We start from the raw sequence: 72,089 nt of genomic DNA, 5'->3' as shown, positions 1-72,089 counted from the left end.
TAGCGACACTTCTTGTGGTGTTTTTCCTATCGCCGCAAGTGCTTTTAGCGAAGCTTAAAAACGCTGCTATAGGACTAAAAAACGTCTCTAAAACTCTGTTTTGCTATAGTGAAATCTTTTGAATAATCAGCAAATTCCAAAATAATTTGAATTCAGAATAACTTTTCAAAATTCTATTCAATCACAACTCGTACATATACTATAATTTCTACCGTTCTACCTTTATCTTCTTTCAGAAAATTTAAACCATTAATCGAGATTCTACTTCGTATTACTCCTTTATCTTAATTAAATCAAAATATCATTAGAAAAATACTATTATCGTTGACTTTCGCGTATGATTGGGAATTTGATTCCCTAACACATAAATATTAACGAAAACTAGTTCAACTTCAAAAATATTTCATCAAACTAGCATTAATCGCTTCGAATTCTAATATTCAATCGAAAATTAAAAAGAAATGCTTATATACTTTTAAAACAAAGCTCGTCAATCCTTATTGAGCGATCTTTATTAATACAGATCGTTTTTTGTATTCTATTCATGGAAGTTAATCGTTCGTAATTGTTTCCTATAAAATCTTCTCTTTTCTCAACTCTTTTTTTTCAATCATCATCATATTGTAGTCTTTTCGTACCTCTCTGAATCGTTAACTTTGAACAACCATCTATTAGGGCTAACAACAAAAATATCAAATATGTAACCGAAATTATTATAAATCTTTGATAGCGACTTATACGCTATTTATCCTTGCCTTTGTTTCCCTAAAACATTTTACCATCACTTTATATTCGAAATCAATTCTAATCTGACATTCCTCTATATTGATATCCTTGTTTTCCAATTGAGTGAAATGTAGTCTTGTCTCAGTTTACTCTTTACCCATTAGCAGAACATTCATTTTTCAATATGAAGAAAATTTCATACGACATTAACCTTTTTAACTGATCAAAAGATTATCAATCCTCGAAAGATGATACTTGTTCTTCTTTGTTACCTTATTTAACAGACAATAATCCATACATAATTTCATAGACTCGTATTTTTCTTTTACAAAAACACTAGTGTTCCAGATGACACGCTTAGTCCTGTAAATCCCTGGTCTTAATAATTCTTCTAATTATGCCTTTAATTCTATGAGCTCAGTCAGAGTCATTCGATACGGCTATAAAAATAAACATAATACCGAGAGCATCTCTATTTTACTTTATATTGTAAAAAACACTCACACACTAAGTCTTTGACTTAGTGAGGCATAAACGAGCATAAGAAAACATTTAAAACATTCATGTAAATACTTCAAGAGAAACATTGAATACAAAAACAATATGCATTTCATAAAAATAACATATATTGTTCAATTCATATTAGTTTGTTTAAATAGCCCAACATATATCACTGAGAACTCAATGTATGTGAGTACTTTTAGATTGTGCAATGTATTGCAGTCGAAACTGTCACATAGAATTTGCACTGAAGTGCCACGTAGAATATGCACCAAGTACTACATAGATTTATCCCGAATGACTGCATAGAATTGTCCCGAATGACCACATAGAATTGTCCCGAAGGACCACGTAGAACCCTTAACTCTTGGCATGCCAATTATACCTATAATTCTCATAACACATACTTTGGCTTTAACCATATAATATTTCACATAACATCATTCAATTGATCATTTATTCACATAGAACTGATTCACATAGTAATGAAATCAAAATAGTTCTTTTGAAATAATATTTAAGTAAAATCATAACAATTCGTACAAATAACTATTCAAAATTCTACTTGAGTTAAAAATCATTGGAAGTCGATTCATCACAAATCTTCTTCCCTTATATTAATACATTAAAGTAGTATACACTCACCATTGCCTCACTTAAGCCCTAAGCAAAACCCTTTTCATTTTCGCTCAATCTCTTTATTGTTGCGATTCATTCGGTACTTGTTTTTGATCGAATGTACACATTAACATGACCAAGATTAATACCGAATCTAAATTAATTACTATCCAATCAGCATTTACATAAACTAAATTAAACATCTAATTTAAAATTTCAAGTTAAACAGTATCAGTACTCTACACCCAGTACCGATATTTCCCTTCTATGGTACCGATACTTACCTCACTATCGATACTCAAATTGCATTCTGGAATTTCATTTTCACTTACAGTATCAGTACCTTACAATTGGTATCGATACCTCCATATCAGTATCGATACTACTTCAATCAGTATCGATATTGTTCATCTGATTCATATAATTTCCTTCAATTTAACCTTATAGTATTAGTACTGTTCTTCCAGTACCGATACCCTTACACAAAATTCACTTATTTTTATTCGAATTTTACCTAAAATTCAATTAAATCTCTTACTATTAACTCCATTCATGCCCTTAAACTCATTAACACTTATCCCAACCAACTTGTATCCATTAATCCCCTTTTACATCCAAAATTCTCCATATAATACATAAAGCTAAAAATCATACTCATTCTTCAAACATGTTTCCAATATTTTCTAATACTTCAAACACCTTATTTAGACCTTTTTCAAGTCCAGTATATCTTTAAAATCTGATTACCAATCAATTTTCATCGATTCTCTCAAAAACCCATTTTACCAAATCACCATTAACTCATCAATCTCGTAGTTTCTAATCATCTTTAAGCTTTCTTAAGCTTCTATACCACCTAAGAAATCAAAACCAATTCAAAATGCAAAAAAAAAACCAACTTAAATTTTACTCACCTTAGCAATGGAGTTCACGAGGAAAAATGAAGAAGAGAAGATGAAGAGCATCTAGGCTTTTGTTTTTCCTTTTTATCCTTTTCCATCACATGTTATATAACAATTTAAAATGAATTTTAAATTCATTTCATGCCAAAAGACTATTTTCCCCTTCCATCATTCAATCTTTGATAATATGTCCTAAAAAAAATTCCAAATCAATCCTTGAACATTTCAATTTATCAAAATCAAACTGCTAAATTTTGAATTCTTACACTTTAATCATTGACCCTATGTTTTGGGGTATTATAGTCATTGTTATTTCGGATAAGCTTTCAAAAGTGGAAGAAATCCGAAGAAATGCTTATAAAAAATAACTGAATCTATGAAAAGGAAAAAATTAATGATTGTAAAATTTTACATAAAGAAGTTTTAGGTTGGACAAAAGCGTATGAAATATCTCTCGCCATTAAACATTCAAATTAATTAATTATGACTTGTGATCTTCATCTACAAACATATCAAAGGAAGAAATTGCCTTAAAGTATGTAGGCAATTTTATATTGAACGTATATACACAATTGGACACATGGGCCGTAGAAGTATCACCCAAAACCATTGATAAAACCTTTCAAAGAAGTACACCTACACAATGAACGTCAGATAATTGAAAAAGCACATTCATGTTTCGGTAACCATTTATGTACTCTTGTTTCAAGCGGTCAAATAATGTAAATAAGTCAGTCTAATGTGCCACATCAATCTTTTGTTATTAAGATAACATATGCGAACAATCGAGTACCGATTTATTATAAAATTATAATATTATTAATGACTTATTATATTTAAAACTTAAGTGATAAAGATAAATTTATTCATAGTTACATGATCATTTGTATAATTTATCTCTATAATTTAAATACTTATTTGTTAATTAAACCTTGTTAATACTTATAGATTAGTTTATTTAATTAGGGGTGAGCAAAACTTAACTTGACTCAAAAAATCGATTTTTTCGACTCGATTCGACTCGAAAAGATTTTACTCGAAAATTTCAAGTTCAAATCGAGTTGTAAAATGCAACCCAAATAACTCGAAATTTTAGTAATTAGTAGATTTGTTTTCAAGTTTAGTCTAGTCATTGGACTTTGTATGATATATATATCACATATGAAAAAAATACGAAGAAACATATTTGTATTGTACATATAATTATAGAAAGTCACTTAAAATTTAACCAAATAATATTATAATATTATAAATATTCACGATTAAATTTAAACATAAACTCAAAAATTCGACTTACTCGACTCAAATTTTAGAAACTCGACTCGAAATATTTCAAATCAACTCTGAGTTGTAAAATAGGACTCGTCAACTCAAATAACTAGAAATTTTTTTACTCGACTAGCTCAAAAAAATTTCAAGTCAACTTTGAGTTGTAAAATATAATTCATCAACTTAAATAACTCAAAATTTTTTAACTCGATCGAACGATCACTTCGAAATGTAGAGTTACAATACAAGTACACGTAGCCAAGGAATTTAGGGGCATGTGTTTGGTCAGAGACGGAGATAGTATGGAATTTCGGGAAAACGAGAGGGTACTTCAGTAAAGTGAGGCGAACGATTACGAAACGGTGAAATAGAAGGGTTTTCTCACCTAAAATTAAGCGCAATTATGTTTTCCGGCATTTAAATTTAGGATATATATATATATTAAAAAAAACCCTGCCCCTAACCTACATCATATTTCCTTATTTCCACAGTTTCTTCGCTTTACAGCTTCCCAAACCTCTCAGGTCTTTTTCTCTTGCCCAATCACTATTTTTTAAAGGAATATTCTTTATTATATTTTTCGCTTTTGAATTCATTAACTTGGATAATTTCTTTGACTAGATCTGTTAACCTTATAGCAGATCTGGGTTTTTACTGATGTTTATTTTGTTTTGTTCTTTTTTTGTACCGACTGAAAATTAAATGCGGCGGTGCTTATCTTTCAGGTGAAGAAATATGGCAGGAAAAGGTGGGAAGGGGCTTTTGGCGGCGAAAACAACCGCAGCTAACAAGGACAAAGACAAGGACAAGAAACGTCCTGTTTCTCGTTCATCTCGTGCCGGAATTCAGGTATTTCTCAAATTACTACCATTTTACTTTATTTTAAGACCAAAACAGTAGTTTTTCTTTTTTGATTTAAATTATGCATCCCAGTCTCTTTGGATGTCTTGTCATGAACTCCAAACAAAACGGTCAAGGAAAAAGGAGTAAATCTGAGGTTTTTGTGGTTTCTAAAAGTAGAACAAAGCAGCATATATGATTTCGAAGGAGTAATTTTATTGTGGTTTTTCATTGATTAAAAAAATCATGGATCTCTGGGTTTTTTTTTCTCTTTAGAATATGGTGCATTATTTTATTTTCGCTACCTTTGAAGATCGATACATTTGCAATCTGTTCATCTTTAGGATGCCAATGCACTGTGCTCCTTTAACACATGGATGAACGTTTATGTTAGATGAACTGAACGGCCAACTTATAAAATTCTAGACACAATCATATCTTTAATAGAAAATATCTAAAATATATAATAATTTGAAATTTCCAGGGATTACTGTCTCTGGTTGCCTTCTCGATCCATCCCGGCTTTAACATAGTGGTTAAAAGTCAAAATGTAGTTGTGATTAATTTGTTACTAAAGTTGTTGGGATGTTCTTTTCTACAGTTCTTCCATGGTAAAACATCCTTTTCCTGGGTTCTTTTTCACACTTTTGATTCTGTACTATATTAAAGATTCTTGTTAAGACTTGTCTTTTTGTTGGAGCTATTTTGAATGCTATAAGCAAGGAAGATTACATTTTTTTAATTCCTTTTTGTGACATGGGTCTTCATTGATCTGTTTCTTGAACATGGATGGGTAATTTAATCCCATGTTCATTTTCCCTTTTGATGTTAGTTCCCAGTGGGTCGAATCCATCGTCACCTAAAGACTAGGACATCTGCACACGGTAGAGTCGGTGCCACAGCTGCTGTTTACTTGGCCTCCATCCTCGAGTACCTAACAGCCGAGGTTCTCGAGTTGGCCGGAAACGCTAGCAAAGATCTGAAAGTGAAGAGAATTACTCCAAGGCATCTGCAGCTTGCCATTAGGGGTGATGAAGAGCTGGACACCCTTATCAAGGGTACCATTGCTGGAGGTGGTGTCATCCCTCACATCCACAAGTCCCTAATCAACAAAACTACCAAGGAGTAGATATATCTGATTCTAACTAGATCGTACGAGTTTGGACTACTTTTTTTTAATCTATTATGTGTTTAATGACTGCTCGTAGGCTTTAATTTAGTGGAGCTAATACATTTGGTCTGTAACTCAGTATATATGTTGTAATTCTCTAGGCTTGTTCCTGTTGAGCTGGGGATCTTTGTTTGTTGGATAGTTTTAACTTTTGCAGTGGTTTATTGTTTGTTTGCTCTTGAAGTTATTTCTGTTATATTTTTCTGCAACGATGTTGTCTTGGCTCTTGGCTTTGCTTAGTAACATGCATGGTACTCGTTATTAGGAGTGCATTTCGTTCTGGTCGATTTTTCGATTTCCTTACTCAGCCCTATTGGTTAGTCGCCCGAGTATGTCTATAATGATTTATAATAAACCATTAGTAAGGACTCATAAGGAAGATAAGATGCATTGTCTCTAATATTTTATACAGATTTTCGACACATAGGTAACTTTATCATAAAATCCAGTGAAAATACTGCATGGTTAGTGATTATTCTTTCTTCCGGTAAATGAAACAATTATGAAGCATTATATATGGAACATATACGTTAAGTTTCGGAACTCCAATTTGTATTTTTTTTATTAATCTGGGTAAATACAGGGTAATATATGTTTAAATATAATATTAATCTTTCGACATTGTACGCTCATACTCCTAATATTTATAGTGCTCAAAACTTGTATTTTAAATTATTTGAATTGAATTATTCGATTTGTCAGAGTTATTTGATTTGTTTAATATAATTTGTATTTTTTATTTGGATTTTGAGTTTGAGTTTTGATTTTATGAAGTTTGAATATCTAATATTGGTTTCTGTCTTGATCTTTAACTAAGTAATTTGATTATTCTGTGATTTGATTTTTTTTCTTTGTATTTTTAATCTCTTCTTAGTTTTAATTTTTTTTATCAATTTGAATTATATGTTCTTCAACTATTTATATAACTTTGATTTGTTTAATAATATTTTTTACAATTTAATCTCTTAATTTTATTCTTTCTTCAATTTGATTTTCTTTAATTATTTATAATTTATTTTTTCTTCAATTCATTGATATTTTCATTAATATTTTATCTTTAAAATATTTATTGTACAAATAATATTATAAATATATCATATAGTTTTAGATGATAATTTATTAAATAATACTATAAATTGAAACACGTCATAACTATTAAATAAATATTTCTATTTTTCAAAATAAATAATAGGAAAGAAGTATAGAGAAGTAGGATTAATTCACAGAGATTAAAGAGTTTTTAATGACGAATTATTTTGATCTTGTTTCAATGATTAAAGTAAAGAAGAAAGGGGTCTGAAATATAAAAATGAAAGTTTAAAAATGATGAAAATAAAATAAAAGTAAATTTTTGAGAAGTAATTAATAAGATGAAAATAGCGTCAAACTTCAGTTTGCCTCGATTTTAATTGATCATCGAAAGAAATTTAACTTTGGGGTACATGTTGGTTACAATCTACAAGGTTCAACCATTGTAATTTACTTTTCTCTCCAATAAATTGATATTCCCAATTCTATCTCCGGAATTTAGTCCTTGCTGAGTTAACCACGACTATCGTCGTTAACACTGATACAACTTTAAGCCCTGAAAAAGCCCGACTTGATTTATGGTGTCTCGATAAGAATCGAACTCAATTTTAATTCACCTTAGCTGATCGTCGCTAAGTTTATCTATAAGAAGTCGAATTACGACCAACTGATTCTTTCTCTTAACAGTAAATCAGATCAAAATTCAAACCAACGTTGATTTTTTTTAAATGAAAGTGTCAAGATTTTTAAAGGAAAGATCGATTGTGAATCTAAGTTTTCAAAAAATAAAGAATGTCATCGTAAGATATTAAGTGCATTTTAATTTTCACAACAGGAATTGAGTGATCACTAAGTCTTTGTCTAAATAAAAATTTAGCTTAGCATGATTGTAATCATACTTAGTATTTTTTAAAAATAAAATAAAAATTAAAAAATGAAAAGTTTAAACCCCGAGAGAATTTTATAAATCAAAAGAAAAAGAAAGAATAAAATATCCTAAAGATAGAATATCTTTAAAAATAGTCCAAAAAATAAATCCTAAAGTATTTTTCAAATTCAAACTTAAATTCCTAAGATATTTCCGTTCGTCCAACTTCCAGAAGATGCTGAGTGAACTTCCTTCTAGAAACCGTTGTTGATAGGATAATCCAAATCTGTCACATTAGAGAATGTTGTGTCCCAGGATTCCAATCACAATTCTAGAAATAAATAAATGTAGAATCCGTTCTTTTACTATTGGTTCTAAAAAATAAGTTCCTACACAAAAATAAGTCAAAACAGAACCAAATCGATAATATCAAACCAACAACGAAGAATAATTATTAAAAGATATATGCAAATTCGAACCCTCGTCATAAATTCTAGTTACACATAAAATAAGTAAAAAATATGTATATTGTATAATTTTAAAGATAGTTGTTTAACTTAAAATTAATTAGTATTTTAATATTACAAATAATTTATATGAATTTGAATAGAAATTTATATAATATATATTCAAGTCTTTTTAATTTGAAAAAAAACTAAAGAAGATTTAAAAGATAAAATAATAATTATAAACTTCATTAACTTAAATTCTTTTATTCAATTTGGCTTGATTGAATATTCTTTCAAAACTTATCAAATGCTTTACCTCAATTTTTTGCTCTTAATTTGAGTCGACATAGATTATGCTTTATTGCCTATTTCAGTCATTTAGCTATATACGATTAATAAAATTTAATCTAATTATTCATTTGAAATCAATCAATTAAAAATGGTGATTTGCTCTGTTCGAATAACGAGGTAATGAATTAATAGTTATAAATTACTAAAAAAATGAAAATTGGAGTCTATATATGGATCATTTATCATGTCGAAACATTTTTTTTAATTTTTTTATATTATTTTTCTATTTAATAATTATTAAAATATTTTAATTGATTAAATTAAAAATTGAGTCCGATTGATTTTATCTTCAATCCAAAGTCTAACGACATTAGAGAACGGAGAAAGCTTTGACTCGCCAAGATCAACCAAGCATGACCGTCATAAATTGAGTTCGATCAACCAAGCATGAGTGTAATATTATTGAGGTCGGCGGTGTCCTATACATAAAACGAATAGAAGTTCGAATAAATTGTTAATGAATTATTCGTATATTTATGATCTTTTATTAAATTAATAAAATAAGTATAAACAAATATTTTATGTTTATTTAATAAAAGAACGAACATAAAAAGATGTTCGATTTGTTTATATTCATGAACATGATTGTTTGAAAGTTTATTTGTTAACTCATTTATTTATTTATTTTGATGATTTTATGATAACTATAAGGTAATATACGTTTAAAGACTTTCAACAATTTTTAATTTTCATCAATTTTAAATATGTTCGTGCATGCGTGTACGTTAAAAGAACATGTTAGCAAACTTATAAATAAATATATTCACAAATACTAAACATTTCGAATACAAACACATTAAAATATAAACAAACTAAGATGAATATAAACATATTCAAAAAATAAATAATCAAATTGACAAACTTGAAATTGTCAAATAAATATAACGATGCATTATAAACATGAAATGATGCTATAAATAAAAAAAAATATAATTATTAAAAAGATAATGGTGATGTGAACGCTAATTATTTTCACATAAGATAATTTTGTTGATGTGTCAATCAAGTGACATGACATTAACAAAAAAAAATTAAGTAAACAGTTACATAAAACTAACCCTAAAACTAATATGCTTACATCGTGATAATCCCATTTCCTTCATCGTCATCTCCAGTCAGGTAAGGGATTTTGAATGGAGAGATTTGCCCCTGTGATGAAAGAAATGGAGAGATTAACCAAAAAAAAATTTAAAACCCCAACTTGAAACAAGGAATCAAGGATCAAAGAGAAAATTTATCAAACAGGTAGTAGGTGTAAAGAAAGAAAGAAAGGGGAAACAATAGAATACACGATTTATTAACAGAAAAAAGTAAAAACCCGGACCAGATTTATTAACAAAAAAACACATTAATCATAAACCAATCAGAAGAATTTTGAATTAAATGAGATGAATCCAATAATTAGTAGTAACACAACAATAACGGTAATACAAGAAGCAACGAAAAAGGAGGATAAATTACTAAATATAATCCACCAACCCCAGAAATATTCAATAAACAAACAAATTCTCTTCCAAAACACAATATGAAAATTTTGAAAAACAAGTTAAAAATTGATAGAAATCTGGGTTCATAATACAAACCTAACCCCACCAGTAAAGGGTTTTAAAAGGAAAATGAACACAAAGTTTAAGAAGAGGTGATCCTTGATTCCTAGCTTCAAGTTGAGGTTTTCACTTTTTTTTTGTTAATCTCTTCATTTCTTTCAAGTTGAGATTTGTCTTGAAGAGGAAATTACTGGAACTAATGAAGCTATAAATATTGTGGACACTGGTTTTGAAGAGTGGTAAAGGAACGATGAAGGGCATTAGTTTTAGGGTTAGCTTTATAGCCCGTGTAATTGTTTACTTTTTTTTATTGTTATTGTAATATCACCCAGGTGACACATCAGCAAAGTTATCTTAGATGAAAATAATTGATCTCTATGTCCAAAAACTAACAGTTCTGTTAGTCGAAACGGTCAAATGTAGAAATTGATGCAATTAAATAACATCAAAGATAAAATTGATATTAAAATACGAGGTTATAAATGAAAATAAAGTATAATTATTAAAAAGATAATGGGAAAAAGAAAAATATAAAGAAAGATAGGTATGCTAGGCATACTAAGAATAATTATGATGATTGTATGAAAGAAATATGGTTTAACTGAGAATGACTGATCTGATCCTTATAGAGTATGCGATTTAATTTGTTATTAAATAACCATGAGATACTTATGTATAAATTACAGTTTCTTTACAATATTATGTCTCACTAAGTAAATACTTAACATGTGTTGATTTCACAATTAGATAAAAACAAAGACTAGTCGGGTACGGGGTGCAGTAGGAGCTATCATCAATCTAAGGTTGACTCTCATCAGTAACAGTAGGACAATCATGTTTATTTTGATAATTTGCTGGCATGTAATCGAAATTAAGAAAAATGCTTTGTAGTGTATTTAAAGTGATAACTATGGTAATATGTTTCAACGAATGTTTTATTATTGTACTAAAAATGTTTTGGTTTTAAATTTTGAAACAAAAATTTAATGGGTTTTACAAATGGGTAAATATTTTTTTAAAAGTCATGTGACATCTATGACTTGTGTACGAAATGTATACCGGAAATGAGTGTTACATTTATTGGTACCAGAGCCAGATTTAGTCGATTCTCGATCGAAACCGAGTTTAAATTGAATTGAGAAAAATGATTGCATGCCATTAAGATTGTCAAAATTACTGATATAGTGTCAATTAGAGTGTGATTAATGTCACTCCTTATTAACTTGAGTGTTATTATTATGTATGTTCTAATAGATGTTGGAAACTAAGGACAAAGGTAAGAAAGTAGATAATATTGAAAAGAATGTCGAGATCAAAATCGTCCCAAGAGAAGTTGAATCGGATGAGGATTTAGAGGAGATTTATGAAATTAGTGATGATTCTGAGGTTTCTTCATGTAAGCTTAAATAATTGAGAAATATTTAAGAGAAACATTAAAAATTGTTTAAAGTATTGTTAATTTGAGTTAGAGGAAATGAGTAAGAGGTAAATACATTGACCGCTAAAAGCTTATAGAAAGATGAGTTATTAGTGGATCAACTGATTATGAGTTTGTATGAATTATTATTTAAAATTAAGATTAATTCTCGGGAACTTGGAAAAGTGTCAAGTTTGTAATGGTAAGAAAAAGACTAAATTTTGGTTACTAGTGTAATGTTAGCATTAACTGCTATGAGGTTATTACTACAAAGTTGTCAAGTCTTCTTATTAAATGATGTGGATAATTAGACTTTCATAGTTGAGATAGAAAATATTTCAATTGCTCGAGAATATTTTAAATAGATCCGAAAAAGTTACACGGATTACCTCAAGAAGGAAATGAAAGATTTTAAAATAAAAGTATTCTATTCAACTTAATCTCGAGTGAGATGATAGCAGTAAACCCTGGTGGGTCATGGTACAAATGTGAATTGGTCAGGTAGTAAACATTTGATAAAGATTCCAGGGGTTATGTTCTCGGTGAATTGATGGAATTATCATTTGATGAGTTAAGATCATATTGGGGATAGGTTGTTTGTCTCCAGAGACGATTAGTTCAGAAAGATGTAGAGGGTATGGAAATTATAGTTTGTGGAGAGAAAGTAAAATCATTGCTCAAGGTGATATCATTAATGATTGTTAAGAAAATGATGTCATAAAGATATATATAGCTTTTCTGGCTATTGTGATAGATACTCAAGTAATTAAAGTAAAATTTTCTGATAATTTCACAAAATTGAGAATTTATAGATATATTTTCAGATAAATTTATTAGGTTACCTCCAGTTCGAGAGGTAGAATTCAAGGTTGATGGTTATTAAGGTATTGAATATGTTTCTATGATTTCGTATCAAATGACTTAAGTGAGTCAAGAGAATTAGGGGCTCAATTATAAGAGTTGATTAATCAAAGTTTTATCAGCCCAAGTATTTCATCTTGGGAAGTATTTGTGTTATTAGCAAAAATAAAGATAAATCTATGTGTTTATGCATATATTTTGACAGTTAAATAAGACTCTTTGAGAGAAGAACTTGTATGCCAAACTATCCCAATGTGAAAATCTGGTTAGCAGAGATGGCTTTCTTTGGCCAGGTTGTTTCGGCATAAGGTATAATAGTATATTCTAAGAAAAACTCATGTTGTAGTAAATTGGAAACTCCCAAAGAATGATCCTGAAGTTCAGATTTATTTGGGGCTTGCTGGCTACTATCGAAGGTTAGTGAAGAACTTTTCGACGTTAGCTTTGCTGCTAACCAAGTTTTTAAAGAAAGGCGTGTCTTTTGTAGAACGTAAAAGGGTCAAGAGAGTTTTGAAATGCTAAATAGGATTTTAATAGAGACACCAGTGTTTATACAACTTGAGTTGGGTAAATATTATGCGGGTTTTACTGATGCATCTCCCAACGGCTTAGTAAGTATGCTTATGCAAAAAGGTAAGGTTGTGACATATACCTCGATAAAGTTAAAGACTCACACAAGGAATTACCCTATGCCTAATTTAGCGTTAGCAGCAGTCGAGTTTGCCTTAAAAGATTTGAAGGTTTTATTTGTATGGTGAGCGGTGCTATAGTTGTGCTAATTACAAAAGCCTAAAGTACTTGTGGAATTAAAGAGAGTTGAACCTAAGACAGAAAAGATAGACATAACATTTAAAGAATTATGAAGTGATCATTGATTATCTTCCAGGAAAGGCTAATATTGTTGCAAGAGGTACTTGGTCAAAAACCTTTTGCAGTTTTGCGAGCTATGGATGTGCGATTAGTATGGAATGAAAATGGAACCATAGGCTGAATTAAAGATGATGCTAATGTTTTTATTAGATCTGATAAGAGAATTATAAAGGAAATATGAAAATTTCTTGATAATAATTTTATAAGTAGAAAAATGAAGAGATTAAGGACTTTTGAGGTCATGTTCGATGGATGTTCCTATTATCGTGGGAGACTTTGTATTCCCGACGATTAAGAATTTAGAAAGATATTCTTTTTGAGGCATTAAGTCCATTAACTATGCATTCAGGTGGAAACAAGAGGTACCGAGATTAAAGAGTCGGCTGGGTGGCCTGGTTTGAAAAGAGCCATCACGAAAATTTTAGTAAAGTGTCTGACGTACTATTAGAGGAAAAATTGAACATCAAGTATCTTCTAAATTATTTCAATCAATCTTGATTCATGAATGGAAAAGGGCTCATGGGAAGAATATTTTCTTTTAGAAGAATTTTCTTATAATAACAATTATTAATCGAACATCAAGATGGTTGTATACGAAGCTTTATATGGGAGAAAAGGTTGAACACCATTTAAATTGGTTTGAGTTAAAAGATCGAAATCTAGTTGGACATGAATTAATGAAAGAAATAGAGTATAAAATGAAAGTTAACCAAGATAATTTTTAAATCGCTTCCTATTGACAAAAGTCTTATGCTAATCTAAAGAGAAAAGAGATTGAATAGCAAGAAGGTGATAAAGCTTTTCTGAAAGTATCACATTGGAAGAAAGTATTGTGGTTTGGACTGAGTCCGAGAATTTTTTAACCTTATTAGATTTTATAAGTTATCTTTTGCCTCTCGAAATGGACAAGACCTATAATGTTTTTTCATGTGTTGTTACCGATCATATCCAGCATATGTTCTTACATTGGGGAAAATAAAGATTTGATCAGATTTAAATTATAAAAAAGAACCAATACGGATATGGACTCGAGAAATCAAGAATCCGCGTAACAAAACAATTTCTCTAGTTAGAGTGTTGTGGTAAAAGCATTGAGTCTTTAATTTCGAGGACAAATTTTCTTAAGGGGGAGAATTGTAATACCTCAAATATCAAGTCAATGACTTTAGTGAAAAGATTTAAAATTGGAGGATTAAATTGAATAAATAATAAATGATAATAAATAATAAATGATTTAGAAATAATGTTTAAGACCAATTAGTAACAATTGAAGAATAAAAAGGGCATTTTGGTCCTTTAAGGGGAAATGAAATTAAAATCAATTTTAAATTAGGGATTTAAAAAGAGGAAAAGGGGAAAGTTAAAGCAAAAATAAGTTATCTATTTTTCTTCTTATTCTCGTGTAAGTGCTCTCCTCCATAGCCAAAGGTAAGACTTCATTTAGGTAGTTTTTTCTTTCGTTTTTGGTTTGTTCTTAAAACATTGAGTATTATAGAGGATTAAGGAAGGATTAAATAAGATTAAAACTAAGAGATGGATGAATTATTTGATATTGAAGAAAATGAGTTTTTGAATGATATGTTGATATATGAGTTTTTATTGAGGTTTATTAGTATATTTGACTTGTCAAAGAAGTAAATAAGAGATTAGAAGCCTTGGATGTGATTAAAAACATGTTAGAAAAAGTGGTATGATTCTTGGTTTGAGATGTTCTTTGGAGATTTTAGATGTTATAAGAAGCTAAATGAAGGAAAGTTAGTTAGGATAAATAAAAAAGGGTTTAATAGTATTGTTGGAGGAAAAAAAGTAAGGGAATTTGACTAAAATTGTGTTAAAATCGAGTTGAAAAATGGAAAATCTGGGTAGGGGTATCGGTACTGAAAGAACAGTACCTATATTATAGGTTTAAATTGATAGAAATACATTGAACAATATTGATACCGATGCAAGTAGTATCGATACTGATGTGGATATTGATACTAAGAGAAAGGTATCGATACCATGGACTCCAGAATGTAGAAATGGTATCGATACTGAAAGGGAGTATCGGTAACATAGTATAGAAGTATCGATACCATGGTAGGGGTACCGATACTATTGAGCCTGAAATTGTAAGATAGGCTGAAATTGTAATAGAAATTGAAAATAATAGTACTTTTGAGTATTATTAAAGTATAAATGTCAGAGAATACACTAACATTTGTATGGTATGTGTACTAAATGGATGCTTGTGTAGATCATAATCCCGAGTCAAGGAAGAATAAGGGCAAAGACAAAGTTGTCGAGTAGTTGGACATCACTACAACATATTAGGGAGGCATATTAGGTGAGTGCATTTATTGTAATTATATGGGATGAGGTAGACTCATACCGAGTCAATTTCTAATGTTTTAATTTAATGTATGTTTTATCGTATTTGATACACATGCTTATAATGTGTATTGAATTGATATTATGAATAATTATTAGAGTATGAACTGTTCTAAAATAAAAGTTAAATGCCTAACTGTGCTTTTTGGTAGAAATGTGACATTAATGCAAGTTAGATAAATGAAAATGTATAACAATGCATAATCAGCACGAAAGGATGCCATAAATGAAATGTTTAACAGTGCATAATCGACATGAAATGATGTCAGAAATGAAATGCATAACGGTGCATTATCGGCATGAAAGGATGCCATAAATGAAATGCATAACAGTGCATTATCGGCATAAAAGGATGCCATAAATGAAATGCATAATGATGCATTATCGGCATGAAATGATATCATAAATGAAAATGCATAACGATGCATTATAAGCATGAAAAATATGCTATAAATAAAAATAAAGTATAATAATTAAAAAGATAATGGGAAAAAGAAAATTATAAAGAAAGATAGGTATGCTAGGCATACTAAGAATAATTATGATGATTGTATGAAAGAAATCTGGTTTAACTGAGAAGGACTGATCTGTTCCTTATAGAGTATGCGATTTAATTTGTTATTAAATAGCCATGAGATACTTATGTATAAATTGCAGTTTCTTTACAATATTATGTCTCACTAAATAAATACTTAACGTGTGTTGATTTCACACGTAGGTAAAAGCAAAGACTAGTCAGGTACGGGGTGCAATGGCAGCTATCATCAATTTAAGGTTGACTCTCATCAGTAATAGTAGGACAATCATGTTTATTTTGATAATTTGCTGGCATGTAATCGAAATTAAGAAAAATGGCCTGGAATGTATTTAAAGCGATAACTTTGGTAATATGTTTCAACGACTATTTTATTGTTGTACTAAAATGTTTTGGTTTTAAATTTTAAAACAAAAATTTTATGGGTTTTACAAATGGGTAAATATTTTTTTAAAAGTCATGTGACACTTATGACTTATGTATGGAAACATATATTGTAGTCTCAACATGCATCCACAAAAAAGTTATAGATTATAAATGTTAAGTTTGACACACTCAATACAAGAAAAAATGAGCAAGAATATAAGTAATTGCTCCACATGCTCAAATCTTTCTAAAAAGTGTAACTAACATCAAGTCAAACTCACTTTTATCTAACAAACTCATGACATGTCATCATAATATTTTCAAGAAAAACACTAGTCACACTATTCACTTTCATGTATCTTAATCCAAACAAAAATGTATCCAATACTTTCATCATATTTAAAGATGTTCAACAAAACGCAAGATATTCTACGGAAAACTCAACATATCTGAACTAAAGCATACTAAAATTTAAACATATGAACAATAAGTGAAATTTTGAATCAATTTCACCCTTTCACTTAAAGAGTATTATCCCCATATGAAATAAATAAAGTAAATAAGAATAGATAAAAATATTCTCCATGTCTAGTGTCACTGGTTTGTTCGGAAAAGAAGATGTCAAAGGATGTATCGATGTTTAAGTTTTTTACTTTATGATAAAATTCTGAACCAACACCATATTTTTTAATTCCAAGCTCAATCAGAAAATACTCGATGTACCTAAAAAATATAAGAAAAATAAATAACCAAAAATAAAATAAAATAAAACAAAATAAAATTAACAAAAATTAATAAACATGGGTTACATCCCATTAAAACACATATGGTTAACGTCGTTAGCTCGATTACCTTATTCAAACTACATGTTTTAGTTTTAAAATTTGTGTGCTTATATCATATCTTAGGGTGGTGGAGTGATTATGTAGTTCATTTCTCAGTTTGACGTATTCTTAGGTTCTCGTATTCTTTTTTTCTCGGCAGTTAACATTCATTCTTGGTGAGAGTTCAAGTGGGGTTACATTTTCTGGGTAGTTCAATTTGCTATAAAACAATAATGTTAATGACAATTATATTATTTTAAAAAAATTCAATGATGAAGAAAAGTATATATACCCATACTTCATTGATAAATTATGTATTTTATTTTTGTTCCATATGGTCAAACTGTAACAGACTTAACTCGTACACGTACTCGTCTATTAGTCAAAAGTGTCACATCAGTCGTATAATAATATGTTGTTCAAAAACCAAAAAAATTTGTTTCGTTTAAAAATCAACCATTATAATTAAAAACACTATATTAATAAATCTCATTAAAATTTACCTATACTAAATTAAATTACTATTCATATAGAAATTATATGATACTACTTACCATTCTTAATATTACTATATTTTAAAAGGATTAACGTTTATGTTACAAAATCATATTTATAACATATATCAGAGCAGTTAAAACTTCTTTAATGTAAATGCCACCAATAGATAAAAATAAACAAACATGGTGTCCTTATTGATTCTGGTGGTAGACTTGACTTCTCGAAAATGATGCTGATGCGCTCCCTAATTTACTCGTTCACTTGTACTTACGTGTGAAAAATTCACACGCTAAATTTTCACTTAGTGAGGCAACAAGTAAAATAAAATAAAAAAGATATTTCAACAGATAAAATAAACCATATCGTATAAAAATATTATTAAAATAAAATATGTATAACGTCAAATCAGAATTAATAATAAGAATTTACTATAAAAATCTATAAATCAGATAGTGTTGTCCCATTTGATATTTATATTTTTTTCGCTCCATATTAGATCATTGCAAAATTGTACATTTCTTTTTCAAATCAGATCATTTCAAATTCATATTTTTCTTATTCAGATTAAACTATTGTCCACTGTATTATCATGAGAAATCTATGGTACGTGAGTCATATGAGTGAGGGTCTAATATGTAGTCGAATTTGTTACTCATAATACTCGTAGAATGCACTGGGTTAATCTATCTCGAGTATCACTAAGATACTAGAGTCTCGTATGAGCAACTGGTGTCATATCATATAACACATCTAATATCTCGTAGATTGCACCAGATCACTCCACATCGGTACCACTAAGGCACACGAGTCTTGTATGTGTAATCTATACTGGTGCAACTTGTAGGCTTGTACTTGTTCACTCGACCACTTGGCATGCCAATTGTACCACTAACTTTCAATCTCATACAATGGGCCTCATTTTAACTGTTTTGCATATAAAAAACCATACATTCGAATATAATAAAATTTAAATAAATTCCATATTGGGCAGTTCATACCCAAAACAATCATTTGTTATAAAGTAAAATAAATTAATAAAACCTATATTCAAATATACTATTTTAAAACCTTTTCTATAAAAAATAGTCGATGTTGACTCATTGCAAGTCTTACGGGCTAGTTTAGTTGTTTGTTTGAATGTTTCATAACACCTTGAAGAGTTAATTTGAAACAGTTAAGGTTAGCTTTAATTAGGTGAAAGGAAATTTGTATTGAATATGCACTAAGGGTAATTTTTGGAATTTTTTTCGAATTCGATTTTATTATATTAGTTAAAGTATTAATTCATATTCAAAATTGTATATGTTGGGAAATCGATGTTTGTGTAGATCGTGATCGAAATCAAATTCAAAGAAAATGATAAAGTTCGAGAGTAAGGCTAAAGTACCAAATGAAAACTATGAAAAAACTTATACCAAATGAAAAAGAATTTAGTGCAGAACATTTTTTTTATTTTAAATCTTAGTCCAAAATCTCACTAAAATGGATCAAAAATAAAAAATAAAGTTTGCTCACCTTGGCTATGGAAACCCATGGTTTGGAGAAGAATATGAAGAAATTTCTTGACTTTTTCTCAACAAAATTCTCCTTATAAAAATCTTTAAATCCCATTTAAATGAATTTAAAATTCAATTTGGCCCAAAAGTCCAATTTGCCATTAATGAATCTTATTTTTACCCCATGCCATCTTTTTTATCTCCAATTTAATAATCTTAAAAAACTATTAAAAAATCTTATTTATTGATTCCCACATTTGCCCTTCCAATTTTTCAAAAATTCAATTTAATCAATAAATTTCACTATTCCACTTTAACATGGAAATTCCACCATATTCCACTGACCCACTTCAAATTCTATTGATTAAAAATATCAACATAACATTTCTAACTCAAACTAACTTCCTTCAAATTTTTATAAACTTCTTATTCAATCCAGTCATTTGAATATTTTATCAAATTTTATTGCTTAATAGCTTTTAATACAAATTCCGGATCAAAATCTGAATTTCATATAGGATCCATTTTTTAAGGATGAAATATTCAATTAAAGAATAAAACTTTTTTTTGAGAAAATTATCACTTTGGTCCTTAAACCTTTCTCAAATTTCTACTTTGTCCACCAAACTTCTAAAATTTGCATTTTTAGTCACTTGTCAAAATTTTGCGGTATTACACAAACAATGTTAAATAAGCTAACTAATTGTGTCACATCATCCTTTTGTTACTTGGTTAACAACCATTATCAATCAAGTGATCGATTTGTTATAAAACGATAACGTTAGTGATCGTTTCATTACTTTTAAAACTTCAATGCTAAAAAAGAAACTTACTCATACTTCAATGACCATTTAATGTAGTTTACCCTAAATTATATCTCTTATTCATTTTAGGTGTTAATTTTTTTTGTTAATATAAATTATTATTTTTAGTGCCAGACCCATTACTATGATTAAAAACATCCACCAACCATTCAAAATATAACCTAAATAATTACATTAAACTAAATGATAAAATAAAAAAGATCAATAATTATATTAATATCTTATATAATTAAATTATCATGAATATAATTATTTTTTTACATTCACAAATTCCTTGGGTTGAATTTTTAGCTTTTGATTAGACTAATTTGTTTCAAGCTACTTCTTGTTATGCGATGAAATCAAAAAAAAATTATGAAAAGAGAGGTTCAAATCAATATGTACTTAAAACTTTCCACATTTGCAATTAAGTAGTGATATAGTCAAGATATCGACCAATTCAATGATATAAACACAATGAATACGATTGAAGACTAAAATGTTGTTTGTAAAAAATTATAAAATTAAGGGTAAAGTATAAAAATAGTCCCCGAACTTTTAAGGTTCTTGTATTATGGACAGACCAAATTTTGTTTAATTTTGCCTTATTAGATTGAGATTCTAGATAGGTGATGTGCCTTTATTTGGAAGAAGAATAATGAAAAGAGTTAACGGGAAGAAGAAGATGGGATTGACGGGAGGTTAACTGTCACGTAAGCGAAAAACTAATAGAGGTAACGGTAGGGATCTGGAAATGAACTAAATGTTCAATAACTATATTGTAAATTTCAAAAGTTGAGTAACCAAAATATAAGTGACCTAAAAAGTTGGGGACTATTTGTATACTTTACCTTAAAATTAAAAGAAAAAAAGAAGGAAAAAATTGAAGACAGGAAGATGAGTAAGGTCGGAGGCTAAGTTAGAGCTTCTATGTCGCAGATCTGTCTGGATTACTAGAGGGCTAAGTTCAAAAAACCTCCGAGATGTAGACTTGTTAATCAACCAATAAAAAACAGCCAAATAAACATTTGACCTTCCATCCTTCTTTAACTTAATCCCACCGTCACCATAATTCCAGTTCTGCACTTGTTGGTTTGTTTCAACTCTTTCTTTTCTTTTTTCCCTCTGTAGATGAATTGAAAGAATGCTTCCATTGGATAGCCAGAAATGAACTCTATTCTTTTCAATATGTGATGATGTAGAAGAAATATTAGATTAGGCCAAACGTGCATCCATGCAGAAGAATTGTTCAGAGAAACTTAAAAAATATAAGACTAGTTCAATTTGGATTCAACCTGTCATGGGGCCCTGATACTTTAAATTTTAATATGCCAGGGACATGCTAGCTTCAATTGCACTACCTGTAATATTATTATTGCGTCAGAGTTATCCCTTTCTAGCGTGTATTCGTTATGTTACTCGGATTCTTCATTTTTCATGAAGTACTTGTGTCTAACCCTTGTGTTCGACTCTTGGATATGGGGATATGACCTCCAAGGATCCTCCAAATGTAGGGAAAAATCTTAGAAATCTAACCATACCCGTATCTAAGACTTACACCCGAGTCCGAGTGACATATTCTATTCGTCAAATTCATGTTGCTTTTGTATGCTTGGGTATATGCCTGGTTACACTTTTATTTGGATTCATTCACTATACTAGTGTTAAGCTTCTTTGAAAATGATGTGGAAGATTTGGGTGGCATTCCTTTCTGGATTCCATTAGGCAGTTCAGTTGCCTCTACCCCACAATTCAGGGTCAATTCACTGTCATTTTTCTGGGTTTTATACAGAAGGGAAAACAGATAAAGAAATGGTGGATGAGGCACTTAGACATGTCCCAAACACGGATGGTTAGTTTACTCAAGCATCCTTAGTTGTTTTGGACAGATGTTTATTTTTGGGATGATCTGTTGATGATGATGTGTCTTTTGTATTTTCAGGGGACAGAAATATTGATCAGGTTAACCAGATTCGGGATTCATTAGCTGTAACAGGGGATAATAGCACCGCATTTAGCCTACCCCAGGTATGAGTTTCAATCTTTTTACTTCTATTCCTTGTTTCTCCCCTTTCCTGTGCTATTGTCATTCTGATCAGATACATAAATCGATGCTTGATTTCTATAAGACTTTTTCCTAGTCAGGGTTACATTTCATATTTGCATTTTGTTTTATATGGTGGTACAGTCAGAAGGCAAAGACATCTTTGTGCATGCTTACAGTGAGATTTAGGATGATGGAATGTGTGTATGCTTTCACTCATATGTTGATTTGCTGCAGATCTGTGTTATACGTTGACAAATAATTATTGTAATTGTTAAAATCTAAACTTTTACTACCTTAATTAATTGAAATTTGAACTTACAGCCTCATCTCATGCGAACAAAGCTTTGTGACCTGAAGGATGATGAGCTTGATCCCATGTATGTTAAGAAAAAGAGAGCAATTGAAAGAGCTCGTCGCTAGTGTTATACGCCCAAAGATTGTGCAGGGCAAGCCTTTAAATGTAAAGGAGTTTGTTTCATTCCTGGAGAAGGTTAGTTTACCTGTTCTTGGATAAGTTATAGAAGTTCATGAATTGTGAGAATTCTTAAATTAGTTGCTATGGATAGTGATTAGTTAATGTCCATAACTTAGTATTTTTAATATGAAATTTTGTTTTAATCTTATAGATACTTGAAGCATTGAATAAAGGGGAGATCCCATCAACAGGCTCTCTTGAGGTTTTCAATAAAGGTATTGTAAAGCGATGTTTAAAGCTGTATGGTGAAAGGATGTCAAAATTACATTTACCCATGCCGGGGCAATCCTTACAAGATATCCATGAAAGGTCTCGAGAGGAAGCAATGAAGACTTTTGATGGACTACATTTTGGTCGCCACCATGCAAAGAAATCGTTTGAGCAACTAGATGAAGAAATCAAGGAGGTATTGACTGGAACTTTAAAGGGCATTACTTTTATTTCAGTTCATTTAGATTTTATTCCTGGGTTATTCAAATTTGTGGTTCTTTCCATCAACAATTCAATTTCTTCTTTAGTGGTCGGAAAAAGAGATGTTGTAAGTTGGTAGATAAGGAGGAAACTTAAATAGACAACCACATGAGAAGTTTCTCTGTTAGACAAGCAGGAAATTTCTATGAAACATCTTTTTTTTTTGTTACACTTTATAACGGTAGGCATGTAGATGTCTATCCCGGTTTTTAGAGTAATAAATCCTGCCTTTTTAATTGTTATTGTATGTAATCTGATCTAGTAGACTACTAGATTTTGTAATTCTCACATCTTAATGTGGAAATTTTATCCAGGTACAAAAGAATTTCTTTATGGCAAATCAATATCAATCTTCGAGGGTCTGTGAGGCACTATATACCCGATGTGAAGACAAGAGGGACCAGCTTCAAGTTCTCAAGCGTCCTTCTATGGCAAAATTTAATGCAGGTTTCCTGCAATGTAACCAAAGCTTTGAACGGGAGTGCATTGGGCCTAGGGATGGCAAACGGGCGGGTCGGGTGTGGATACTCCTCCCCATCCCTATATCTACCTAATATTTTTAAATCCACCACCCGTCCACCATCCATGATGGGTAAAATTTTTCAAATTCACACCTGCCCACGCGGGTATATTCTCGAATTCATCCCCACACCTACTACCCAGCTGGAGACGTACCCGATTAGACCCACCTGATAGCAACCTTAAGTTATACATAAACAACAAACATAAAACAAACACGTCCATTAAGAAACATAATAAAATAAACCAAGGATTATCTGAATTAAGTGTTAACATAGATCAAGTATATAAAACATCATAATAAAAGACATAATTAAAGCCTTTAAACATAAATGACAAACACATAATATTTTTGTACTTTGACACGCATAAACGATAAACCCTAAAATTATACCTAAATTTATAATGATCCAAAATTTAATAGATATTTAGTGGGAGGGCGGATGTGGGGCGGGTAAGGTCTCAAACCCATCACCTGCCCACTACTTGCGACGGGTACCACTTTCTAAATCCACACCCACTCACTACCCACTAAAGTTATATTCATACCCCTAATTGGAGCAGATACGGTGCGAAATCCACGAAATTGTACCCGTTTGTCATCCCTAATTGGGCCTTCAAAAGCTAGCTACGAGCAACGGATGATGAAGGTAATCAGGAATCTTTGCAGTTCCCTATTCAGCTTCTTTTTTCCTTACAATTTTATTTTCCTTCTGTTGCCATATTTAGGAGTTCCATTCAATCTTTTTTAACTTGCCTACTAAATAGAAAAGATATATTTATGGTGCTTTCTAATTGGAATTGTTAAATTTTGTATTTTCTGATATCTTTGCTAAATAATTTGTTTCCCAATGTGCCATACGTTTTGCAGATGACGGGGAAGTCACGTTCCTTGTTCATCAAGGAATACAATCAAAGGCTCTTCAATTGGTTGGTGGCCTTTTCCCTCATCATGGTGATGGTTGGTCGGTTTATCATGAAGTTCATATTGGTTGAAATGGCTGCATGGATACTATTCATCTTCTTAGAGACGTATACGAGGTTGTTCTGGTCATCGGAGTCTCTTTACTACAATCCTGTGTGGCATTATATTGTAGCCACTTGGGAAGCTATCATAGTATAAAATAGCAGTTGAGGCATCTGTCGCGGTTGCGGTGTCGCAGTTGCGGATGTTGCGGACGTTACGTAACGTGTTGCGGTTATCGCGGGCGTGATTTTTTAACGTGTTGCGGCTGTCGCGGGCGGTTGCGTTACGTTAATATTGAGTTGCGGTGACCTTCAAAACCGTTATAATGCGACCGTTACACTGCGTTGCGGCCGTAATTTAATACCATGAAAGCTATTGTCTACAATCCCATCCTTGATTTGGACAGGTAATATAGCTCTCGGCTATCTATTCTTAGCAGAAGATTATCAAAATGACCAGTTTCCCCTTATCGTTCCCGGTTTACCTCGAATATAGATATTTTCTGTTCCCTGTTTACCTCGTGTTTATTTGCTTTTGCAGATGGGCCATTCCCGTTGGTTGTTTGACAGCACTGTCAGTACTTTATCGGCGGTGTTATGGCAGACAGAAACACAAGTCACGATGGCTTTTACCCATGTAAAATAATCATAAAAGTGGCCCAAACATGTTGGAAGCGTAGGTGGACACTCAATAATTTATAACACTCGAAATTATTATTGATATGAGACAAAATACGTTACAACGAACGTTACAACGACGTTACCCCAATATGACAATACTGCAATACTATAACATTATAACACTAGATGTGGCTAGTTTACAAACACAACTTCGTTATTATAAGCTTTGCTAAACTTTACTCAATTCTCTCTCATAGCTTTGCTAAGCTATATCTCATTCTTTCTTTTCTTAGTTTTTCCTCATATTCCTTTTCTTTCTCCCTTGCATACATTTATATTAATGCTAAAAACATATATTTATAAGGGTAATTAACCTCCTTAATGAAAGATCTAGGCATTTTCAAATTCTTCTTGTATTGTCACATGGAGTTTCTTGTCTTAATGAAATTCCCTTCCATCATCAATTGTCACATGTTTATTTTTCATGCTTAGTTCTTATGTAATTCAAGATATGCTTCATTAATCAAGAATCTTATAGCTTTTGCCACCTTTTGCCAAGTGTGTTGCCAACTTTGACAATTTCAAACTTCATGCAACTTTATCATCTTGTTGCCTCTTTAATTTCTTTTCTTTTACCAACATTGATTTTCATAATGTTTAAGAATTATCCATTCCTTGCCAGCATAAGTAGTAAAAATAGATTTGAATTCTAACACTTCCCCTCAAATCTGATTTTTCATTTCGAGCTTTTCTTTGAGTCGGTTGAATATATCTGCCCGCAATGGCTTTGTGAAAATAGTTGCTAGTTGATTTTCAGTTCTGCAGTAAATTAGCTCCACAATTTTATTCTTCACATGCTCTCGTATAAAGTGATACTTTGTATCGATATGCTTGTTTCGGCTATGGGAGACTAGATTCTTGGCAAGTGCACGCTATTGCGGCTATGTATTCTTCTTTGCTTTTTCGGCACCTTGTAGAGATTTTTGCAAAATCTCCCATGCTTGTTTTGCGGTCTTCGCATCAGAAATTTTTTCAAAGGTAGATTTGTCTACTCCTTGAAAAATAAAGAACAACGCTCTTTTATCTTTTTCCTGGGATTCCTTCAATACATTCTTTTCTTTATTGGTAAGGACTGCTTCTTCTGCTATATTTTCAGGCTCGGTATAACCATCCTCGACGATATCCCAACAATCTTGGGAGCCTGATAACACCTTCATTTGAATGCTCCAATTGCCATAATTCGTCTTTTTCAATCTCGGGATTTGAGGTTGAATCATGTTGGACATCTTCTCCACCATGGTAAACTCGAACCAAGCTCTGAGGCCACTTGTTGGAAGCGTAGGTGGGCACTCAGTAATTTATAACACTCGAAATTACTATTGATACGAGACAAAATACGTTACAACGACGTTACCCCAATATGACAATATTGCAATACTATAACACTATAACACTAGCTGCGGCTAGTTTACAAACACAACTTCGCTATTATAAGTTTTGCTAAGCTTTACTCAATTCTCTCTCATAGCTTTGCTAAGCTATATCTCATTCTTGCTTTTCTAAGTTTTTCCTCATATTCCTTCTCTTTCTCCCTTGCATACATTTATATTAATGCTAAAGACATATTTATAAGGGTAATTAACCTCCTTAATGAAAGATCTAGGCATTTCCAAATTCTTCTTGTATTGCCACATGGAATTCATTGTCTTAATGAAATTCCCTTCCATCATCAATCGTCACATGTTTATTTTCCATGCTTAGTTCTTAAGTAATTCAATATCATGCTTCATTAATCAAGAATCTTATAGTTTTTGTCACCTTTTACCAAGTGTGTTGCCAACTTTGACAATTTCAAACTTCATGCAACTTTATCATCTTGTTGCCTCTTTAATTTCTTTTCTTTTACTAATATTGATTTTCATAATGTTCAAGAATTATCATGCCTTGCCAGCATAAGTAGTAAAAATAGATTTGAATTCTAACAAAACAGACCAAGATCGGATTAGTCGAGAAGTGTACGCGCCATTTGGTATGCTACCGGTCGAGTCATTTTGACTCGGACGAGCTTTTTCATTTTTTGAGCAGATGAAAGCTCGCCAATCAATCTTGTGTTCTCAATAGGGCCCCATTAACGTTAAAGTTGTCAAAGACTGGGAAAGAATCTGAACAGACTACACTTGGTAGTATCTTTTACCATACAAGGTTTACACAAATCGTTTGTATTGACATGTAATTTATTGATATGTTTCAAATGTCTATTATTTAATAGGCTCGGCTTCCTGCTCTTGTTTGCCATGAAGTGCCGACATCCAATGAATCAAATAGCGGCCGAATAGTGATATTGCGGTTGCGGAGGTGTTCAAAACCGCTATCGCGAAAAATAACGGTGTGAAGCAGGATCACACGCCGCGATTTAACGGATCACGGCCATTGTGGCAATAATTGATCGCTATCCCACTATTATTCCGATATTTTAATTTTAAAAAAACAGGTTTTTTTATTAAAAAAAATCAACTCATTCAAAAAAAATCACGATCACGATATCTGTAATGACCGCAATAACATCCATTATGTTCGCAATTGTGATAAACGAGATGCGACCGAAAACGTGACCGCAAATCCTATTTAAATCTCTGCCGGCATCCTTTAAATGCCTCATCCATCTGAACGTTAAAATAAAAAGATGGAAATCGTAAGAGTTATGTAAAAATCTGTCCCCGAAAAGGTTATTTAATGCGTTGAGAACGTATTAGTTCATAAATAATACGTGAATCTTATTAAAATACATATTATTATTTTGTGAATTCAACTGTCACTGACTTTGTCAAAAACAAAACTTTCACTGAATTGAATACAATTAATGTAATGTGCACATGAAGAGAAAGCAACTCTAGTTCTCTTTAAAATAATTTCTTAATTTTTTCCGATAATGTTTATTTTTTATGATAATTTAGTGTTTTATGTTATATTCATTACAACGTATCTTTTGATTAGGAAAGATTAACGGTCTCATAAGTTAAATCTCATGTTGTGGTATTTGTTGATGCATACATTTGTTCATATAACAATATATTAGATGAGTTCTCTTAATGTTCGTGCCTTCATCGAAATTACATCTAGTTTGAACAGACATAAAAATTACTGATAGCTGCTATTTTTTTAAAAGAAGATTAATATTATTTTTCTTTCGTACCCTTTAAATTTTCACATTAAAATTGCGTTATTTTTTTCTATTTAATGAAACCTGATTTTATTTAGAAAAAAACTTTCACTGAGTTGCTTAACACAGTCATTTTAAAGGTGGTATACAATTTGTAGTTTGAATTGTATACATCTTCTTTAGCGATTCACGAGAAAATGACAGCTTTACTTTATTAACTGAACTGGTAAACAGTCATCTTACCTTATTATAGAAAACGACATCTTTTGTTCATTACCAATTCCGTTTCTGACACCATCACACAGATTCCCCATTACTTTAGTTTGTTGTGGAGCACCAACTCTAAACACATATTAAATCTATATATATAAATACAATGTCTCATTTTGGTAGGCACATGCATTGTTGCGGAATACGACTATCGGATAGAGCAAAATCGCAATTGATAATTTAAGAAAATAAAAATGAAGTTAAAAGAGACACAAAATTTACGTGGAAAACCCCTGAATAATATAGGGTAAAAACCACGGGCAACGGTAGAAGAATTTCACTATGAGAAAATAGGAATTACAACTTCTCTCAATCGACCAATGAGAAAACAATGATAATTCTCTCTTGATAAAAATGAGAAAACAACTCTCAAGAAACTCTCTAAATTCTCTCTAGTATTGGAAGAAAGCTAGAATGCTTTGGGATGGTTTTGAAGCTAAATGGGATAGGGTATTTATAGCTAAATATTAAAGACTTAATCTTGTAAATACCCTAAAGTTTAATGACTAAAGTTTGTAATTTGACCATATAAAAAATCAACAAAATTGGCTTTTAATATTTTTTTTTCAAAGCCACCGGCTGCTAACTAGCAACCCATGTGGTTTTTGATTTTTCAACAATTTCCCACTTGAAGATTTGATTGGAAAAATCATATCTTCACACCATTCTTTCTACCTTGTACCTTTATGTTGCTTATATTTCCGTCAGGCTGCAAGAGGATCGACACCAGGTAAATTTATCAGTGTTGATCGCCTTCGTCATGAAATCTGCTATGTTGTCTTTGGTATGAATCTTCTGCATATCTACTGTCCCTTCTTCAACCTTTTCACGAATAAAATGGTACTGAACTCGTATGTGTTTTGTCCTTGAATGAAATATTGGATTCCTTGCTAGATGCAAGGCGCTTTGACTGTCACAAAACAGAGATACATACTCTTGATTGTGCCCAAGCTCCTCCAATAGCATCTTCAACCAATTTGCTTCTTTACTGGCTTGTGTAGCTGCTACATATTCTGCCTCTGTTGTGGACATAGCCACAACTGACTGCAATTTTGAAACCTAGCTTACAGCTCCACCAGCAACTTTGAACACATATCCTGTAGTAGATTTGCTTTTATCCAAATCCCCTGCATAGTCAGAATCTACATAACCATTTATTAGTAAGTTTGATCCTCCGTAACATAATGCAATATTTGAGGTTCCTTTGATGTATCTCAGGATCCTCTTCACTGTATTCCAATGCTCTTTACCTGGATTCGCCATGTACCGACTAACCACTCCCACTGCTTGTGCAATGTCAGGTCTTGTGCATATCATAGCAAACATTAAACTTCCCACTGCCGATGCATACGGCACTCGAGACATCTCCATCCTCTCTTCTTTACTGATAGGACTCATACTGGAGGATAATTTGAAGTTAATAGGAAGAGGGGTAGAAATTGACTTACAATCTTGCATGTTGAATCTTGACAAGATCTTCTTCAAGTAATTCTTTTGTGAAAGCCAAATCTTCCTATTACTTCTGTCTCGGTGAATTTGCATCCCTAGAATCTTGTTTGCTGATCCCAAGTCCTTCATTTCAAATTCCCTAGCCAGTTGTGCCTTCAATTCTTCAATATGATTTTTGTTGGGTCTTGCAACCAACATGTCATCCACATACAACAGCAATATAACAAAATCGTTATCCCTAGACCTCTTGAAATAAGCACAAGGGTCTGCATTAAGTCTGTTGTATCCAAGGCACATAATGAAGGAATCAAATCTCTTATACCAACACCTCGGCGCCTGCTTTAGACCGTACAGAGATTTGTTCAACCTGCAAACCAAGTTCTTCTTTTCGTCTTCTTTAAAACCTTCAGGCTGGAGCATATAAATCTATTCTTCAAGATTTCCATGAAGAAAAGTTGTTTTAACATCTAGTTGTTCCAGATGTAAATTCAATGTAGCACACATTGCCAAGACTACTCGAACTGTTGTTAGTCGAACCATAGGAGAAAAAATTTCATTGAAATCAATACCTTCTTTCTGAGCATATCCTTTGACCACCAGTCTTGCACGATACCTCTCCACTTGATCGTCACCATTTCGCTTGATTTGAAAACCCATTTGTTACCAATTGGCTTCCTTCCTTGTGGTAGTAGCACAAGGTCCTATGTATTATTTTTATGAAGGGATTCAATTTCTTCTTGCATAGCCATCATCCACAGTGAAGCATATGAGTTGTTTATTACCTCCTGATATGTTGATGGCTCACCGTCCTCTGTTAAAAGATAATATGCAATATTACCTTCTATAACATAATCTGAGTGCCAATTGGGACGTCTTCTCACACGATCTGATTAACGAGTTGTTGGAGCTTCAGAACTCTCTGGTTCTTGTTCATCATGTGATGGTTCCGCTTCAGAAGAATCTCCTTGTTCAACCTCCTTTTCCACATGTATCTGTGTAGTCTCTGACTTTTCAACGCTATCATCGTCTTCTTTTCTTTGTAGTTTATCCTCTACAAAGATAACATCCCTACTGATGATCACTTTATGGGCAGTGGGATCCCACAAGCGATACCCCTTTACACCATCAGCATACCCCAAGAATTTGCATTTCCTGGATTTTGGATCCAACTTTGAAATTTCTTGGGAGTTATACATCACATACACTATACTTCCAAATATATGGAGGTTTGAATAATCAACTGGTTTACCAGTCCACGTCTCCATTGGTGTCTTCAGCTCTATTGCAGTTGATGGAGCTCGATTCACCAAATAACAGGCGGTATTGACTGCTTCTGCCCAGAATGATTTTTCTAGGCCTGCATCTCTCAACATTGCTCTTGTTCTTTCTAACAAGGTTTTGTTCATCCGCTCTGCCACTCCATTTTGTTGAGGAGTGTTCGCCACTGTGAACTGTCTTTTGATGCCTTCATTCCTGCAAAAGTCATCAAATTCTTCGCTTGTGTATTCTCCTCCATTGTCTATTCTGAAACACTTGATCTTATTTCCAGAATCAAGTTCCACCCGTGCTTTGAAGTTTTTGAAATTTGAAAACACGTCTGACTTCTTCTTAATAGGGTGCACCCAACATCTCCTGGAGTAGTCATCAATAAATGAGACAAAGTATTTTGCTCCACCTAGGGATGTTATTGGTGCTTGCCATACGTAAGAGTGAACCAATTCTAGAACACTTTTGCCTCTAGAATTTGATGTGTTGAATTTCAACCGGTGCTGCTTACTTGTTATGCAATGCTCACACAAAGGAAGTAATACCTTTGTTAAGCCTGGAAGTAGCTTTTGCTCCACAAGGACTTTCATTCCTTGTTCTGACATGTGTCCAAGTTTCTGATGCCATAGCATTGCCGAATCTGAACTACATGAGGCAACAGAGGCTTCTGCTTCTACCAAAGTCTCTCCCTTCAGCATTTACAAGTTTGCAGCTATCTTTTCACCTTTCAGCACCACAAGCGCTCCACAGAACACCTTCATGATTCCTTTCCGTGTTTCAATCTTGCTTGCATTATTATCCAACAATCCGTAGGATAATAAATTTTTCTTCAGACCTTTTACGTGCAACACATCTCGAACAACTTTAATTGTTCCATCATACATCTTTAATTTGATGGTTCCCACGCCAATGATTTCTAAGGCATTATCATTGCAACTATACACAGATCCTCCTGAGACTGGTTCATAATGATGGAACCATTCTCTTCTTGAGGTCATGTGATATATTGCTCCCGAATCAATGAGCCATATATCTGCAAATCGTTTTCTTCATGCAACAGTGGTTGACGCTTCACAACATAGAGCATCTCCATCATCTGAAGTGTTTGCGATATTGCCTTGTGGATTGGAGTTTTTATTTAGACTCCAACAATCCTTCTTCAAGTGACCCTTCTTTCCACAGTGGTAGCACTTTAAATTCTTCTTGCTCCTCGACTTCGATCTACCATGTTTATGACTGCTACTTTGGCCACGTTCTGTTGATCTCCCTCTCATCGTTGTCAACGCTTCTGCTTGTTGCAGATTTACTTGTCTGTCTTCCTTGTTCTTGCGCCGATTTTCTTCTTGTAGAACAGTAGCTGCAACATCATCGAAGACTAGACTGGTGACATTATTGTTTGTCAAGTTGATGATGAGTTGATCATATGAATCCGGTAGACTTTGAAGTAGAAGTTCAGCACGTTCTTGTTCTACTATTTTACAGCTTAAGGATGTAAGCTGAGAAAATAAAGTGTTCAGTGTGTTTAAGTGCTCCGTCACTGAAGTAGATTTTGACATCCGGAGAGTGTATAATTTTCTCTTCAGGAAAATTTTATTGTGCAGCGATGTGGCCTCGTATAATTTGGTGAGATGATCTCATATCTCCTTAGCTGTTTTTTTCTCCTCGATGCTTGACAATACTTCATCTGCTAATGCTAGATGAAAGTTTTCCATAGCATTCCCGTCCATCTCGTTCCATTTGATGTCTTCTGCGAAATCCACCGACCTTTCATTGATAGCCGCTAGACACCCGTCTTTCCTTAGGATGACCTCATCTTCAATTTCCACAATGAGAAATTTCTCCCATTGAATTTTTCAATATCAAATTTCGTTGCCATAGCTTCTTTTACGGATAGCTCCCACTATTTCACTATCGTGAATAGTTCTCTGGAACCTTCAAAGAATGAGTAATAACTTCTTATTTTCTTATGTTGGAGGATCCACCTTTTGGTGGCAACCACAAAGACAATAAGTAGATATTATACACTCTAATCTAGCTCGGATACCAATTGTTGCGGAAGACGGCTATCGGATAGAGCAAAATCGTAACTGATAATTTGAGAAAATAAAAATGAAGATAAAAGAGACATAACATTTACGTGGAAAACCCCTGAATAATATAGGGTAAAAACCACGGGCAACGGTAGAAGAATTTCACTATGAGAAAATATGAATTACAACTTCTCTCAATCGACCAAGGAGAAAACAATGATAATTCTCTCTTGATAAAAAGGAGAAAACAACTCTCAAGAAACTCTCTAAATTCTCTCTAGTATTGGAAGAAAGCTAGAATGCTTTGGGATGGTTTTGAAGCTAAATGAGATATGATATTTATAGCTAAATCTTAAGGATTTAATCTTGTAAATATCCTAAAGTTTAATGACTAAAGTTTATAATTTGACCATATAAAAAATCAACAAAATTGGCTTTTAATATTTTTTTTTCAAAGCCACCGGCTGCTAACTAGCAGCCCATGTGGTTTTTGATTTTTCAACAGGCACAACCACTGCCAGTGATTTGAACATCATGGGCTCTGCTGTGGAGAAATCTGCTTTGATGATCTGCGGAGACTACATGGAAGACTACGAAGTAATGGCTCCTTTCACTGTTCTGCAACCTTTGGAGTTACAGTTTGTCGTAACCGGTTTTCGTCCGGGCACGAAATATTATTTTGGCGGGAAAATTGATGTGAATAAATGGTTTTGAAAATAATTTGGGAGTCGCCATCGGCCTTTTGGGTCAGGTAGGTCGAATACCTAAAAAATATCTTTTAAAAGAGTTTTTTTAAGAAAACATTAATTAAAAGATAAACTGATCTGCGTTTTATAACCAAAAATTCGTTCTTTTTTAATAATAAAAAGGGATTCGTGGTCGGTTACGTTTAGGGAAGGATTAGCACCCCTACAACGCCCAAAAATTGGTACTTTATTAACTATAAATTGTCTCTATTATTAGAAATTAAAAATTCAAAATGTATTTAATTCATAATCCTATTTGATTTAAATTTATTATTATAATTTTAAGAAAATATATTAATATATCTTTATTTATTTACTCAGAAATATCAGAAAAGGGCTTCTAGTTGCTTTAAGACAGCTCCTTTCTTAATATTAATAAATAAATACATATCAAAATATGTTTATTTTTCTTAAAAGTAATTTATAAAATTAAATTTATAAATAGGATTTTTATTTAATAAACAAATAGAATAAATAAATAACTATTATATATATATTTATATATTTTAATAATAATAATAAAATAATCATGAAGATAATAATTTAAACATATATCAAAAGTAATAATAAAATAAAATAATAATAATTAAAATGAAAGAAAATAAAAGTAATAATATTAAAACTATTGAATCATATTCATAAATATATGAACTTAAAATGTAAAAATAATAAAACTTATGGTTAAAATTAAGATCATATAAAATTTAATGATCAAATTATAAAATATAAATATTTAAGAGACATGGCTAGAGTCATCATAAAATATAAATACTAGTAGTGTAATTAGCCATTAATTATTTAGTCAGTGATTAAAATAAAAATATTAAAATTATTAGGGACTAAATGTGATATTTATCCTAAATATATTATTTAATAATGGTAAGGACTAAAACGTAATAAAATAAAATTCGAATACTGAATTAGAACATTCAAAAATTAGGTTTAGTGACTAAAATGAATAATTACAAAACTTAGATGGCTACGGAAGAGGTTTAGCCATACAAGTAAATTACGCATATACCCCTTCATAGCTGGCCCGAAGGGCCAGCAGCCTCATTGTTCTCCTTTTTCTTCTTCTCTCAAAAACGAGAGAAGAAGCTCTCTCTCCTTTCTCTCTTAATTCCCTCACCGAAGGGAATTCTGGCGCCGATAGTCACCGCCAACCTCACCGCCGGCCACCGCCTCCGGTGGCCGGAAAATCAAACTTTATACCACAACATAGATCGGATCGTCCTAATGACGATTCCGGTATTTGTTTCCCTTAAAAAGCTCTCAATCAGAGCAAATCTATAAAAATACCTTCGGTTTTCGAAGGTTTGTGGTGGAGCGTGGAGGCGCGTGGTGGTTTGGCTTTCCTCGGTAAGGTTTCTTTTGATTTTTATCTCGTTATTTTGGTGTTTGATGGTGGTTGGATTGCTTGCTGTTGGTGTTGTTGTCTTCCGTTGGCTGTTTTTTCTTTTTTCCCTTTTTTTTCTGTCCGTTTTCCTCTGTTTTTGTATCTTGGTTGCTCTCTGTTCTTTTCCTTTTTTTTTTCTTTCTTCTTGCAGGTGATGGCTTTATAGCCTCGATGAGGTTCTCGTCGGACCGGTTACAAGGGTGTAAGGCTCGGTGAGTCACCAAAGCTATGCTGGTGACTCACCATAGAGGCGACGTGTGCGGCTGTTATCATGGCAGCAAAGCTTCTGGAGGCTTCTGGCGAGGGCATCGGCAGCTGGAACGTCTGGAAGCAACGACGGCGGCCGTGTGGTCCCTAGGGTTATGATACCCTAGGGTTTCAAGCTGGATAGTTTTGGACCGTTGGATCTTGCCAGATCCAACGGTGGAGATCACTGGCGGCTGGGGCATGAGATGAGAAACCCTAGTTGGGTTTTAGGGTTTATGTTGGGCTTCTGTATCTGGGCCTGAGTTATTGTAATTGGGCTTTGTAATATTTAATAAATAATATATAATAATTATAATAATAATACTAATAATAATAATTTTAATAATAATAATAAATTTAAATGAAAAAAATTGATGTCTACAGCTGCCCCTCTTTGCTCATCCTTGTGTTAACAAGAATAGAGCAAAGACGAAAAAGACAATAATTTTTTCATTTGGCTTCTTTTGAGTAGGATGGAAATGTTTGAAAACATCATGCACTGAAGGACTTACAGATGACCCTGAGGCTTTGAAAACATCAAAAAGCTCCCGAAGGCTTTTTTGAAAACATCATGCACTGAAGGACTTACAGATGACCCGAAGGCTTTGAAAACATCAAAAAGCTCCCGAAGGCTTTTTGGAAACATCATGCACTGAAGGACTTACAGATGACCCGAAGGCTTTGAAAACATCAAAAAGCTCCCGAAGGCTTTTTGGAAACATCATGCACTGAAGGACTTACAGATGACCCGAAGGTTTTGAAAACATCAAAAAGCTCCCGAAGGCTTTTTTGGAAACATCATGCACTGAAGGACTTACAGATGACCCGAAGGTTTTGAAAACATCAAAAAGCTCCCGAAGGCTTTTTGGAAACATCATGCACTGAAGGACTTACAGATGACCCGAAGGTTTTGAAAACATCAAAAAGCTCCCGAAGGCTTTTTGGAAACATCATGCACTGAAGGACTTACAGATGACCCGAAGGCTTTGAAAACATCAAAAAGCTCCCGAAGGCTTTTTGGAAACATCATGCACTGAAGGACTTACAGATGACCCGAAGGCTTTGAAAACATCAAAAAGCTCCCGAAGGCTTTTTGGAAACATCATGCACTGAAGGACTTACAGATGACCCGAAGGTTTTGAAAACATCAAAAAGCTCCCGAAGGCTTTTTTGGAAACATCATGCACTGAAGGACTTACAGATGACCCGAAGGTTTTGAAAACATCAAAAAGCTCCCGAAGGCTTTTTGGAAACATCATGCACTGAAGGACTTACAGATGACCCGAAGGTTTTGAAAACATCAAAAAGCTCCCGAAGGCTTTTTGGAAACATCATGCACTGAAGGACTTACAGATGACCCGAAGGTTTTGAAAACATCAAAAAGCTCCCGAAGGCTTTTTGGAAACATCATGCACTGAAGGACTTACAGATGACCCGAAGGATTTGAAAACCTCAAAAAGCTCCCGAAGGCTTTTTGGAAACATCATGCACTGAAGGACTTACAGATGTGAGAAATAGTTTACTAAGTAAGAAACTATGGAAATTGTTTTCTTACTATTCAACAATTTCATTTTAAGAAAAGATTGAATGAGAAACTATGGAAATCGTTTTCTCATTATTTTTCAAAATAACATGTTGATTGGGTAACATGCCCCAATCTCAAGATAATGCTCATTTTTGTGGCGTTGCGTCCATCTCTTTTTCAAATGTTTGCATGATTCATGTATTTACGGTTTTGAATACCTTCTTTTTGTAAGGTATTTCTTACCATGAATCTTCTTGTTCTTCCGAAGATCTGTAAAACTTCATGTTTAAATGTACTCAGATGTATCAATGTAATGCATTGTCTATTGTGCAAATGATGTTCTTATGAATGCATGAATGTTGATGCAATCTTCATTTGATTTCAAAGTGGTGAACTCGATCTTCCTTCAGTTCATCATTTATTGCCAGGGTTATCTCTGGATATTAGTATCGCAACTTATGCTATTAAGCTTGCATTTCTGCAGAATCATCTGATCAACTTGTATCGTTACTGTTTTCTTTTCTTCATGAAGGTCTCAGAAGAAATGTTTCATTTGTGGAACTCTTGCTGTAGTCAGAACTATGACCTTGATGTCCCATTTTGTCTTGGATAAAACCAATTTTCTTTGTTTGGACTTGTGTAGAAATTCCATAAAGCTTTCATCTTTGAAAAGAGAATCTATCATCTTTAAAAAGAGAATCTATCATCTTTGAAGAGTGTAGATGTAGATATGCCTGACTCAGCAGGGATTAATTAGGAGAGTAGAGCCTGTTCTAATTTGACTCTTGAAACATATCACAAGGAAGATTTATTCCAATTCCTTTCATGTCTCCACATATAATCAGATCTCGAATAAGGCAACTTGGACCATATCATGTAAAGATGTTTAACAACAACCTATTGTTTGATCTTAGTTGGCTCCAATAGTTTCTTGTTGTTAAAATTTCAGCTATCCTTCTGTGGAAAGAAATCTTCATCATATCTCAACTTCTAATCTTGGGGTTGAAGAAGACAGACTTCATCTTGGATCAAAAATGGAAACCATATGATCACAACATTGGTTCAGCACCATAATCACTGGTTCGTAAAACATTTAACAATACATTCATCTTTTCATGTGGTTTCTGCTCAGATTATTGGTCAAGGAAGCATTTGACAACACATTCATCCTTTCCGGTGGTTTCTGCTCAGATGTTCTCAATCATTGAAGCTCATTGCCTAGTGATCAAAGCTTTTGAATGATGTCACAAGACCATTTGAGAACAAAAACTCAGTGGGGATTCAAGTGTAATGTTGGTATGACCAAAAAGTTGGTCAAATTCACAAGATATGCTGGTGTCGAATTGAATAGGAGACACTAACTGATCTTGATATCATCTCGGGCAAAAACAAATGTGATACGGATCACATTTTCTTTTATAATGATCTTTGTAGGAAGTAGAAACACATCAACTGTAGGATCAATGTACAGAAAGATATCCGTGGAATTTTTGCAGCTGGGGATGAAATAAAAATGATAAAACCAAAATAGATGAAAACTCAGTTCATCTTGACTTGCTGAGTAAACATTTATTCAACATCATGATCACAATGTAATTGCCTGATGAACGAAGCAATTATGTATAGTTAACTTGACTGTCACTGTTTCACCATTTTCTTTCTTCATATCTTTCTGTCTCATTGGAAATATTTGTTCAAGTCAATGATCTTTACACAGGATATTGTGGGCCTTCAGCATGCCCCAACATTGGCTAATACAAGTGTTCAAAATGCATCAACAGTTCTGATTCTGATTGAAATGGGTTTTCAGCATGCCCCAGCATTTTGCTGATAAATATTCAGAATATTTCAACATTTCTGATTCTGTTTGAAAAGGGTTCTCAGTATGCCCCAATATTTGCTTCTTGTTAATCTGAGTCTTCAAAATACCCCACATGGATCTGTCTGAAGTGAGCTTTAAAATGCCCCAATATTTATTGATACAGATGTTAAAAGTGTGCTCAACATTACTTCTTGTTGAGATGAGCCTCCAAGAATGCCCAAATATTCATATTGTTGTGATCCTTCAAAATGCCCCAATATTCTATTTCTGGTTGAAATGGGCCCTCAAGATGTCCCTCTAGATTTATCTGATTCACTCTCAATCTCTGTTTAACTGGAATGTCATGATCCCCACGAGGTCCAATTTTGACAATGAATTGTTGTAGGTACTTGTAGCTTTATTCGTGTCCCAAATCTATTTATCTTGAATACTCTCATTCTGGTGTCACTAAACAGTAATATTGTCAAGTAACTTGAGAAATTCTCTTGATATTCTCACAAACTTAAGAAATACTCAATCATTCTGACAGAAACGTCTGAAATATGTGTCTTCTGAATGAGGTGACCATTTTCTGTATCTGGAGGGATTTAGTTGGACAGATCGGTAAAAATAGCTTGGTAATCCGTTCCAGGCTGACATAGTGGCTTATCATCTTTCAGTGAAAGCCATCTCTGAAATATACTTTTCTGTGGGAGAGAAATCAATTTATGCAAACAATAATCTGATGCAATGGCAAGACTACATATACAATGGTACAAGCTCATCAAAAATCCGCACCCATGCAACATGTTGATCCTGATAACAACTCATCTGATTATGAAGCGATCTTTCAGGATGATTTCACAGATATTGATAGTTTTTCTGATATCGAGGAAATCCTGAATTCTGATTCTGATGAGGAGAGTAAATTGTTATACTTAACAAAAATGGGATTTTCAGAGGTTGAAGCTTCAATAACCATGGAGAGATGTGGTTCAGATTCATCAATTGCAGAATTGACAGATTTTATATGTGCTGATCAAATGGCTAAGGTTACTGACGCACTTCTTATGGTAGAAGATAGGAAGCCATTATGCAATGATCCCAATTACAAGCAAAGGCGAAACTTGGGCTATGATTTGTGGAAAAAACAGAAGAAGCTTGAAAAGAAGCTTTTTAATGAAGACGATCATGCAGTTCATCTTTTAATTCTAATGATTGGTTCTGTAGTTCTTACCAAATCAGATCAGATAACTCAAAGAACATTTCCAGAAGATGCTATTGGGTCTCCTTATTTCTACTATGAGCAAAATTCATCTTTCAAATCCAATGATTGATTTTGGAGTTCATACCAAATCAGATCAGATAACTCAAAGAACACTTCCAGAAGATGCTATTGAGCCTCCTTATTTCTACCATGAGCAAATTCATCTTTCAAATCCAATGATTGATTTTGGAGTTCATACCAAATCAGATCAGATAACTCAAAGAACACTTCCAGAAGATGCTATTGAGCCTCCTTATTTCTACCATGAGTAATATGGCACATTCCAGTACTTATTCGATGTAGAGCCAGAATTTGTAGATTCGAAACATTTTCATACTATTACACTGAAAAGGGCTATATTCATAATTCTGCCAATTGAGAACAGATTTTCTCTTATTCTGCTTCCTCCATGTGCTGATGCTTTTCCATTGACAAAGAAATGATGGCCTTCCTTCGAGTGTCCAGAAGTATGTTCTTGATGAGTGTTGAAAATGGAATCTGGTATGGGTTGAAAAGAATAAAATTGTTCCACTTGAATCTGATGAGGTGGAAATGCTTCTAGGTTTCCCTAAAAACCATACACAATGATCTGTATAGAGACATGTTCCATGGTGGTATCAATGTCATGTCTCTTTGGAATCAGTGATGCAGAGATTGCCTTCTATTGTCTTGGCATACTTTTAAAAACAGATGTGCAAGAACTGAATGATGATCGGTTGGAGCAATTGATGAGTAGATTTGGCGAATTCGACCTTGTTGTAAGTGGCATCCAGCGTAACAACCTTACTGGAAGAAATAAACATCATTGTGATGGGCTTGAAGATTTTTGTTGGTGCATTTACTTGCAATGATTGCTACAACAAACTGTCTCTTCTGCTGCTTCAATATATCCCACTCTTTTCGAATTATGGAACGGTTTAGTTGACAGTAAAATTTGTCATCTTCAACTTTTGGAATCCTGTAACCAATGTTACCCTATATAAAAGGCCTATAAGGGTAGATTCTGTTCCAATGTCTTATTCTATGATATAAGTCCTTAAATTCAAATTCAGCAATCTTCTGAAGGACATAATGAATATCATCTTGACAAAGAAAATGATCGGCCTAGAAGAAGTAGCAATGATGTATCAAGACTTGAGTCAGCATCATAGTATAACCAGAGCGCAGATAGTGACTTGTTCATTCCCATAATACATCTTACTGGGACCTATATCTCTGTGATGTAATCTGCCAGAAACATGGATTAATGGCTGGGGAAAGTAATTTGTCTGGTGATGCTTATCGACCTCAACATGAGATAAACGATAATCTTTCTTGATGAGCAGCTAATAATGTCATAGGGGAGTGTCACAAGTTCAATTCTCCAGTCTTTCTGACTTCTCAGACCACTTGCTTTCAAAAATGTGAAGTGTTTCATCATTCTGGCCTCGTTTTTTTTTTTCTACAATTGAAGTAGAATGGGCATCAACTTTCTTCAAAGACCTTCCTCATTTGAGACTGTCCTGTTTGAAAATGTTTTTTCTCCTTCTTTATTGAAGAATGAAAGAATTTTGTAGAATGTTGCCTATCATAGGTTCACAATAAAATCAAATCATAAACAATGAGTTTAATAAATATCAAATAAATTAACTACAGTTTTAAATCATTCAAAAATCATAGTTCTATGGCAAGTGTCAAAATTATTGACTGATTTGAGGTGTAGGTTGATTCTGGTATAGTAAGGTCTCTCAGGTTTTCAGGTTAGTCCAGCATATATGTCTCTTTGGGATTCCATTAACTTGAAGAAATGGTTGTTATGCTCATCTTGTAGAGATACTTCTTGATTCCAGAATCTCAGGAACGTCTTTGGGATGTGTGGTGCTTCATTTAAGAGCTTAAGATCATCTCGTATGTCGTTTGTTGCACCATTCAATATTCGAGCCGCCTTTTCAGGTTTTCAACTCGAATCTTCCTTTGGTTCTAAGATGTTATTTAAAAATTTATATCTTGAACCCTCCTTTTATCATTTTTCATATCATGCATTAAAGATTTTAAAAACCAATTTTTGCAAATAAAAATCAATCTTGAGAGGCGAAATGAATTCTGAAGATATTCTCTTTTAATTAGAAATCCATGTATGATTAAAATGGACTTTTCAGGTACGTAACGTAGGCCATGGCTTATGGTTACGAAAGAAAGGGATAAAAAGGCCCAAAATAAGTGTTTAAGGGTAATCAAACCAAGGATCAATTCATTCTAATGCCATCAATCTTGCCTTGCTTAATCTTGGATTTACTTTGTTGGGGATTTTTCCATCATTTGGATCCCTCTAGACTGCCAAATTTTGGATTCATTTCCAATTTCTCATATCTTCAGCATTTCTTGCTCTTCTTGTTCGTACTTGATCAACCTTGTAACTTGAGGCTCAATAATTCACCCATCTTGATTCAATTTTTTTTCTCTTTTCTTTTTTTCTTTTATTTCTTTTTTTCTTTCTTTCTTTGTTGGATGAGTATAATACTTCCATTGTTTTGAGCACCTCCTTTTCCTTTTGCATTTTGGATATTTTCCATTATTCTTGATTGGATTGATCTTCAAGCACTCTGTATTTGACATACTTTGTAGTTCAAAACTTTCTTGACTTCATGGAAACTTGTCTTCGTAAAAAATGTATTGACAATCTTTATTCTTGTGAGCCAATATCTTTTACCTTGCCCCCCAATGTAGAGGGTGATCCTTGGTTAGGGTTGAATTAGAAAAAAAAAATTATTCAGGCTCAAATGGGGACAACAAAGGATATATATATATATATATATATATATATATATTAAAGGATAAATGAAACAATGCCATTCATCATCTCATACACAGAAACCTTTGTAAAAAGAGGTATCCACAGGGGGATGAATATTCAAGATTAACTTTATTTACATGAAAAAAATATAATTAATGCATGATATATTTATTTCAATCAATCACTTTCCCCTTCTTCTTTGAGTATGCCCTAATCACTCGAAATTATCATCAATGAGTTGGTCCCTGATGCCTCATCTCGTCTCTTCTTGTAGTAAGATTCACGGATAATTGAAAGTTTGGTTCTTTTGAGGTCTTTTGGTTTATGATGGTTTTGTATTTGGAAGGACAAATGTGTGACTTATAAAGTCATGTATATGGTGGAATGTAGTATCATCAATCAACTCTACCCGAAAAGGTAAACATCTGGAGTAGGTGTCTCAAAAACAGGTGGAGACATTACTTCGGAAACTTTGTAGTGTCAAGATTTATTTTTGGTAAGGGTCGAGTAATTGGCATTGGATATGGAAGATATAATTTTACCACTTGCCAAAGATCTATAACTCTTGAAAAATTAAAAGAATATTTAATCTACTTGATACTCAATAATCTCAAGGTTAAAACTTGATTCCTTGCTCATAACCATAAAAGTAACACACCTTTATTTATTGCACAACAGGTGGAGAAAGGAACAAAAAACAAGTTCAAACAAGATGCTGAAAATAGAAAGTACTACAGTGGTAGATAACACTTCCACTTGTTTATACATCATGCCTCATTATTCCTATAATGTTGGGTATGTAATAGGATCAGGGTTCTTTTTTCTATTTGCCCCCCATTTCTTGATCATTTCTTGTGTCAAAACCCTTTTGTCAAAAAGAATCTCAATTTCTTTTAACAGTGGCCTACAATTGCCTGTAGAATGCCCCTTTACCCTCAAGTGGAAATTACAAACACTATTTTGATCATAGCTATGAGCAGAAGGGTTTGATGTCACTTTAGTTGGTCTTGGTGTGATGTATTGGCCTTTAACCAAATGAGGATACAAGTCTGAAATAGAAGTTTGGAACACTTCCAAAGTTTTTCTTGATCGCTTGACTTTCTTTGGTCGATCCGAACAATTACTTGCTCTTTTTCTTTTGCAGTTGCGGGGATTCTGGATGCGACATACATTCACATCATCAGCTTTCGCTTTTTGATCCGTTGGGCTCTTGGATGTGACTTTTGAGTTTTCTTCATTGATTACATTCTCAATTAAATCTCCACTTGTCACTAGATTCTCGAATTCAGTTGTCGGATTTGCCTGCATCAATTCGAAGAAAGGTAATGGAAGGGAATCACGAAACATACGTGATATTTCTTCTTCTAACATGGGAGGTTGAACTTGTGCTGCCATTCCTCTCCATCTTAGGGCATATTCTTGAAATCTTTCATTGGTTTTCTTCTTTACTCTTCGAAGATCCATACGTGTTGGAGCTAAGCCTTTAACATACCGATATTGTCCTAAAAATGCATCAACTAAATCTACCCATTTCTTGATCTGTTCTTGGGTCAACTGATTGTACCAGACTACTGTTGGGCCAACAAGACTATCATGGAAAGAGTGAATTAACAGGTCATCAGAATTTAAATATCCTCCCATTTTTCTGCAAAACATTCTCAAATGGATTAAGGGACAACTGGTGCCATCATATTTCTCAAAATCAGGCATTTTGAATTCATGGGGAATAATTAAATCTGAAACTAAGCTAAGCTCTCTTGCTTCTAATTCTTTGTGGTAGGCACTAACATCTTTCATGTTTCTGATTGCTTTCTCTGTCCTCTTGACTTTATCCTCATATTGTGAATAATTAATGAGGCCATTCTTTGGATTTGAGTGGGATGCCCTAGGGTATGTTATCTTTCTCGACTCTTCAATCTGATAGCACGATTTCTCTATAACAGTTGTATCTTCTTTATCAGATTCCATTCCCTGGATAATTTGATCTGATCCATCTGGTACTGAATCTGAAACTTCTTTCCTTGTATCCCGAGGTAACCCTGTCAATGGTTCTGGCCAATGGTTTTGTAGTCCTTCATAAGATTGCTCCATTGTTTTCATGATGATGGTACAGTAAAATAAATGAATGATCTTGGTTTTTACTGTTACAAAAACCTTTCATGAATTATTTATATGTTTTTATAATTAAAGTACATGACAGTAATTAAATAAAAATATGAAAAATGCATAAATAGAAAAATAAGAATGCAAAATGTGCAATTCATAAATATAAAAATACAAAATGAAAATGCACAGATACAAAATGTAAATGCATGTATGAAAAGGTGTTACTTAAGAGTGATCATCTTAGAACAGATTTCATTGAACACAAAAGCTTCAGTACATCAAACAAAACTTTTACATGTAGGGGACAACTTTTAATCCTAACTTCAACAAAACTTTACATATAGGGAATAACTTTCTCATTTTCTTCTCTAAAACCAAGTTAGATTATCAGCTTATGGGCCATATTGCTTGTCTGGACTGCAGCTTCTTTCATGACATTCTGGGGTTCTTTCATCACCTATGTTAATTCTTGGAGTTGATCATTTTCCTTTGTGAGAGAACATTTGTGTTCAAAAAGTTTTTGGACAAGATCTTCATGTATGTTGCAACTCTTTTTCAGTTTGGTGACCCCTGCTATCCACTCTTCTGGGGTGTTTCCTATACCAGCATTTTGAAAGGCTTGACTGACCTTCTGGAAATCTTCATGTATGGTTTCCATTTTGGTGCTCAATTTATCGTTTTCAATCTTCAAATGACGTATTTGAGCTTCAAACCTCAGCAAATCTTCTTCTCTCTGGGCGCCCCTACTGATATTCTTACCTTTGAAGATTTTTGGTATTAATCTATCAGGACCCTTGGTTACCAAACCAGGTCGATCATTTACCATAAATTTTAAGGTTCCATGATCCAAAAGACTTTGGACTCGGCGTTTGAAGGCAAGACAATTTTCGATAGTATGTCCTTGAGCTCCGGCATGATATTCACAATGAACGTTGATGTCATACCAATTTGGATACGGAGGTTGGAACGGTTTTATATAGTATGGATCCACTTCTCGTGCTTTAAGTAGCTTCTCATACAACTCTTTATATGATATGGGGATAGTATCAAGATGAGAACCACCTTTTGTCTTAGATTGGACCTGAGTTTTAGTCGTCGGGAGCAGACCAAACTTTGATGATTTCTGATTACATGATTTCTTCTCTTCTCTGGGAGCTTGTACAGTCGTCACCATTTCTTTGGTATCTCCATACGATTTGTGAATACGAATGATGACTGTCTCTAATTGGTTAGGAATTAAAATCCCTTGCGTATCTGAAACTGCAGAGTTAGATTCATTGAGCTCTCTCTCTTTCTGTGCTGGAATCTCTTTTCCTTTGGCCAAAACAGATATTCTATCCATCATCTTGGTCATCTGCTCTCTTATTTCTCGTATTTCCTTTTGCTCTTCAATGGGCATACAATCTTTGGGTGAATAGCTCTTCTCTATCTTCAAAGTTCCCTCAGGATGTCTTTTCTTGGCCGCATCATATTTTGTTTGATCATAGAACTTTTTGTTCATTTATGATTTCTTTCTAATTTGATGAACAGTCTTTTCAGTTAACACCTTTTGGTCATGATCATGTAATGCAAACAAAAGAAAATAATTTAAACAAATTAGAGCAAAATAACATACATGGGAAAATAAGAAAAAATAAAATGGTTAATACCAAATAATTGAAAGAAAATTTATTTATCATGGTATATAATAAATCCTAACCTCATGCTTTCTAGTTCCATGCTTTGTTTGGAAAAATTAACCTAACCGCATGATTTTTAATTCGCAGGCATTTATTCATAAAATAATAAAATAAAAGCTAAAGCTTTATTTCTCCTTTGTGTACACCTAAGAACAGAGGTTCAGTACTGTCTTAGATCAGGAGGAGTTCTAAGTTTTATTACATGTAGGGTTTTAGTTCTAGGAGTAAGGTACTCGAATTATCCTTGTTAGTGCCCCCTTGGGCTGTCAACCCTCAATCCTAGTCCATTACAGACTTAAACGGATCGAGTTCAATTCGAGGGGATACATTTCTCTATGACTAACACGGAGAATAAATTCTCACGAAGACATAGAGCATATGAACCCCAAAAGTTACTTGCTAGGTCTGACACGGAGAATAATTCTCACGAAGACGTCGCTTTCACTCCCACTTAAAAGGACAAGCTCAATTATAGAGCTTATGTTATGCAATGCAAGTGTTGTGTGTGAGGAGAAATATTCAAACTTCTTAACAGAAAAAAAATAAATAATGAAATAAAATAATTGCAAATAAAATAAAACATATAAATATTATAAAAATAATAAATAAATAAATAATTTGAAAAAAAAAATTAAATATAGAAATTTTTAATTTTTAATTAATAGAGACAATTTATAATTGATTTTTAAAAGTTTGACCAGTCCCCAGCGGAGTCGCCAAGCTGTCGTAACCGGTTTTCGTCCGGGCACGAAATATTATTTTGGCGGGAAAATTGATGTGAATAAATGGTTTTGAAAATAATTTGGGAGTCGCCATCGGCCTTTTGGGTCAGGTAGGTCGAATACCTAAAAAATATCTTTTAAAAGAGTTTTTTTAAGAAAACATTAATTAAAAGATAAACTGATCTGCGTTTTATAACCAAAAATTCGTTCTTTTTTAATAATAAAAAGGGATTCGTGGTCGGTTACGTTTAGGGAAGGATTAGCACCCCTACAACGCCCAAAAATTGGTACTTTATTAACTATAAATTGTCTCTATTATTAGAAATTAAAAATTCAAAATGTATTTAATTCATAATCCTATTTGATTTAAATTTATTATTATAATTTTAAGAAAATATATTAATATCTTATTTATTTACTCAGAAATATCAGAAAAGGGCTTCTAGTTGCTTTAAGACAGCTCCTTTCTTAATATTAATAAATAAATACATATCAAAATATGTTTATTTTTCTTAAAAGTAATTTATAAAATTAAATTTATAAATAGGATTTTTATTTAATAAACAAATAAATAAATAAATAACTATTATATATATTTATATTTTAATAATAATAATAAAATAATCATGAAGATAATAATTTAAACATATATCAAAAGTAATAATAAAATAAAATAATAATAATTAAAATGAAAGAAAATAAAAGTAATAATATTAAAACTATTGAATCATATTCATAAATATATGAACTTAAAATGTAAAAATAATAAAACTTATGGTTAAAATTAAGATCATATAAAATTTAATGATCAAATTATAAAATATAAATATTTAAGAGACATGGCTAGAGTCATCATAAAATATAAATACTAGTAGTGTAATTAGCCATTAATTATTTAGTCAGTGATTAAAATAAAAATATTAAAATTATTAGGGACTAAATGTGATATTTATCCTAAATATATTATTTAATAATGGTAAGGACTAAAACGTAATAAAATAAAATTCGAATACTGAATTAGAACATTCAAAAATTAGGTTTAGTGACTAAAATGAATAATTACAAAACTTAGATGGCTACGGAAGAGGTTTAGCCATACAAGTAAATTACGCATATACCCCTTCATAGCTGGCCCGAAGGGCCAGCAGCCTCATTGTTCTCCTTTTTCTTCTTCTCTCAAAAACGAGAGAAGAAGCTCTCTCTCCTTTCTCTCTTAATTCCCTCACCGAAGGGAATTCTGGCGCCGATAGCCACCGCCAACCTCACCGCCGGCCACCGCCTCCGGTGGCCGGAAAATCAAACTTTATACCACAACATAGATCGGATCGTCCTAATGACGATTCCGGTATTTGTTTCCCTTAAAAAGCTCTCAATCAGAGCAAATCTATAAAAATACCTTCGGTTTTCGAAGGTTGTGGTGGAGCGTGGAGGCGCGTGGTGGTTTGGCTTTCCTCGGTAAGGTTTCTTTTGATTTTTATCTCGTTATTTTGGTGTTTGATGGTGGTTGGATTGCTTGCTGTTGGTGTTGTTGTCTTCCGTTGGCTGTTTTTTCTTTTTTCCCTTTTTTTTTCTGTCCGTTTTCCTCTGTTTTTGTATCTTGGTTGCTCTCTGTTCTTTTCCTTTTTTTTTCTTTCTTCTTGCAGGTGATGGCTTTATAGCCTCGATGAGGTTCTCGTCGGACCGGTTACAAGGGTGTAAGGCTCGGTGAGTCACCAAAGCTATGCTGGTGACTCACCATAGAGGCGACGTGTGCGGCTGTTATCATGGCAGCAAAGCTTCTGGAGGCTTCTGGCGAGGGCATCGGCAGCTGGAACGTCTGGAAGCAACGACGGCGGCCGTGTGGTCCCTAGGGTTATGATACCCTAGGGTTTCAAGCTGGATAGTTTGGACCGTTGGATCTTGCCAGATCCAACGGTGGAGATCACTGGCGGCTGGGGCATGAGATGAGAAACCCTAGTTGGGTTTTAGGGTTTATGTTGGGCTTCTGTATCTGGGCCTGAGTTATTGTAATTGGGCTTTGTAATATTTAATAAATATATATAATTATATAATAATACTAATAATAATAATTTTAATAATAATAATAAATTTAAATGAAAAAAATTGATGTCTACACAGTTGATTGTGTTTCTCCCAACAAATTTCCCGGTCACAAATGCATCACTGCCATCCATGATTTCTTAGAATTTCAGGTGAAAAATGCTTTGCTATTTTCATCATATATGATTTGCTTCATTTTGAACCTTTCTTTTCCCTTTTCCAGCTCTACTTAGAGCTTCCGGACCATTTATTTACACTGAATTCCAACTTCGATGAAGTGAAGGTCGAATGCTACGACGCCCTGATCATTCCCGGTGGCCGGTTTGCTGAGCTTCTCAGCGTCGATGACAATTGACAAGGTATTGATTATCATCAAAGGGTTTGCTGATGCAGGGAAGCCTATTGCTACGAGTTGCCACAGCTAAGTCCTTTTGTCGTGCTACGGGGCTTTTGAAAGGAAAGAAATGCACTGCGTTTGCAAGTATGAAACCGATGATTGTGCTGGCCGTTTGTATTTGGTGGGAGCAGCCGGGAATTACATCGGCTTTCGACATTACCGCTTATCTCAGAGATGGAAACATATTGAGCTCGATAGGATGGCCTGCTCATGCTGAATTTCTCAAAGCTTTGTTTGAATCCATGGGAGCCGTTCCGTGTGCTCCAAGCATTAGGCTGCAAGGTCGATAAGGTTGCCTCGAGCAAGAACAAGGGAGAAACATGCGTCGCAGCGATCCACGACGACGAAGGAGCTCAAGTTTTCAGTGAGAAACGTGGTCATTACTTGTTCATCACGGCCGATTGGAGTGATATCAGAGTTTGTGACTATGATTGCCTTGTCGTGCCGGGTGGGAGGCCTCCCGAGTTGCGGGTAATGAACAACAAAGCAGTCAATTTAGTGAAGGAATTTGCCGAGAAAACAGGGCCCTTGCCGGTATCGGACAAGGGCAGTGGCTGCTAGCTGCTGCCGGTGTTCTAAAGGTGATTTCTCAATATCACTATTTGCATTATACAATGGTTTGTTTATTAAATTACATGTACATATATGTATATATATGGGTTTTGAACAATAATGAATCATGTAACTTAGGGGAAGAGATGTGCAAGTGGCATGGAAAGAAGGTAGCGGTGAAGATGAGTGGAGGGGAAGTGGAGGAATCTGAAGGGTGTGTGTCTGATGGGAAGTTAGTGACTGCCGTTGGATGGTATGCTCTTCTCTTCTTTCATTCATATCTGAATTATCAAAACTTCTGGGTTTATCTTTTGAGTTTTGAATGTGACAAAAAGTTTATAGTCTCAAGGTATCGAGCATAAAAGAGATGTGTGCACCGTGCTCTATGAATAAAGTTTTTCCTTTCTTTGTTTTAACCTATGAGTCCGTTTCCTTTAAATAAAAACAAGGATAAACCAATGTTTTTAAAACCGGACCATACTTTAAACCGGTGAGAGTACTGGTTCACTGGTTCAACCGGGTTAAACTGCGGTTGAATCGATATATATAAAATAATATTTTTTAAAAAATTTTACATAATATTCAAAGCAATATTAATATATATATATATATAACACTCTTTTTAAGTTCACAATATTAAAAGGTATAAAAATATCACAAGTCATAACATATATAAGCTAAATAGCATAATATCAAGTGAAACAAAATGATTCAAATTAACTACAACATAATATTTAAGGTCAATACCTAATGAAATTTATCAACAACTAAATAAAAAAGTACATAATTGATACAAGTATCAATCATCATAATATTCATTGAAATTGATTCCCTCAAATTCCAAAATATTAGGAAAATCTTCTTTATTAGTTGAACTACCACCGCCATCACCACTTTGAACTTGAAACTCCATAGCATCACTTTGAACTTGAAAGTCCACGGTATCAAGATCTTCATCACCTAGCAATATGATAAATAAATACAAAGTTAAATTTAAATTCTCAAACAATACTTAACAATTAAAAGTAAAAGTGTAAAACATATTCAATAATAATATAATTATATAACTAAAATAAACAAGCAACGATTAACCTTCACTGTTGACGTGGCGATCTACGGTATTGATGTTGCAGTTCATCTGTCGTGTTTGAATTACCAATTCAGTCGATCTGCCATGTTATTCCCCATGTTAAGATACCACCCTAGACTACTATGTCAAGACCGTGGACCGCCATATCAACATCGTGAACTTAGACATGAAAAATTTGACTTGAACCCGATTACCCGAACCGAGACTCGTAATAGACCCAAACAAGATGACCTAAATTTGACCTGAAACCTAAAAAATGAATCAAATTGAAATCGACCCGAATTTTAGTCAAATCAAAAGTAACCCAAACCGAATCGCAACCTACCCGAATTTTAGTCAAACTGAAATTAACCCGAACTGAGACCAACTGAAACCGAAAGCAACCGAACTAAAAATAACATGAACGAAAGTAACCCAAATTTAATTTACCCAAACCCGATTTTAATATAACATTGACACGATTTTTACTTTCAATTTCATCCTTAAAATATCACTATTATTCTAAATTAGTCCCTAAACTTTCAAACATTTCAATTTTATCCTTAAACTATCATTATTATTCTAAATTAGTCCTCAAACTTTTGAACATTTCATTTTTATTCCCAAACTATGATCTTCATCCTAAATTGGTCCTCAAACCTTTTTAATAGTTCAAATTTATCCTAAATTATTCATAATACTAATCACATCTCTTGTTATAAGATCATTACACAATTTATATTATATGTTTGAAAATATAAAATTTAGCTTAAACTATGGTTGAAATGGAATACATATTGGATGAATTTGAGGATGAAATTGAAGGATCTAAAAGTTTAAGGACCAATTTAGAATAAGAGTCATAGTTTGAGGATGAAATTGGAATAGTTAAAAGTTTAAGGACTAATTTAAATTGAGAGTTAAAGTTTAGGGACATATGATACAATTAGATCATTATCAATTTAATATTTTACTTTGGAGCTACTAATATAACTTTCCAAAACAATTAAATTAATTTACAAATTATTTTAATTCCTTTGTATATGAAAAATACAATTATTTAAATTTAATATAAAAATAAAATTATTTTATGCTACACAATTAAATTATGTTTACAATATAAAGATATCTATTTTTATTTATAATTTAAAATATTATCAATGATATAATAATATAATATAATTTATAAATATATTTAGAGTATTGTTTATTCAAACATAAATAGTATACTATTATTAGGGGTGTTAAAAAAACCTTAAACCGTTAGCTGTAACCGTTAACCGATATAATTGTTATATTTAATAGGTTAATTAACTGAACCGTTAATACTAAACGGTTTCGATTAACTGGACCGCTAAAAATGATGGTTAACGGTTAAAGTTACGGTTATGAATTTTGATAAATGGTTAATCAACAGTTAACCATTAATAAATTAAATTTATAATTATATTTCTAATTTATTATATTTTTACATAAATAACTTATATAATTTTCTATTATTTATATATATATATATATATATATTTAATAAAATTTGTATACAAATAATTTAATATATATATTTTAATTTTTTTTAATTTTTTTATTTCTTTGAAAATATAGAAACATACTTACACCAATATAATTATATGTTTATTGTTAGGTACTAAAATATTGGTAGATTTGTATACTTAAATCGATGTAAGTATGTATTAAGTACTACATTTTTTTATTTTATTTACTTACACAGTTGTGAGTACGTGTTAAGTGCTGCACTTTTTTATTTTATTCACTTACACTGGTGTAGTATGTGTTAAGTGTTACACTTTTTTGTTTTATTCACTTACACCTGTGTAAGGAGCGGTTTGTTTACTTCAGAATGATTAAGTGTTGAATGGTTCAAATGCTGAATGATTCAAAGGCTCTGAATGTGACATGTTGTTTAATAACTAGCTCTGAATGATTCAGAATGTACTTCTGTGTTGAATCATTCAACATTGTTTTGCTGAATCAATCAGCACTGAATCATTCAGAGGTGCGAAACAAACGCGCTGAATGTTGAACGGTTCAGCATTCAGCGCTGAATGGTTCCATTAAGAGGCAAACAAACAGCCCCTAAGTATGTGTTAAGTGCTATACTTGTTTATTTTATTCACTTACACCGGTGTAAGGAAGTGTTAAGTGCTACATTTTTTTGTAGTATGAATTATGATAAAAACAAATTGACAAATAATTGTAATAGGTTAACCTGTAACAAAACCGTTAATAACGGTTAACCTCAACGGTTAACCATTTCTTAATGGTTAGGTTACGATTAGAAAAATCTCATAACCGTTATAACGGTTAACCGACTGTTTAGGCTAAACGGTACGGTTAATCGTCCATGAACAACCCAAATTATTATTACTTTTAAATTTAATAAAATTGTTATATTTATAATTAAAATTTAAGTATTTAATTTAAAATTTTAATAGATAATAAAATTTATAATTTATAATTTTGATTTTCTTAATCAAATAGATCGTACTATAAACTTTTAAGTCCGGATCAATAAAAAAATCAGAAACTCTAACATATCTTATAAGTCGAGTTTGTGTTAAATTATAATCCGTAAATAATAACTGAATTTGAATGAAAATGATCACAAATGATAAGATATTAAAAAAAAGATTTTTTTTACAAAAATATATCAATAATTCTATATATACATTATTTGACTTATACCCAACTCAATATGAATTGACTTGAAGATCCAAAGTTGACCCAAACCGAAAATAATTGATCAGATTTTGCTTGACCCAAAAATTAACTGATCCGATTTGATTCGACCCAAAATCAACCAATCTGATATTAACCCGACCCGATACCCGACCCGACCCGAATTACTATGGACCCAAATAAAATTGAAACCAAAATAACCCAACTCGACCCGAACCTGACCTGACTTACTATAGACCCGAATAAAATCAAAATCGGAAATAACTCGACTTGAACCGAACGTGGCCCGAATTAAATGATATTTTAAAAATATATTTTTAAAATTTAAGATAAGATAAAATATATTTTTAAGTGAAGATAAGAATAAAATATATTTGTATATTAAAATTATAAAATATTTAAATATATTTTAAGTTAAGATAAAAAAATATTGTTAAAAATTAAGATAATAATAAAATATATTTTTAAGCGAATATAAAGGTAAAATACATGTTTTTATATTAAAATAAAAATAAAAATATATTTAATAAATTAAGAAAAATAAAATATTTAATAAGTTAAATAAAAAATATATTTTTAAAATTTAAGATATATAAAATATTATTAATTTTGAGTAAAGTATTTACAAAAAAAGATACAAGATATATATATGTTGTCTAACCTATACTAAATGGATTCCTTGGTTCAATGGTTTGGCTCCTATTATCACAAATTCTGTGGTACTTGGATAGCAACACTGCACACTCTTTTGGAGAGGTTTACTTTCACAATACTGCTTCTATCACAAATCTGGTATCGACGAAATGTTTTCGTGGCAATTGTTACTTCATGTAAGGTGATGTAGTCTACTTTTGACCGTGTAAAGCTTTTCAGCCTCAATGATCGGGCGATGGTCTCCTTATCTGCTCATACTGAAATGTCGTAATCGGATTTTACTCGGGTACGAAATTTTACTTGGCGGAAAAAATAATGTAGATAAGAAATGATTTTGATTAAAAAATATTTTGAGAGTCGCTATCGACCTTTTTGAGTTAGGTAAGTCGAATACCTAAAAATCATCTTTTAAAAGAGTTTTTAAGAAAACAACAGTTAAAAGATAAACTGGTATGCGTTTAACCAAAAATTCATTTTTTTTTGAGAAATAAAAAGGAATTTGTGGTCGGTTACGTTTAGGGAAGGATTAGCACTCATATAACGCCCAAAATTGGTACTCATTAATTATAAATTGTCTCTATTATTGGAAATTTAAAAAATTAAAAATATATTTAATTTATAATCTTGTTATTTCACATTTATTTAGAAAAATATATTAATTTATATATATATATATATATATATATATATATATATATATATATATATTTAAATAAGATATTATTTACTTAGAATATCAGAAAATGACTTCTGGATGCTTTAAGACAGCCCATTTCTTTAATATTAAAAATAAATAAATATAAAATATGATTATTTTTCTTAAAAGTAATTTATATGATTTTATAAATAGGATTTTTATTTAATATATATAAAATATAAAAATAAGTAAATAATATTATTTATATATATTTATATGACTACATAATAATAATAAAATAATAATGAAAATAATAATTTAAACATATTGGAATAAAAAAGGACAATAATAAAATGCAAATAAATAATAATTAAATAAAATTAAATAACAAGATTAAAATGTAAGATATCTAAATTAATGAACATAATTCGAATTATTATAAAAAAATATAACTACTAGTAGTGTAATTAGCCCTTAATTATTAATAGGTGATTAAAATAAATATTAATTAAATTATGAGGGACTAAATAAGATATTTAACCTAAAACATATATAGTTAGGTCAGGGATTAAATTATAATAAATAGCAATTCGAATACCAAATTAAAAGTTCAGAATTTAGTTTCAATGACAAAAATATAAATATATAAAATTAGAAAACCGAATCAGAATACTTATAAATTGGATTTAGTGACTAAAATATAAAATTATGAAACTATAGGTGCCGCGCGTATAGTTTGGCCATTGGTGAAATTACACATACCCCTCCCCAAAACGGCATTGTTTGGGAAGGGGTATATAAACCCTAAATGGCCGACCATAATGGTCATTTCCTTTTATTTTTCATTTTTCACTCTCTCTCTAGGTTTCCCTCGTCGGAGGGAAACCGGTCACCGGTCAACCGCCGCTGACACTGTCGCCGGCCACCATTGTCGGTGGTCGGAAAATAACAACTTACTCCAAAATGAAACCCCGACTACCCCAATGCCGAATCTGGCTTTGATTTCCCCTAAAAAAACTCCTAATCGGAGTAAATCTAGATTTTTACCTTCGAAATCCGAAGGTTTCCGGTGACGTTTCAAAGGTCCGATGATGGTAAGTCTTCCCTCCTTTTCTTTTCGTTTGCTTTTCGTCTACTCTGTGGTTCCTGTTTGTTGTGGCTGTTGGTTGTTCATTTTTTTTGTTGGTGTTAGTTGCTCGTTCTTGCTCTTTGTTCGTTGCTCCCCTCTTTTTTTTTTCTATTTTGCAGGTTTGGTGATGGATTCATAAGCCATCACAACACTCGTCTTGGACTGGTCAGAGAGGGGCTTCTCGGTGAATCACCGGACTATGGTGGTGACTCACCATAGAGCTGCAACGTGGGTGGCTTCATGGCGTTCTGGAGACTTCGATTGGGATGTGGCAATAGCTGGTTGAGGCGGCGTTGTCGGCAGTGGCTGGATGAGGCACATGGCAGAGGCGGCGCTGCGTGGTAGCTGAGGAGGCGGCTGGAAACGTGGCCCTAGGGTGATGATACCCTAGGGTTTCATCTGGAATCATCTGAGCCATTGGATCAAAGTCAGATCCAATGGTGGTAAGAAGAGACGGCTAGGATGAGAGAAACCCTAGTTGGGTTTTAGGGTTTCTTAGGCCTGTTTTGATCGGGCTTGTAAAACTGGGCTTTGGGATTTAATATTTGGGCCTGTAAATAAATAAAATTATTTATTAATAATAATAATAATAAAATAATAATAAAAATAAAAATAATAAAAATAATAAAACTGAGATAAAAATTTATTTTCTACAGTTGTCCCTCTTTTCCCATTCTTGTGTTAACAAGAATAGGACAAAGACGAAAAGACAATAAATTTTTGTTCCGTTAACTTCTCTTGATTAAAATGGAAAGGTTGAACAAGTTCTTCTCATTATGAACTCTTCCACTGGGGATGACAATTTATCTCCTTCTGTGATGTAATCTAGCAAAAATTTAAACAAGTTCTTCTCATTATGAACTTCTTCTGGAAATGTTGATCCTTGAAAGAGGTGTTATTGATTCAACTTCATATGTGATGAATTAATGCAAGGTTTGAACAAGTTCTTCTCATTATGAACTTATTATCCTTCTTCAGATGAGTTATTCTCATTATGAACTCTTCCAGAAATGTTGATGCTGATCTATCTCCTTCTGTGATAGAGTCACGCAAAGGTTTAACAAGTTCTTCTCGTTATGAACTTCTTCTTTCTCTTCAGATAAGTTCTTCTCATTATGAACTTTCTCTGGAAAAGTTGATGTTAATCTATCTCCTTCTGTGATAGAGTCATGCAAAGGTTGAACAAGTTCTTCTCATTATGAACTTCTTATTCCTCTTCAGATAAGTTCTTCTCATTCTGAACTTTCTCTGGAAAAGTTGATGCTGATTTATCTCCTTCTGTGATAGAGTCATGCAAAGGTTGAACAAGTTCTTCTCATTATGAACTTCTTCTTCCTTCTTCAAATGAGTTATTCTCATTATGAGCTCTACCTGGCAATGATGATCCATCGAGTGATGAATTTGAGCAAAATGTTGAACAAGTTCTTCTCATTATGAACTTCTTTTTCCTTCTTCAGATGAGTTCTTCTTATTATGAACTTTCTTTGGAAAATTTCATCCATCGAGTGATGGATTCAAATCTTTGCTAAAATATTTGAAATTCCTGTCAAATATTTAACATGAATAAAATGAATGAAAATGTCCCTATTTTTGCAAATGCCTAAATATGATGCATGAATGTTGAGTTTATCTTTATTTGATTTCAAAGTGGCAAACTTGGTCTTTCTTCACTTGGTCAAAATGTCATTTCAAGTTGGTATTTCTGATTTGGAAGAGCAATCTTTGTGTCTTCTTTGTTTCATGAAAGTCTCAGAAAAAAGGTTTCATTTATGGAACTCTTGTCGTAGTTAGAACTATGACCTTGATGCCCCATTTTGTCTTTAATAAAATCGGCTTTCTTCATCTGAACTTGTGCAAAAATCCAATAAAGCTTTCGTCTTTAAAAGAGAATCTATCATCTTTGAAGAGAGAATATATCATATTTGAAGAATGTAGATATAGATATGCTAAACTCAGCAGAGATTAATTAGGAGATCAACATCTGTTCTGATTTGACTCTTGAAACACATCACAAGGAAGATTTAGCCTAATTCCTTTCATGTCTCTACGTCTAATTGGATCTCGAACAAGGCAACTTGGACCATATCATGTCAAGATGCTTAACAACAACATGTCGTTCAACATTAGTTGGCTCCATTAGTTTCTTGTTGTTAAAATTTCTGCTTCCCTTTTGTGGAAAGAAATCTTCATCATATCTCACTTCAAAGCTTGGTGTTGAAGAAGACAGACTTAATCTTGGATCCATAAATGAAAATGCCATATAATTGCAACATTGGTTCAGCACCATAATTATTGATTCGTAAAACACTTGACAACACATTCATCATTTCCTGTGGCTTATTCTCAGATACTCGTAAAACATTTGACAATACATTCATCCAGCTGTGGCATCGATCACGTTTTCTTCCATAATGAATGTTGTAGGAAGTAGAAACACATCAGCTATAGGAGCTATGTACAGCAGGAGGTCCATGGAATTCTTGTTGCTGTAGATGAAACACACATGATAAACCAAATAGATGAAAACTCAGTTCATCCTGTCTGGCAATGATAACCCCAGTAACAACGAGAATAAGAATAACATAAGTTGAGCCTCTTTATTCAATGTTATCAAGTAAGCGAAAACTGATGTGTAAAACAGCTTCATAACCCTAACAGTATGGTTTAAACTAATTGTCAAGAATCTCAAAGAAATATTTCCAATCATCACGGGAAAACAGAATACAAAATTCAAAGCCGAGATTTTGAGAAACTAAACCCTAGATCGAATAGTCTACCTAGGGACCATCTTTATTCATGCAATCATGATGTAGCTCAATAAAGAACACGTTGTCATGTGACAAATGATTAAGAAGATTGGGTATTTAAAACCATACTGGCTGAGTAGATATTTGTTCAACGATATGACTACCTGATGAACGAAGCAATTATGTATATTCAACTCCACTGTCACTGTTTCACCATTTTCATTCCTCATACCTTTCTATCTTATTGAAAATATTTGCTCAAGTTATGATCTTTTTGCATAAGATGATATGGGTCTTCAGCATGCCCCAACATTGGCTAATACAAACGTTCAAAATGTGTCAATATTCCTGATTATGATTGAAATGGGCTTTCAGCATGCTCCATCATTTGCTTCTTGTTAATCTGAGCCTTCAAAATGCCCCACATGGATCTGTTCGAAGTAACCTTTAAAATGCCCCAACATTTGCTGATACAGATGTTAAAAGTGTGCTCAACATTACTTCTTGCTGAGATGAGCCTCCAAGAATGTCCAAATATTCATATTGTTATAAGCCTTCAAAATGCCATACCATTCTATTTCTGGTTGAAATGGGCTTTCAAGGTGTCCTGCATGGACCTGTCTGAATTGGGCCTTCAAAATGTCACACATTCTAAACTGTAAGGATTACTCTCAACGTCTGTTTGACTTGAATATCATGATCCCCACGAGGTCCAATTTTAACAATGCACTGTGGTGGGTACTTGTGGCTTTATTCGTGCCCCAAATCTATTTTCTCATTCTGGTGTCACTAAATAGCATTTGTCATGTAACCTGAGGGATTCTCTTCATGTTATCACAAACTTTAAGAAGTAATCAATCATTCTGAAGGAAATGTCTGAGATATGTGCCTCTTCTGAATGAGGTGTCCTTTTTTTGATCTGGAAAGATCTAGTTGGACAGAGTGGTATAAATTGCTTGGTAATTCATTCCAGGCCGACACAGTGAACCTTGTTTTCAGTGAATGTTATTTCTGGAATATACTTTTCCATGCAACATGTTGATTCTGATAACTACTCATCTGATTATGAAGCAATCTTTCAGGATGATTTCACAGATATTGATAGTTCTTCTGATATCGAGGAAATCCTGAATTCTGATTCTGATGAGGAGAATAAACCGTTATACTTAACGAAAATGGGGTACTCAGAGGATGAGGCTTCAATAACCATAGAGAGATATGGTTCAGATTCATCAATTGCAGAGTTGACATATTTTATATGTGTTGCTCAAATGGCTAAGGTTGCTGACGTGCTTCTTCCGGTAGAAGATAGGAAGCCATTATGCAATGACCCCAATTACAAGAAAAGACGAAACTCGGGCTATGATTTTTGGAAAAGGAAGAAGCAGAGGAAGTTTTAAAAGAAGCTTCTTAATAAAGTCGATCATGCAGTTCATCTTTTAAATCCAATTATTGGTTTTGGGGTTTCTATCGAACCATATCAGATAACTCAAAGAACACTTCCAGAAGATGTTATTGGGACTCCTTATTTCTACTACGATAATGTGGCACTTGCTCTAGTTGGTGTTTGGACCAAAATGTCACGGTACTTATACGATGTAGAGCCAGAATTTGTAGATTCGAAGTATTTTTATGTTGCTGCATGGAAAAGGGGCTTTATTCATAATCTGCCAATTGAGAACAAATTTCCTCTTATTCCGCTTACTCCATGCACCATACATGATGCTTTTCCATTGACAAAAAAAATGGTGGCCTTCTTGGGATCCAAGAACAAAGTTGAACTATTTACAAACATGTACAGGAAGTTCCAAATTGATAGAAAGGATGCGTAAGGTTCTTGAAGCTTATGACGATGAGCCACCTTCGAGTGTCCAGAAGTATGTTCTTGATGAGTGCTGAAAATGGAATATGGTATGGGTTGGAAGAAATAAAGTTGTTCCACTTGAACCTGATGAGGTGGAAATGCTTATAGGTTTCCCTAAAAACCATACACGAGGAGGAGGATCTACTAGAGACATGTTCCCCGGTGGTATCAATGTCTTGTCTCTTTTATCTGGGATTGGTGGTGCAGAGGTTATCCTTTACCGGCTCAACATACCTTTGAAAGAAAATGTGTAAGAATTGAATGGTGATCAGTTGGAGCAATTAATGAGTAGATTTGGCAAATTCGACCTTGTTGTTGGTGGCATCCCGTGTAACAACCTTACCGGAAGAAATAAACATCATCTGGATGTACTAGAAGATTTTGTTGGTGCATTTTCTTACAATGACTGCTACAGTGACTGGCTCTTCTGCTGGTTCAAGATAGACACCTCCATATCCCACTCTTCCCAAACCATGAAAAGGTTTATTTGATAGTAAAACTGGTTATCTCTACTTTTGGAATCCTGTAAACAATGTTACCCCATATGAAAGGCTTACAAATGTAGAATATGTTTCAATGTCTTATTTTGTGCCTATAAGTTCTCAATTTCAAGTTCAGCAATCTTCTGAAGGATATAATGGATATAATCCTGACAAGGAAAATGATTGACATGGAAGAAGTAGCAATGATGTATCAAAACTTGAGCTAGCATCATGGTATAACCAGAATGCAGGTAATTGACTTGTTCATTCCCATAATACACCTTAATGGGACTTATAGCTCTGTGATGTAATCTTCTAGAGAACATGGATTAGTGGATGGGGAAAATAATTTGTCTGATGATGCTTATCGCCCTTAGCATGAGATAAGTGATAATCTTTCCTGATGAATTGCTAATAATGTCACAGGATAGCGTCACAAGTTCAATTCTCCAGACTTCCTGGCTTCTTGGACCACTTGCTTTCAAGAGATGTGAAATGCTTAATCATTCTGGCCTCGCTCATTCTTTTTCTTCAATAGAGGTAGAATAGGTAACAATTTGTTTTAAGGACCTTCCTCATCTGTTTGAAAATGTTTTTATTCCTTTCTATATCAAATAATGAAAGAATTTTGTAAAGTATTTGTAACACCCCCAACCCGTATCCGACCCGGATACGAGTCCGAAGTGTCACATTGACTTTTTAAACATTCATTCGTATAAAATAGTGGTTAATTTAAAAACTTTGATAACATTTAAATTATTTCAAAACGTTTACAACAGATATCAGAGTTCATACCATTTATATATTTAGACTACATGCCAACTACACTCGGTAAACAGTACCTACATTTTTCTGATCTGACATTTGGTAAGGAAAACTGACCTGTCTTGCTCCGCATTACTCTTTACTCTTCTTGAAACCTACGCGTGAAACAATCACACGCTAAGTCGAAGACTTAGTGAGGCATAACAACTTACAATGCACTTCATAACATATATCAATACATGCATGTTCTGTTCTATCATGTTATACCAATTCCATGCATTCTTCGTATCATATAAAATCATATCAGATTAATTACAGTAAATACATACAGACCCATAATTCATCATTAACAGTTTATCATGTAATCACATACTTTTATTGTTAACCTTTTCAATCAAACACTATACACACACAACATCATATGGTTCACGTAACACATTTCAAACCACTTATAAACCCATCGTATACATATCATATTCAGTATGCTTGTTTAATCACTTTATTAGCCCATGTACACTAGTGAGAACTTAAGGTATGCGAGTACATTGAGGTTGTGCACACATATGCTGTCACCACAGCTCGATCAATGTCCCGAAGGACCAGTCCATAGATTCCGAAGAACCTAGGTAATCAGTCCATATGTCCCGAAGGACATAGGTAAACAGTCCATATGTTCCGAAGAACATAGGTAAACAGTCCATATGTTCCGAAGAACATAGGTAAACAGTCCATATGTTCCGAAGAACATAGGTAACCCTCGACCCTTGGCATGCCAACTATACCCCTAGCTCTCATATCACATAACATGGGCATTATCATTTATAACAGTTCACATTACTTATTCATATTCTTTCTCTTATAACCACATATCTTTTCTTTTCAGTCACGTATCACATGTACGTGTAATCATTGATCTCATAACATATACTTGTTTTCACATATATATTTCATATCATTTCACATATACACTTTCATATCACATGCCATATAAGCTCATAGCTTCTTTCACATATACATGTAGTCACATAGCTTCTTTTCATATTCTCATAGGATCACATAGTTCATATCTTATACTTTGTTTTCTCATGTTCACATATATCATGTCATATGGCTCATATCTTTCTCATGCAGTCACATAGTTCAGTTTCACATATGTTCATATATATATATATACATTACATAGCACATACTTCTCATAACATTACATTCAAAAGCATGTTAACACATATAATCATGCATACATACAATTCATGTCATTCATATACGTGTAATCATATATTCATGCATTCTAACAGAGGAAAAAGACTTGTCGCAAGTCTTGTTTCCATTTAGCACCATAAACTAATTAATATGCACTCACCTGGCCTCACTAGTCAATTCAAATCTCTTGTCTTTCCCCTTGATCAATCTTACTTGCCAAACGTTCCGGAATTCTTTATGCGTAGAATCTACATAAATGTACATTTCGAGGTAATCATTAGATACCTACACCTTGTAATTGAATACTAGCAACTTAAACGAACTTATTAAACCAATATTACATTTTTCTTTAGGGGGAATCGGTTCCCTACCATGGGGGTATCGATTCCCTCAAGACATACTGGAAATTCTTGTTCGTTTGAAGGGGTATCGGTTCCCCTTGAATGGGTACCGATTCCCCTTGCCCAGAAATCATATTTTGAGCTCGAAAATCCTTCATTTTCAGCTCAACACATCAAACTTCATTCCCTTTAATATTCCTAACTTTCATACACATACTTAAACTCATTTCTACTCCATAATCACTTCTTTAAATTCAAAATTCTATCTTCCATATAAGATTCAAAAATCATACCAAATTTTCAATGTGTTCTAATTCCAATTCTAACACTTCCTACTTCTTAATTTAACCATTGACAAGTCAAATTTAACTTCAAATTCTACTTATCAATTCTTTTCCAAAGTTTCATATAAAAACTCCAAATCTTTAATCTCTCTTAACCCCTCCATCATTTGTTTTTAAGATGATTTAAGCTTTCCTTAAGCTTAGTTATCATCTAATAATCAAAATCCAACCTTAAAATCAACAATTCATTTACAAACAAAGAACTTACCTTTTGAAGCTAGCCCCACGTGAAGAAGAGAAAGCAAGAAGAAGAAAGCTTCCAGATAGCTCTCTTCCCACGTGTATATAATTCCTTAAATGATCAAATGACCATTTTACCCTTTATTTCCTTTAACAATTACAAAATAACCTTCATCATATGCATCCAATAATCATAGAACTATTTCATTCTTCTATTTTAGTCATCAAATTCTGAAACTTTACAATTTGATCACTAACCCGGTATTGAGGATGTTACAAATCTCCCCTCCTTATAAGAAAATTCGTCCTCGAATTTTCACTGCACATCTTAATAGGAACATATCTTCTAATGTTCTTATGTTGCTTCCCTGACTTACTCTTTCTTGTCATTATCAGAAACTTACTTTTCAATCCCTTAGTTTTTCGACTATCTTTTTCGTTTATACCTTCATCTTCTGTTGTTTATCATATAAGCAATAACCAGTAATACCAATCCATTGTTGTCTTTTCTCTCATTCGATTCTGCATTTTTCCTTTGACCTTTCTAAAATTCCATATAATGTCACTCATCACGTTGACAGTAACATTCATCTCATCACTCTATATCAAAACTGTCCTCTGTACTTCCATATTTATCGTATCTGATTCTTTTAAATCAATCCCTTTCATTTCTTATACTTGTATTTTCCTTTCTGAAAGTTCCATGCAAATACTTATCTCTGTTTCTACATTATAGCTATCTGCTCAGAATATAAAATTATATTCAAATTCATATCATAATCAATTAACTCCACTATATCTTTCCTCCAATCTTATAACTCTAGTACCTTTACTCTGACAGCTAGATAATAACTTTGGTTCAGTCTAGGGCACAAGCCCTCTTATACCAATCATATACATTCTTTCCAATCTAAATTATCTTAACATTCGCTTACTCAACTTATCAATTTCACCTTTATTCTCATACATCCTGAAATTTCTTTTACTCAAACTCAACATTCTGACTTCCTGTGTCCTATAATCTGATCATCGATATACATATTCTCAAACTCTTCTTATCAATCCTCAGCTTTACTTAAATATACAAATTCTTACTTCCTTTTCCTTTACTATACCACATTACTATGATCCAAATATGCAACTGTATCCAGATCCATTACGGATTTGGTTCTCATATCCTGACAATATCTTATAATCTTATAATTCCAGTACATTTTTATCACATACTCTAGTTAGCCCATACTAACTCTTTTCATCTTAACTGCAAACCCTTATCATAAACATACTCTTGTTTATGCGCAATACTATCACTTCGTTTCAAACTCATAAACTCTGAATTTATACATCTTATACACTTGTCACTGATGCACTTATCCTTAAGTTCTTCTATACGTACTCATCACGTCCTTAGATATTTTTAACATTCTTATGATGACACCCGTTCACCATATTCTATCTTATCCACATAATAACTCTATATCGTTTTTCCGATTCCAAACGATGAAAACTTTCTATCATTATTCAGATATGATTTCAGCTTTCTGAAATCAACTTTTGATCTTACTAGGCATTTCCTGAGGTGTCCACTCTTCATCCTGCCTGGCCAGGGCAAGTGAATAGCTATCACAATCAGGAATATCACCTTTCACTTACTTTGAAATTATCACGATCGGATTTCTACTGTATTAAACTATTCTTATTCTATTAGCAAAACAACGTATTCCTTACACTATCAGATCAGAAATTTTTCAATCTATGTTGGCATGTACACCTTTTATGACACTTTGGACTTCGGTTTATGCCGAGAATCGGCTAAACCTTAGCTCTGATACCATTAAATGTAACACCCCCAACCCGTATCCGACCCGGATACGAGTCCGAAGTGTCACATTGACTTTTTAAACATTCATTCGTATAAAATAGTGGTTAATTTAAAAACTTTGATAACATTTAAATTATTTCAAAACGTTTACAACAGATATCAGAGTTCATACCATTTATATCTTTAGACTACATGCCAACTACACTCGGTAAACAGTACCTACATTTTTCTGATCTGACATTTGGTAAGGAAAACTGACCTGTCTTGCTCCGCATTACTCTTTACTCTTCTTGAAACCTACGCGTGAAACAATCACACGCTAAGTCGAAGACTTAGTGAGGCATAACAACTTACAATGCACTTCATAACATATATCAATACATGCATGTTCTGTTCTATCATGTTATACCAATTCCATGCATTCTTCGTATCATATAAAATCATATCAGATTAATTACAGTAAATACATACAGACCCATAATTCATCATTAACAGTTTATCATGTAATCACATACTTTTATTGTTAACCTTTTCAATCAAACACTATACACACACAACATCATATGGTTCACGTAACACATTTCAAACCACTTATAAACCCATCGTATACATATCACATTCAGTATGCTTGTTTAATCACTTTATTAGCCCATGTACACTAGTGAGAACTTAAGGTATGCGAGTACATTGAGGTTGTGCACACATATGCTGTCACCACAGCTCGATCAATGTCCCGAAGGACCAGTCCATAGATTCCGAAGAACCTAGGTAATCAGTCCATATGTCCCGAAGGACATAGGTAAACAGTCCATATGTTCCGAAGAACATAGGTAAACAGTCCATATGTTCCGAAGAACATAGGTAAACAGTCCATATGTTCCGAAGAACATAGGTAACCCTCGACCCTTGGCATGCCAACTATACCCCTAGCTCTCATATCACATAACATGGGCATTATCATTTATAACAGTTCACATTACTTATTCATATTCTTTCTCTTATAACCACATATCTTTTCTTTTCAGTCACGTATCACATGTACGTGTAATCATTGATCTCATAACATATACTTGTTTTCACATATATATTTCATATCATTTCACATATACACTTTCATATCACATGCCATATAAGCTCATAGCTTCTTTCACATATACATGTAGTCACATAGCTTCTTTTCATATTCTCATAGGATCACATAGTTCATATCTTATACTTTGTTTTCTCATGTTCACATTTATCATGTCATATGGCTCATATCTTTCTCATGCAGTCACATAGTTCAGTTTCACATATGTTCATATATATATATATATATATACATTACATAGCACATACTTCTCATAACATTACATTCAAAAGCATGTTAACACATATAATCATGCATACATACAATTCATGTCATTCATATACGTGTAATCATATATTCATGCATTCTAACAGAGGAAAAAGACTTGTCGCAAGTCTTGTTTCCATTTAGCACCATAAACTAATTAATATGCACTCACCTGGCCTCACTAGTCAATTCAAATCTCTTGTCTTTCCCCTTGATCAATCTTACTTGCCAAACGTTCCGGAATTCTTTATGCGTAGAATCTACATAAATGTACATTTCGAGGTAATCATTAGATACCTACACCTTGTAATTGAATACTAGCAACTTAAACGAACTTATTAAACCAATATTAACATTTTTCTTTAGGGGGAATCGGTTCCCTACCATGGGGGTATCGATTCCCTCAAGACATACTGGAAATTCTTGTTCGTTTGAAGGGGTATCGGTTCCCCTTGAATGGGTACCGATTCCCCTTGCCCAGAAATCATATTTTGAGCTCGAAAATCCTTCATTTTCAGCTCAACACATCAAACTTCATTCCCTTTAATATTCCTAACTTTCATACACATACTTAAACTCATTTCTACTCCATAATCACTTCTTTAAATTCAAAATTCTATCTTCCATATAAGATTCAAAAATCATACCAAATTTTCAATGTGTTCTAATTCCAATTCTAACACTTCCTACTTCTTAATTTAACCATTGACAAGTCAAATTTAACTTCAAATTCTACTTATCAATTCTTTTCCAAAGTTTCATATAAAAACTCCAAATCTTTAATCTCTCTTAACCCCTCCATCATTTGTTTTTAAGATGATTTAAGCTTTCCTTAAGCTTAGTTATCATCTAATAATCAAAATCCAACCTTAAAATCAACAATTCATTTACAAACAAAGAACTTACCTTTTGAAGCTAGCCCCACGTGAAGAAGAGAAAGCAAGAAGAAGAAAGCTTCCAGATAGCTCTCTTCCCACGTGTATATAATTCCTTAAATGATCAAATGACCATTTTACCCTTTATTTCCTTTAACAATTACAAAATAACCTTCATCATATGCATCCAATAATCATAGAACTATTTCATTCTTCTATTTTAGTCATCAAATTCTGAAACTTTACAATTTGATCACTAACCCGGTATTGAGGATGTTACAGTATTGCTCCTTACAAATTCACAATTGAATCAAATCATAAACATGAGTTTAATGAATATCAAATAAATCAATTACACTTTTAAATCAAAAAATTATAATCCTATGGCAAGTGTAAAAATTATTGACTGATTTAAGGTGTAGGTTGATTCTGGTAAAGTAAGGTCTCTTCAGGTTGGTCCAGGATATACGTATCGTTGAACTTCCACTAACTTGAAGAAATGGTTGTTATGTTCATCTCATAGAGATACTTCTTGGTTCCAGAATCTCAGGAATGTCTTTGGGATGTGCAGTGCTTCATCAAGAGCTTAAGATCGTCTCTTATGTCGTTATTGCACCATTCAATATTCGAGCCGCCTTTTCAGGTTTTCAACTCGAATCCTCCTTTGGTTCCAAGATGTTATTTAAAAATTTACATCTTGAACCTCCCTTTTATCATTTTTCTATATCATGCATTAAATATTTAAAAAACCAATTTTTGCAAATAAAAATCAAACTTGAGAGGCGGAATGAAAATTGAAGATAGTCACTTTCACATAGAAATCCATGTATGATTAGAATGGACTTTTCAGGTACGTAAAGTAGGCCATGGCTCATGGTTACGAAAGAAAGTGATAAAAGGCCCAAACAAGTGTTTAAGGGTAATTGAACCAAGGATCAATTCATTCTCATGCCTTCAATCTTTCCTTGCTTGACTTGGATATGCTTTGCTGGGGATTTTTCCATAAGATCCATTCATCTCCAGCATTTCTTGCGCTTTTTGTTGAATATGAATATTTGAACTAATTGCACTTGATCAACCTTGTAGCTTGAGGCTCAATGAGTCACCCAAAAAAATTATTTTCTCTTTTTTCGTTTTCCTCTTTTTTTTCCTCTTATTATTATTTTTTTGTTTTGTTTTTTCTTTTTTTTTTATGAATGAGTATAGGACTTTAATTGCTTTGAGAACCTCCTTTTCCTCTTACATTTTAGAAATTCTTTCGTTATTCTTGAATGGATTAATCTTCAAGCACTTTGCATTCGATTTACCTTGTAGTTCAAAACTCTCTTCATTTCATGAAGATTTGCCTTCGTAATTGACAATCTTTATCCCTGTGAGCAGATATCCTTCTTCTTGCCCCCCAATGTGGAGGGTGATCCTCGGTTAAGGTTGAATCAGAAAAAAATATTATAGGCTAGGGGACAACAAAGTATATATATATATATATATATACATATATTTGAAAGGATAAATGAAACAATGTTGTTCGTCATCTCATACACAAAAGCTTTTGTAAAAAGAGATATCCCCAGGGGGATGAATATTCAAGATTAATCTTTATTTATATGAAAACAATGTAATTAATGCATGATATATTTATCCAATCTTTTTTTTTGTCCTTCTTGCTTTGAGAATGCCCCAATCACTCGAAATTATCTTCGATAAGTTTGATCCATAATGCCTCATCTAGTCTCTTTTTGCATGAAGATTCACGGATAATTTGAAAGTTTGGTTCTTTTGAGGTCTTTTGATTTAACTGTACAAAAATGATGGTTTTGTATATTTGGAAGTCATGTATATAGTGGAGGGTAATGAACCAATCAACTCTACCCGAGAAGGTAAACATCTAGATTTGGTGTCTCAAAAACAGGTAGAGGCATTATTCCTGAGTCTCAGATAAATGTATGGTCAAGATTTGATTTTGGTGAGGATCAAGTAATTGGCATTGGATGGGATATGGAAGGTATAATTTTACCACTTGCCAAAAATCTATAATTCTTGAAAAAGAATATTTAATCTACTTGATACTCAAAAACTTCAAGATTAAAATTTGATTATTTGCTCATAATTATAAAAGCAACACAAATTTATTTATTGCACAAAAGATGGGGAAAGGAACAAAAAACATGTTCAAACAAGATGCTGAAAGTAGAAAGTACTACAGTGGTAAATAACAACTTTCACTTGTTTTGTCTATCATGCCTCATCATTCCTTGAATGTTGGGTGTGTAGTTGGCCCAGGATTTTCATCTTTATTTGCCCCACATTTCTTGATCATTTCTTGTGTCAAGACTCCCTTGTCAACGAGTATCTCTATTTCTTTTAACAGTGACCAACAATTCCCTGTTGAATGCCCAGATACTCCCAAGTGAAAATTACAGAAACTATTTTGATCATAGCAATGGGCAAAAGGCTTTGGTGACACTTTCACCAATCTTGGTGTAATGTATTGGCCTTTAACCAAATGAGGGTACAGATCTGAGATAGATTCTTGAAACACCTTCAGAGTTTTTCTCATTCGAGAGATTATTACTTTCCTTGATCGTTCTGAACGACTAAATGCTCCCCTGTGATCGAGGGGATTCTGGATGCTCATTTCAGTTATAATTGGGGTAGTATTCACTAGACTCCTTAAGTTGCCCCTTGCTTTACTGGTTATAGGTATATGAGGTGTCTTCTGGGTTATATCTGCCCCATTCTTTCTTAGACCTATGGGCCAATCTCGAATTACATCCATGGGAGCCTTTTGATTTCTTTTCCCATTTTCTTGCGCTCGATATTCTTCACAGGATTTGGTCACATTAGTCTCAGTTGAGGTAAGGATTTCTGAGCATTGAACCTTAACCCCTTCTTTTACCTTGCATTTTTGAATTGCTTGTTCTAAAGGATCTTGGAAATTTCCTTCAAGGTTACCAGGAACCTTAGCTGAACAATTTGGAATTCCAGTTTGATTTATCCAAGGAACCTCCTTATACGTCCACTTTTCATTTAGAGGCCACTGTGACTGAATATATCATGGAGTAGTTAATCAGGCTGAGGATATTTTTTATTGCAATTTTTCACTTGAATAGTG

General features: G+C 32.9%; 1 protein-coding gene and 2 pseudogenes across 2 annotated transcripts; all 3 read left to right on the top strand.

Moving 5' to 3' along the window:
- The first annotated feature begins 4,421 nt into the window (after window positions 1-4,421).
- On the top strand, window positions 4,422-6,149 carry LOC120158257 (histone H2A variant 1). 2 transcript variants are annotated; one of them, XM_039169144.1, is made up of 3 exons: window positions 4,422-4,540; window positions 4,742-4,865; window positions 5,689-6,149. In XM_039169144.1, exons 2-3 carry the CDS (start codon window positions 4,752-4,754, stop codon window positions 5,983-5,985), a joined length of 411 nt encoding a protein of 136 aa, XP_039025075.1. In that variant the 5' UTR covers window positions 4,422-4,540; window positions 4,742-4,751; the 3' UTR covers window positions 5,986-6,149. The 2 variants fall into 2 exon arrangements, with proteins under 2 accessions (XP_039025075.1, XP_039025076.1); XM_039169145.1 differs by lacking the exon at window positions 4,422-4,540 and adding an exon at window positions 4,603-4,642.
- A 15,648-nt stretch (window positions 6,150-21,797) lies between these two features.
- Window positions 21,798-25,469, top strand: LOC120158274 (annotated as a pseudogene).
- An 8,646-nt stretch (window positions 25,470-34,115) lies between these two features.
- Window positions 34,116-51,204, top strand: LOC120158273 (annotated as a pseudogene).
- Window positions 51,205-72,089: the final 20,885 nt, after the last annotated feature.

The sequence above is a fragment of the Hibiscus syriacus genome, unplaced genomic scaffold (assembly GCF_006381635.1).
Source record: "Hibiscus syriacus cultivar Baekdansim isolate YM2019G1 unplaced genomic scaffold, ASM638163v2 tig00111310_pilon, whole genome shotgun sequence".
Classification (NCBI taxonomy): domain Eukaryota; kingdom Viridiplantae; phylum Streptophyta; class Magnoliopsida; order Malvales; family Malvaceae; genus Hibiscus; species Hibiscus syriacus.
Note: the sequence above shows the minus strand (reverse complement) of the source record. Positions and strands in the feature narration are given on the sequence as shown.

Excerpts from the sequence above, each read along its gene's own strand:
- LOC120158257 (XM_039169144.1), top strand. The coding sequence starts at position 4,752 with ATGGCAGGAAAAGGTGGGAAGGGGCTTTTGGCGGCGAAAACAACCGCA. Across the intron at positions 4,866-5,688 it reads CATCTCGTGCCGGAATTCAG|TTCCCAGTGGGTCGAATCCA; the intron begins GTATTTCTCAAA and ends TTTTGATGTTAG.